General features: G+C 37.7%; 1 long non-coding RNA gene across 1 annotated transcript; it reads left to right on the top strand.

Moving 5' to 3' along the window:
* The first annotated feature begins 17,663 nt into the window (after positions 1 to 17,663).
* On the top strand, positions 17,664 to 33,606 carry LOC123330059. The gene is made up of 3 exons (XR_006545765.1): positions 17,664 to 18,007; positions 25,068 to 25,181; positions 33,211 to 33,606. It is a non-coding gene; the product is annotated as an uncharacterized LOC123330059 (long non-coding RNA).
* Positions 33,607 to 72,089: the final 38,483 nt, after the last annotated feature.

Consider the following 72,089-nt stretch of genomic DNA (forward strand, 5'->3'; position numbering starts at 1 on the left):
CGATAAGGCTGTGGTCCTAGAGTGATTAGATTGACTAGTTTTCTGTGAGTATGGTTTCAGTGTGTTTGCCCTCTGATGCCCTCTTGCAACACCTACCATCTTACTTGGGTTTCTCTTACCTTGGGCATGGGGTATCTCTTCACGGCTGCTCCAGCAAAGGGCAGCCATTGCTCCTTACCTTGGACGAGGGGTATCTCTTCACCGCCGCCCTTCCTGACCTTCAGTGTGGGATAGCTCCTCTAGGCCCTCCTGCACCCGCGCAGCCACAGCTCCTTGGACTTGGGGTTGGTCCTCCTGGCCACTGTCCCTGGCCTTGGGCGTGGGGGTTTCTCCTCCTGGCCATGGCCCCTGGCCTCGGGCTTAGGGGCGTGAGGTAGCTCCTCCTGCCCGCCACCTCTAGCCTGGGGCTTAGGGGCATGGAGTATCTCCTCCCCTCCCAGCCGCTGCCCCTGAACTTGGATGAGGGGTAACTCCTCTCTTCGTTGCCCCTGGCCTCGGACGCTGGGTATCTCCTCTCAGCCAGCCCCCCGACCTCGGACACAGGGTAGCTCCTCTTGGCTGTTGTTGTGCTGTCGCAGTCGGGCACTCCCGGCCGCTGCCCCTGACCTCGGACGTGGGGTAACTCCTCTTGGCTGCCCACCCTTCGGCCATGGGGTCCTCCTGGCTTCTGACCCTGACTTCGGACATGGGGTAGCTCCTCTCGGCCGTGCTTAGCGCACCGGTCGCAGCCGCCAACTCTATTGGAAATATATCATTAAAATGGTACAATTGTTTTGAAACTCAGATTTGTTGTTGTTCAGTCGCTCAGTCATGTCTGACTCTGCGAGTCCATGTAATACAGCATGCCAGGCTTCCCTGTCCGTCACTAAGTCCCAGGGCTTGCCCAAACTCATGTCCATTGAATCAGTAATGCCATTCAACCATCTCATCCTTTTTCGTCTCCTTTTCCTCCAGCCTTCAATCTTTCCCAGTCAGGGTCTGTTCCAATAAGTCAGCTTTTCACGTCAGTTGGCCAAAATATTGGAACTTCAGCTTCAGCATCAGTCCTTCCAATGAATATTCAGGGTTGCTTTCCTTTAGGATTGACTGGTTTGATCTCCTTACTATCAAGGGACTCTCAAGAGTCTTCTCTAGCGCCACAGTTTGAAAGCATCAATTCAGATTGGAAGTGTATATTAGATTTGAAGTGACATATAATCTTTATCCATCAATTCTTATTCCAGGATTATATCCAATATATTGCATGTATAATGTACACCAAGAATAAGCCAAAATATTCTAGGTATTATTTTTCATAATAAAAAAATAGATTCAAGTCACATTTCTAAGGAAAGACAAGTGTTAATAACACAATATTTCATACCATTGAATATCATACAACAGACATGAATTCAGTACATAAGCATAGATGGATCACAATTGCAATGGTGAGTCAAAGAAGTTAGTCCTCAAATATATACCTGTGAATAATTACATTTAGAAATAATATTAATTCATGATTTGATTTATATAAAAGCAGGAAAAACAAAATTCTACTTTGAGAGATGAAAGTAAGGTTAATATTTGGCAAAGGATTAGGTGATTATATTAGGGAATGGACAAATAACAGTCCTCTAGGTGATGGTGCTATTTTATTTCTTGTTCTAGGAGGTGGATAATCCAGGTATTCCTTGGTGGTAATTCATTGAACAGCATATTATGGAGGGTAATTCTAGTATTTACCTGGTTGAATTTTACAATTCAAATAGTAAAACAAATTCAATAATACATCAAAGATCCCTATGAATAACAAGGACATGCATTTCCAAATCAGTTAGGCTAACTCTAGACCTTCATAATATAATAAAACAGATTTGATGGTTTGCAATAGCTGCATAGCAACTATTGCAACAGTTAGAAGTGAAAATAAATTTGTTTGACATGGAAACAGTTTAACACTCTTTCAATAATAATTGACCCATATTATTATTCCACACTCATTTTTGTTGTGAATCAAAATTTCCTCAGTCTTTATTAAAATTAGTACATCAAATTTGAAATGCAATTGTAAATTAAATGAAAATACTTAGAATATCATTTATATGAATAAAATTTAAATAAAAGTTTAATGAATAACAGGGTTAAAAAATGGAAATTTGTGTAAAGCTTTGATTTAATATGTATGTATTTATGTATGCTTGAGTGCCAAGTCGCTTCAGTCATGTTTGACCCCATGGACTATAGCCCACCAGGCTCCTCTGTCCATGGGATTCCCCAGGCAAGAATATTGGAGGAGGTTGCCCTGCCCTCTTCCAGGTTATCTCCCTGGCCCAGGGATCAATCCGGAGCCTCATGTCTCCTGCATTGGCAGGTGGGTTCTTTACCATTAGCACCACCTGGGAAGACCTCAATTTATGTATCAGTTCAGTTCAGTCGTTCAGTCGTGTCCAAGTCATTGCGACCCCATGAATCACACCATGCCAGGCCTCCCTGTCCATCACCAACTCCCGGAGTTCACTCAGACTCACGTCTATCGAGTCAGTGATGGCATCCAGCCATCTCAGCCTCTTTCGTCCCCTTCTTCTCCTGCCCCCAATCCCTCCCAGCACCAGAGTCTTTTTCAATGAGTCAACTCTTCGCATGAGGTGGCCAAAGTACTGGAGTTTCAGCTTTAGCATCATTCTTCCAAAGAAATCCCAGGGCTGATCTCCTTCAGAATGGACTGGTTGGATCTCCTTGCAGTCCAAGGGACTCTCAAGAGTCTTCTCCAACACCACAGTTCAAAAGCATTTATTCTTCAGCACTCAGCTTTTTTCACAGTCCAACTCTCACATCCATACATCACCACTGGAAAAAACATAGCCTTGACTAGACAGACATTTGTTGGCAAAGTAATGTCTCCGCTTTTGAATATGCTATCTAGGTTGGTCATGACTTTCCTTCCAAGGAGTAAGCGTCTTTTAATTTCATGGCTGCAATCACCATGGGCAGCCAAAAACAATTTGGAGCCCAGAAAAATAAAGTCTGACACTGTTTCCACTGTTTCCCCATCTATTTCCCATGAAGTGCTGAGGCCAGATGCTATGATCTTAGTTTTCTGAATTTTGAGCTTCAAGCCAACTTTTTCACTCTCCTCTTTCACTTTCTCAAGAGGCTTTTTAGTTCCTCTTCACTATCTGCCATAAGGGTGGTGTCATCTGCATATCTGAGGTTATTGACATTTCTCCCAGCAATCTTGATTCCAGCTTGTGCTTCTTCCAGCCCAGCATTTCTCATGATGTACTCTGCATAGAAGTTAAATAAGCAGGGTGAAAATACACAGCCTTGACGTACTCCTTTTCCTATTTGGAACCAGTCTGTTGTTCCATGTCCAGTTCTAACTGTTGCTTCCTGACCTGCATATAGGTTTCTCAAGAGGCAGGTCAGGTGGTCTGGTATTCCCATCTCTTGAAGAATTTTTCACAGTTTATTGTGATCCACATAGTCAAAGGCTTTGGCATAGTCAATAAAGCAGAAATAGATGTTTTTCTGGAACTCTCTTGCTTTTTCAATGATCCAGTGGATGTTGGCAATTTGATCTCTGTTTCCTCTGCCTTTTCTAAAACCCGCTTGAACATCTGGAAGTTCACGGTTCACGTATTGCTGAAGCCTGGCTTGGAGAATTTCGAGCATTACTTTACGAGCATGTGAGATGAATGCAATTGTGTGGTAGTTTGAGCATTCTTTGGCATTGCCTTTCTTTGGGATTGGAATGAAAACTGACCTTTTCCAGTCCTGTGGCCACTGCTGAGTTTTCCAAATTTGCATGCATATTGATTGCAGCACTTTCACAGCATCATCTTTTAGGATTTGAAACAGCTCAGCTGGAATTCTGTCACCTCCACTAGGTTTGTTCGTATCTATGGTTTAATATGATTTAACAATAATAATAACTTGTCAAAATTTTATTATTGATAAGAACGAAAACCTTGAAAAATAGAGTGAATGAAATTGAGCTTGTGTAACAATATCTTCCACTGAGAATCATAGCTTAGCTGTTGCTTTTTGAGAATAAGTTTTCAATCCTCTTCCCAACAAGAAAACTCCAGAATACACCAACTCATTTTATTCTGTAATTTGCAAGTATCAAACAAGACACAACCCTGCCAGTTATTTTTCAATATATGTAAATTTACCTTTTTAAAATATATTGTTTGCACTGTGAAGATTAATGGCAGAGGGTCACACAGGCAATCTATTTTTCTTGTTAAAGATATCACTTTTTAAAATTCTATATTGGGATATTTGTACATAGTTTACTAGTTTTCCTCTGTTAATCCTCTGTCAGCTTAATTGTTAACATAAATTGAAGTTTGGATGTTTGCCTGTTTAATTTCCCATGTTTAATATAGGAAGTGAAAAAGAATATTTACACAAATATTAATTTGTTCACATTGGTAAAGGACAATTTCATCTACAGAATTTGGTAAGTTTCCAATTGTTGACCTGTCCATTCAAGTAACTTCTTTGTCTTTTTGCTTCCCTCTCAATTTATTATATATTTGATTGAATGTAAAAATATATTTGATTTAGATGTAGATCAAAAAGAAAATTCCTAGAACTGTTATTTTGTCTGGGTTCACATACAGTGGCAATTTAGTGGCACATATTTCTACATAGTATGATTAAAAATTTGTTCCTCATCTAGAAATAGGAATACAGCTTATTTACGTAAATGTTTTCAGATGTTTGTTTTGGATTCCTGATTCTCAAATGAGATATATAGTAAAAGATTCTTCACACATTAAAATCTAAAATGAGAGTGTGTTAATGGCTATACTGAGATAAAAATAATCCCATTTTTATAGCTGCTGCTAAGTCACTTCAGTCGTGTCCGATTCTGTGTGACCCCATAGACGGTAGCCCACCAGGCTCCCCCGTCCCTGGGATTCTCCAGGCAAGAACACTGGAGTGGGTTGCCATTTCCTTCTCCAATGCATGAAAGTGAAAAGTGAAAGGGAAGTTGCTCAGTCGTGTCAGACTCTTCATGACTTCATGGACTGCAGCCTACCAGGCTCCTCCATCCATGGGATTTTCCAGGCAAGAGTACTGGAGTGGGGTGCCATCGCCTTCTCCGATTTTTTTTTTAGAGCAAATTATGGTTATTTCAAGAAGGCATAAAGATCCAGACCACAAATGATCAGGTCTACTATGTCTTAAAAACCCATTATCTAAACATTGTACAGCCATTGTTCATTATGACAGTTGAACAAAAATCTGTTTACCACATAATCTCAGCTTTAATATCTATACTGGAAGCTGTTCCAAACAGGACAGCAGGGCTAATACTGTAGATACTATGGAGAAAGTGGCTGCTTTGTCACATGGTGTGAAGCATTTCTCTTGGAGGGGGTGGATGAGGAGTATCTCAATCAGTAAACTACATGCCACTTTACAGAGCAACACAGAACTTTGCAGATAGTTATGACCAGTGATCACAGGACAGGAAAAGGTCAGTTTCCATTCCAATCTCAAAGAAAGGCAATGCCAAAGAATGCTCAAACTACTGCACAATTTCACTCATCTCACATGCTAGTAAAGTAATGCTTAAAATTCTCCAAGCCATTCTTCAGCAATACATGAACCATAAACTTCCAGATCATCAAGCTGGTTTTAGAAAAGGCAGAGGAACCAGAGATCAAATTGCCAACATCTTCTGGATCATGGATAAAGCAAGAAAGTTCCAAAAACACATCTATTTCTGTTTTATTGACTATAGCAAAGCCTTTGACTGTGTGGATCACAACATACTCTGGAACATTCTGAAAGAGATGGGAATACCAGACCACCTGACCTGCCTCTTGAGAAACCTGTATACAGGCCAGGAAGCAACAGTTAGAACTGGACATGGAACAACAGACTGGTTCCAAATAGGAAAAGGAGTATGTCAAGGCTGTATATTTTCACCCTGCTTATTTAACTTCTATGCAGAGTACATCATGAGAAATGCTGGGCTGGAAGAAGCACAAGCTGGAATCAAGATTGCTGGGAGAAATATCAATAACCTCAGATACGCAGATGACACCACCCTTGTGGCAGACAGTGAAGAGGAACTAAAAAGCCTCTTGATGAAAGTGAAAGGGGAGAGTGAAAAAGTTGGCTTGAAGCTCAGCATTCAGAAAATGAAGATCATGGCATCTGGTCCCAGCATTTCATGGGAAATAGATGGGGAAACAGTGTCAGACTTTATTTTTGGGGTCTCCAAAATCACTGCAGATGGTGACTGCAGCCATGAAATTAAAAGACTCTTACTCCTTGGAAGGAAAGTCATGACCAACCTAGACAGCATATTCAAAAGCAGAGACATACTTTGCCAACAAAGGTCCGTCTAGTCAAAGCTATATTTTTTCCAGTAGTCATGTATGGATGTGAGAGTTGGGCTATAAAGAAAGCTGAGCGCCGAAGAATTGATGCTTTTGAACTATGGTATTGGAGAAGACTCTTGAAAGAGTCCCTTGGACTGCAAGGAGATCCAACTAGTCCATCCTAAAGGAGATCAGATCTGGGTGTTCATTGGAAGGACTGATGTTGAAGCTGAAACTCCAATACTTTGGCCACCTGATGCAGAGAGCTGACTCATTGGAAAAGACCCTGATGCTGGGAAAGATTGAGGGCAGGAGAAGTGGATGAAAGAGGATGAGATGTTTGGATGGCATCACCAACTCAATGGACATGAGGTTGGATGAACTCCGGAAGTTGGTGATAGACTCGGAGGCCTGGCATTTTGGGGTTCACGGGGTCGCAAAGAGTCGGACACAACTGAGCGACTGAACTGAACTTAATGACCAGTGAGATCAAGATTATGTTTGTTGTCCTTGTTTAGTTGCTAAGTCATGTCCGACTCTCTTGTGACTGAATGGACTGTAGCCCACCACGCTCCTCCATCCTTGGTATTTCCCAGCAAGAATACTAGAATGGGTGGCCATTTCCTTCTCCAGGGAATCTTCTTGACCCAGGATTTGAACCTGGATCTCCTGCATTGCAGACATATTATTTACTACTGAGCTTCCTGGGAAGCCCAATTAAGGTGGAAGGGGAGGGCTAAATGTTTGTACAAAGAAGCCTTTGCTTGATAATTAATAAATAAATTTAAATATATATATATATATAATGGACATATATGACACATACATGTATGATTTATTTATTTGAATGAAAAAAAAAATTGGTAGCATAATGTCTTGTTTACAACCCCAGGATCCAGAAGTATTCAGACCAGGGCTTGAAATTCACCTGCTTTTTTATTAACTCTGTGAACTGGGCAAAGCACCTAATCTCCAACTCCTTTAATTTTTCATGAAAGTGAGAAACATAACTCTTCTTTTCTGTGCTTGTTGTAAGAATTAGAAAAAAAAAAAGTGAATTAAGAAAAACTAGCCTGGGAAAGAAGTTCTATATGTAGACTTGTCTATTCATGTTTTTATTGGTCCAATAATCATAATGTAAGTTTAAAGAAGTAAAACCTATAGAAAGAAAATGCATTACTGTTTATAATAGCCAGGACATGGATGCAACCTAGATGTTCACCAACAGATGAATGGATAAGAAAGCTATGGTATATATACACAATGGAGTATTACTCAGCATTAAAAAGAATACATTTGAATCAGTTCTAATGAGGTGGATGAAACTGGAACCTATTATACAAAGTGAAGTAAGCCAGAAGGAAAAACACCAATACAGTATACTAACGCATATATATGGAATTTAGAAAGATGGTAACAATAACCCTGTATACGAGACAGCAAAAGAGACACTGATGTATAGAACAGTATTTTGGACTCTGGGAGAGGGAGAGGGTGGGATGATGTGGGAGAATGGCATTGAAACATGTATAATATCATGTATGAAATGAGTCGCCAGTCCAGGTTTGATGCACGATACTGGATGCTTGGGGCTGGTGCACTGGGATGACCCAGAGGGATGGTATGGGGAGGGAGGAGGGAGGAGAGTTCAGGATGGGGAACACATGTATACCTGTGGCGGATTCATTTTGATATTTGGCAAAACCAATACAATATTGTAAAGTTTAAAAATAAAATAAAATAAATAAATAAATAAAAAAAGAAAAGAAAAAGAAAATGCATTAATTCCATAGAGAGTGTTATGGAATTTTATTGATATTTGCTTGACGATAATGAATAATGTTAACTTTAGTTCACCTTGAGTAAAACCTCATTATTTTTTGTTTTCCTCAGCCAGCATTCTTCACACTGGGGGTTGTTTTCCACACACACTGTACACTGTTAGTCCTACCTCTGTCCTAAGGTGACCTGTCTTCCCTTTGTGTTCAGCCTAAATCAGTAATGATACAAATTCCAGGCACCTACACTAGAAATGCAGAGACTCAAAGTACTTCAGTTTTTATATAGAAATCATTTCTACAAACTTCTGAAATTTCCACCCAACATCATTTTTCTCAGACTATTTGGGATCTCTATGTTTACTGTTCTTATCAAGGCCATCGTGTCTTCTCTGCAATTGTCACCTTGTTGAAAATGCACCACATTTCTCTTCCCTTCCAGTTTCTTTCTGTTATGGAAGAACTGCCCAAACTTCTATAAAAGCTGGTGTCAACATTCACACTATAGGTACCTTTCCCTCCCTCCTGTGCAAGGCACAGTTCTACTAGTTTCATAATCTTTCTCCAGCAGAGTTCTATTTTTTCTCTCTAATAAATAATTCAGACTAAATATAAATATAGTAGAATTTCTCCATCTTAAATATATGTTAATGTTATCTATACATATACTTGCATAAACACAGAAAAATAGATTTATATCAAACTAATTACATATATACACATGTGATGTGTATATACATATTTATAATATATAAATATTTATAATATATATTATAAGCATATATATTATGTTTATATATATTATAATATACGTATATTTATGAATATACACATCTAGACATACCTATATCAAGTCTTTCCAGTTAGAAAATATAGTCCCCTCAAAAATGTAATGAGCTTTTTTTTATTTAATTCAGGTTGCCTCCAACTGCTGAGAACCATATGAGACCAGTAACATAGTAAACAGTAGAACCAGATTCAAACCTGTGCTCTGCAGTTCTTTGTGTTCTTTCTTACAATGCTATCAAACTTTTTTTCTATACTTTTATCTTTCCTACCTGTAATCACTTAGAAGGGCAATGATTGCAACATCATCATATTTGAAAATGAAAAGATGGAATATACTAAAAGCCTATTCTTTATATATCAAAAATACTTAGTTTATTTTATTAAGTTTACATATTGAGGTTTTGAGAGCATAGAGTATCCCAAACTCATTCTACTTTATCAATTCCTCACTATCATGAGTGATCTATCAAGAATATATCCTACAAACACTATGAACACCTTCAATCATGTCCACTTCCCTGATACAGATTTTGCACAATTTTAAAACTTTCTAGCTAGTAACATTGCTTTGGCTTTATGTTTTAGCAGTATTTCATATTGTTAAGTTATTTAAAAAAATGATACAGTCAGTATAGAGGTATTTTTGTGGATGGGGCATCTCCAATTATCATTACTAACTTTTTTACTCCACCCTCGTTTATTCACAAATATAATATTACTTAACAAAATATTTGTGTTGTTATATTGCTTATATTGTTCTGTAGCAATTGATATTTGTTTTCCACTTTTGAAAAAATGTATTGCATCCTGATTCTGTCACCCAGCAAATTGATAGCCATCCATTCCAGATGAGAATCTTCTGTGGATCTGACAAAAATCTGCCTTGTTATCAGTGTAATAACTGCTGAAAATGTTAAATAGATTAGAAACTACATGGTACAGACTTCTAAATGAAGAATTATCCATTTGGAAAGTCTGATTATTTAAGCAGCAACAGAGCTGTCTAAAATAAGCTATGATCATATGAATGCTCCATGTGCAGCTTATTTTCAAAGATAACCCTGGCTCAGAGGTGTATTATCCAGGGCTGTGGGAAAAAGGCACAGAACAGAGATCAGAAAACCAGTATCTTGTTGGCATTCTGATACTTACAAGCAAGGAGACAGGCAGTCATAAACACTAAGCTTTAGTTTTATGTATTAATAGAAAAAAACCGTCTTGACATATATTATAGGCACATGGTAAGCATTCTAGTACAATGACATTAATCTTATCATCTATTTTGGTCATCATATTATCAGCTGGCACTACCACAAATAGCATTTATTGAGTGCTTTCTATATGAGAAACATGTGTGTTTATTTATTTTTTAATTTACTCTTTCCAATGAGTCTATGGGGGAGGTACTGATAAACACACTCTATCTTTTTAAAAAGAGAAAACAGAGCTCCAGTGGAAATACATAATGTGCTAATTATTGAAAAATTTTAGCTGGGAATGAGCTCCAACTTGAAACACTATGCAATTCTGTAAAATAAAGTGGATTTGGAAACCCTTTGTAATGTGTAACATTTGTTAAATAGAAAGCATTATGCCTCTGAATAGAGTGTAATTAAATAAACTGCAATAATTTGACACTAATTTTTATTAGATTACTTTACCTTTTCATTTATTCATAGAAGATTATGCTTAATTCTACTAATCAATGTGGAAATCTTACTTAAATTAAAGCTCTCAGAAAATTAAAACTCCATTAATAAAAACAGACCTTTAAAGAAACTTATAAAGAAGCAGTAGAGCAATTTTCACTATATAACAATAGAGTAAGAAGCCAATAAAGATTTAAAAGATGTGATAAATAATAATATGACTGGAAATAGCTGATAAATACAGGAAAAATGTATTAGCTCAATAAATGTCTTAGTTCAATGAAATTAAACATTGAAAATGTAATTATATACACTATAGTGTATGCAAAAACTTAAAAAGGATAAAAAATAAGCAGATTAGACAGACATTCATATTAACCTCAGATAAAGTTGAGATAAGCACAACCTTTCTTTAAAAAACAATAGGGAGGTGGGAGGGGGATTCAGGATGGGGAACACATGTACACCCATGGCGGATGCATTTTGATGTATGGCAAAACCAATACAATATTGTAAAGTAAAAAAAAATAAATAAATAAAATATACCTAAGCAAAGCTGTAAAAACAAAAGAACATTTTTACTTTGTTGTTTAATAAAGGAGGTGAAATTAAAATGTAAAAAAAAACAATATTTATGTTAAAATATGTATATGTACAATATTTCAATATCTTATTCCACTTTCAGAAATTGAGATTGACATATTACAAATTATGGTCAAAGATGTATGCTTACAAATATTTATTAGATTGTTACATATAATTCTAGAATTTTTAAAACAATTAAATATTTAAAGCATGAAAATGATATTAATAAAATATATCACAGAAGAGATAGAGAATATTATACTTCCATCAAACTACCACACAATTGCACTCATCTCACACTCTAGTAAAGTAATGCTCAAAATTGTCTAAGCCAGGTTTCAATAGTACGTGAACCTTGGACTTCAAGATGTTCAAGCTGGATTTATAAAAGCAGAGGAACCAGAGATCAAATTGCCAACATCCGCTGGAACATAAAAAAAACAAGAGAAGTCCAGAAAAACATCTGCATTTTCTTTATTGACTGTGCCAAAGCCTTTGACTGTGTGGATCACAACAAACTGTGGAAAAATCTTAAAGAGATGGGAATACCAGACCACCTGACCTGCCTCTTGAGAAATCTGTAAGCAGGTCAGGAAGCAACAGTTAGAACTGGACATGGGACAACAGACTGGTTCCAAATAGGGAAAGGAGTACGTCAAGGCTGTGTATTGTCACCCTGCTTATTTAACTTATATGCAGAGTACATCATGAGAAACGCTGGGCTGGATGAAGCACAAGCTGGAATCAAGATTGCCAGAAGAAATACCAATAATCTCAGATATGCAGATGACACCACACTTATGACAGAAAGCGAAGAAAAGCTAAAGAGCCTCTTGGTGAAAGTGAAAGAGGAGAGTGCGAAGTGAAATTGCTCAGTTGTGTCTGACTCTTTGTGACCCCATGGACAGTAGCCTGCACCAGGCTCCTCCGTCCATGAGATTATTTAGGCAAGTGTACTGGAGTGGGTTTGGCATCTGGTCTCGTCACTTCATGGCAAATATATGGGGAAACAGTGACAGACTTTATTTTGGGGGGCTTAAAATCACTGCAGATGGTGACTGCAACCATGAAATTAAAAGACATTTGCTCATTGGAAGAAAAGTTATGACCAACCTAGACAGCATATTTAAGAGCAGAGACATTACTTTGCCAACAGAGGTCTAGTCAAAGCTATGTTTTGTTTTTTTTCCAGTAGTCATGTATGGATGTGGGAGTTGGACTCTAAAGAAAGCTGAGTGCAAAACAATTGATGCTTTTGAACTGTGGTGTTGGAGAAGAGTCTTGAGAGTCCCTTGGACTGCAAGGAGATCCAACCAGTGCATCCTAAAGGAAATCAGTCCTGAATATTCACTGGAAGGACTGATGCTGAAGCTGGAACTCCAATACTTTGGCCACCTGATATGAAGAACTGACTCATTGAAAAAGCCCCTGATGCTGGGAAAGATTGAAGGTGACAGAGGATGAGATGGTTGGATCTCATCACTGCCACCATGGACATGAATTTGAGTAGGCTCCAGGAGTTGGTGATGGACAGGGAAGCCTGGTGTGCTGCAGTCCATGGGGTCACAAAGAGTTGGACATGACTGAGCAACTGAACTGAACTGAGTTGTTTCAATAATACCTTTATAAGAATATATAATAACCTTGGAGTATGTTAGAATTGTTAAGAGTAAATGTAGAAAGCAAAATGTATAGTATTGCCCATTCACTTTTATAATTTTTTTTTAAATTTTGCAATACTTATAGATTTACAGAAAAGTTGGGCAAGACAGAGATCTCCCACATAGCACAAACCGCATTTTCCCCTGTGAACCTTGCCCAAAAGACTTATTTAAAGAAAGTCTGTATATGAATTATATGCGAACTTCTCCTAAAATATGCAACTATGAATGACACTATAATGGAAAAAAGGTGGTAGGAACCAGATTTCTAACTGTTGTAGTTATGTAGCTCAAAGAAAAACAAGCAGATGGGGCTAGAATGATCTATGTGGCAATTGATAGGAGTTGGAAAAAAAAAATCACTGTTTTCAAGTACAGCTTAATAAGGACATTGACTCATATAGAAATACATACTATGTGTATATACACAGGTTTATACACATATCTCATATCTCAATCAGCTGAAAGGGCCTAGAAGCAGTAACACCTCAGTAGAAATGAAAACATCTAACACCCAGATCTTGGCTTCTAATTTTGTTCTTGTTGTTGCTCAGTGGCTAAGTCATGTCCATGGACTGCAGAATGATAGGCTCCTTCATTCTACACCATCTCTTGGGAGTTTGCTGAAATTCAAATTCATGTCCATTGAGTCAATGATACTCTCTAATCATCTCATCCTCTGCTGCCCCTTCTCTTTTTGCCTTCAGTCTTTCTCAGCATCAGGGTATTTTCCAGTTAGTCAGCTCTTCACATCAAGTGGCCAAAATAATGGAGCTTCAGCTTCAGCATCATTCCTTCCAATGAATGTTCAAGGTTGATTTCCTTTAGGATTAACTGATTTGATCTCCTTGCAGTGAAAGGGACTCTCAAGAGCCTTCTCCAGCACCACAATTCAAAAGCATCCATTCTTCGGTGCTCAGCCTTCTTTACGATCCTGCTCTCACATGTGTACATGACTACTGGTAAAACCACGGCTTTGGCTATATGGATCTCTGTCAGTGAAGTGATGTCTGTGCTTTTTAACAATATGCTGTCTAGGTTTACATAGCTTTTCTTCCAAGGAACAAGTGTCTTTTAATTTTATGGCTCCAGTCACTGTCCACAGTGATTTTGGAACCTGAGAAAATAAAATCTGTCACTGCTTCCATGTTTTCCCCTTCTATTTGCCACGAAGTGATGGGACTAGATGCTATGGTCTGTTTTTTAAATGTTGAGCTTCAAGTCAGCTTTTTCATTCTCCTCTTTCACCCTCATCAAGAGACTCTTTCATTCCTCTTTGATTTCTGCCATTAGAGTGGCATCACCTGCATATCTGAGATTGGTTAATAATTCTCCCAGAAATCTTGATTCCAGCTTCTGATACATCCAGCCTGGCATTTCACATGATGTACTCTATGCTCCTGCTAGGTCACTTCAGTCATGTCCGACTCTTTGCAACCCTATGGACTGTAGCCTGCCAGCCTTCTCTGCCCATGGGATTTTCCAGGCAAGAATAATGGAATGGGTTGCTATTTCCTTCTCCAAGTTAAATAATCAGGGTGACAATATAAAGCCTTATCGTATTCCCTCCCTATTTTGAACCAATTAGCTGTTCCATGTTCAGTTCTAACTGTTGCTTCTTGACACTCATATAGGTTTCTCAAGAGACATGTAAGGTGATCTAGTGCTCCAGTCTCTTTAAGAATGGCTTCTAATACCATTCTCTAATGAAAGGTCCAAGTTTACTTTGAAGAATAACTGGGCAAGAAACATACAACATGAGCCTGGAGCAACTTTATTGTCAGAAAGGGAGGAAGTACTAAACAAATTAAATGATGGGGTATCTCAAAGGGACATGAGAGTCAACTACAATAGCACTCAATATGAAATATGGGACAATTTGAGGCAAAAAATAGTAGTAGCAGTACTAATAATTACCATGATGATAATGGATTGCATCATACATCAAAGTATAACATATGTGACTTCATACAGATTTGTCTTTTCATTCTCAACAGAATCTTTTACAGAGCAGGCAGTTTTATTTTGATTTACTTTACTTATTTTTGTATTTTGTATGTGGCTTATTCTTTAAATTGAAGTGATATCCACATAATTTAATCATGATGAAATATGCAGTTCAGTGGCATTCAATACATGCAAAGTTGGCACACCCATCATCTCTCAGTTCGGTTCAGTCACTCAGTCGTGTCCGACTCTTTGCGACCCCATGAATCGCAGCACGCCAGGCCTCCCTGTCCACCACCATCTCCCGGAGTTCACTCAAACTCACATCCATCGAGTCAGTGATGCCATCCAGTCATCTCATCCTCTGTCATCCCCTTCTCTTCCTGCCCCCAGTCCCTCCCAGTATCAGAGTCTTTTTCAATGAGTCATCTCTTCGCATGAGGTGGCCAAAGTACTGGAGTTTCAGCTTTAGCATCATTCCCTCCAAAGAACACCCAGGGCTGATCTCCTTCAGAGTGGACTGGTTGGACCTCCTTGCAGTCCAAGATATTTTCATCATCATGAAAGGGAACCCTGTATCCATTAGGCAATCACTTCCCAGTCTTTGATGAATACTGATCTGATTTCTGCCTCTATGCTGTTGCTACGCTAAGTTGCTTCAGTCGTGTCCGACTCTGTGCAACCCCATAGACGGCAGGCCATCAGGCTCTCCCATCCCTGGGATTCTCCAGGCAAGAACACTGGAGTGGGTTGCCATTTCCTTCTCCAATGCATGAAAGTGAAAAGTGAAAGTGAAATCGCTCAGTTGTGCCCGACTCCTAGCGACCCCATGGACTGCAGCCTACCAGGCTCCTCCCTCCGTGGGATTTTCCAGGCAAGAATACTGGAGTGGGGTGCCATTGCCTTCTCCAGATCTGCCTCTATAGATTTGTCTAATTAGTGCATTTCATAGACAGGGAATCATATCCTTTGTGACATTCATTTTGTATCTGTTTTCTTTTTTTTTATTTTGCACAATGTTTTTTATTTGGTCCATATTGTAGCATGAATCAGATGTTAAATTCCTTTTTACAGCTAAAGTTCAATTGTATAGATATACCACTTTTGTTTTTGCATAGCAATTGATATTAATTTGGTTTATTTCCAACTTTTGACTACTGAGACTACTATAGAGTAGAAAATTTTAATTTGAATGAAGTTTAGTTTATAAATCATTTTTTTTCATGGACTGCACTGCTAATACTATACCTGAAAACTCATCCATCAAAACCCAGGTCACATAGATTTTCTCCTCCATTTTGTTTTAGAAATTTTAGAGTTGTACATGTCACATTTGGAACTATAATCTATTTCAATCAATTTTTGTGCAAATTATAAGGCTTTGTCGATGTTTAGTTTTTTGTTTATGGACATCCAGTTTGCCAAATACCATTTGTTGAAAGACAATTCTTTCTCTTTTGCATTAACTTTGAATACTTTTCAAAAATCAGACAACTATACTCCTGTGGTCCATTTCTGGGCTTTCTAGTCTGTTCCTTTGATTTATGTATCTGTTCTTTTGTTTATACCATACTGTCTCTATTATTGTAATTTTAGGTTTAATCTTGAAATTTGGTAGCATGATTCTTCCAACTTAGACTTTCATCTTTAATATTAGGTTGGGTATTCTAGATTTTTGCCTTTCCTTATAAAAGTTTTAGTTATATCATTAATATCTGCATGATATCTTGCTGATATAGCAATGGGAATTGTGTTTAATCTATAATTCAAGCTGAAAACAATTGGTAGTATTAAATATCCCAATGTATCTTCATTTATTTACTTTTCTTAGATTTTTATAGCTTTCCACATATCAATCCTACAAAGGTTTTATAAAGTTTATACATAATTATTTCATTCTATTGCATTGATTCTAATTGTTCATTTGTGATATATAGGAAGGCAATCAACTTTTGTATACTAATCAAATATTCTTCAATCTTGCTATATTCACTTATTAGTTATAGAGCTTTTCTTATAGATTCTTTGGGATTTTCCACATAGAAAATAAGGCATCTATCATATAGGAAGTGATTCCTCTGTATCTATTTCCAGGAGATTGTGGAGAAGTTGTATTATTTCTTTCATAAATGTGCAGTAGATTATCCAGTGACATTATCTGTTTTATTTTGTTTAGGTTATTAATTATTTATTGCATTTATTTAACAGATATAGAGCTGTCAAGAGCTCAGCTAAAGAGAGAGAGCTGGACAGCTAGGTGTCAGAGTCTTCAATTAAAGCCACAAGATGCCTTATATACAATGAAATATTACTCAACCATTAAGAATAATGAAATAATGCCATTCGCAGCAACATGGTTGGACCTAGAGATTATCACACTGACTGAAGACAAAGACAAATATCATATGATATCAGTTATATGTGGAATCTGAAGTATGATGCAAATGATCTCATTTACAAACAGAAGCAGACTCACAGACATAGAAAACAAACTTTTGATTACCAAAGGGAAGTGGGGGACTGAATAAGTTAGGAGCTTGGGATTAACATATACAAATTACTATTTATAAAACAGGCAAACAAGAACTGCTGTATAGCACAGGGACTTACATTCAATGTTATGTAATAAGCAATCATGTAATAAATCTGAAAAAGCATTGAATCACTTTGCCATATACCTGACATTAACACAACACTGTAAAATACTATAATTCAATTTTTAAATAATGATTAAAAAAAAAAAGAAGCAACAACAAGACAAAATGAAAGTAGGTTAATAGTGAAGCCTTTAATCTCTGACTGCATGTGATATTTTAAGTGCAAGGCTAAACCCAGAAGAAATGCTTACTTTTTCCAAGTTCCATTTTCCCTCGTGAGTCAGTGCACTGGTTCAGGTATATGAGAACAGAGAGTGTGAGATGCTCAGTTCACCACCGTGAGAGACAGAACCAAATGGTTCCTATTATGCTATGGACCTTGAGGCTGGAGAGAGAAAGCAGGGGGAGATTAGGGTAGAAAAGGACAAAGTACCAAGTTATAGTGAGGAAAACTGTCTCCAATCCACCTAGTCTGAGCAGAGGCACCTGGGAAAGCCCTCAGCCAAACCCTCAGGTAGAGAGACCTCCAACTGAGAACACCTGGCTGAGAATACATCTAAATATAAGAGCATGGCTTGCCAGCAGGGCCTGAGCCCTTGCCTGTAACTTTTTTCAGAAACTGCAATTCATTGTCTCTGCATCAAGTGGAAAAGTCTGCTTTCCTCGGAGACCTGCCAGGTATAGCCTTTGTAATTGCCTATAGTCAAGCTTGAAATATCAAACTAGATTGTGAGGCCAGGAGCCAGACTTCTCCAGAGTTATTTAGGTTATCTATTTTTTCCTTGTATGAGTTTCGGTAGATTGTGTATTTCAAGAAATTTGTTGGTCCATCTCACCTGAGTCATCAAATTTGGAAGCATAGAGTTCTTCAAAGTATTCTTTATAACCCTTTTACTATTCCTGACATCACTGTTAATGACTCCTGTGTCATTTCTAATATTGCTAATGTGTAGCTTTCTCATTTTCCTTGTTAGTTTGACTAAAGGTTTACAAGTTGTATTGATATTTTCCATAAATGAATATTAGATAATGATGATTGCTGCTGCTCAGGCCATGTATATGTTTAGTGATTTTTCTGCTTAGTTGAACTAACCATTGTGATAAGAAATATAGAAGTTTCCAACTATAACAATGGATATGTCTATCTCACCTATTAATTTTGCCTCTTATTTTGAAGCTGTGTTGTTGGGTGCATAAATGGTTAAGACTGTGATATATTTTTGGAGAACTGTCATCTTAATCATTGTGTAAGGGCTCCTTTGTCACTGGTCATCCTCCATCTTCTGAAGTCTGATATGTTTGAAATTAATGCAGATATTCCAGCTTTATTTTATTGTTCCCATGGTAAATAATTTGTTACTTTACTTTCAACTTAACCAAATGTTCATATTTAAAATGGGTTTCTTATAGAATATGTAAAATTGGATCATGTGTGTTTTAATAGATTCTAATAGCCTCTGTCATTTATTTGGTATAATTAGACTACTCATTTTATGACACCACCTTAGACTGATAAAAATTAAACCAAGTGATAAAAATAAAAACTGCATAATAAGAAAAAAAAAAGCAAGTGTTGATATAGTTAGAATAATATCTACAATGTTTGTATTTTTTATGGGTTAATTGTAGTTTTTATACGATATCATTTTATGTCATTTCTTACCATATCAATTGTACTTTGAAAAGTTTTTAGTACTGTTACAAGGTTTATAGTGAACATTTATTTTATTTGTTTAGGCCGTGATGGGTCTTCATTGCTGTGTGGGCTTTTCTCTAGTTGTGGCAAGAGGGGTCTATTCTTCCATGTGATGCGCGGGTTTCTCGTTGAAATGGCGTCTCTTGTTGTGGAGTATGCGCTCTAGGACATGTGAGCTCAGTAGCTGCAGCTCCAGGACAGGCTCATTAGTTGTGGTGCACCAGTTTAGTTTTTCAGCAGCACGTGGGATCCTCCTGGATCAGGGATTGAACGCATGTCTCTTGCATTGGCAGTTGGAGTCTTTACCACTGAACCAGGGAAGCCTTACAGTGAACATTTTAAACTAGTCTAAATCCACATTCAAATAACACCATATCACATACAGTGCAGATACTTTTCACCAGAGTATTTCCAGCTCCTTCCTCTGATCTCTGGTGACATTACTAACATTGCTGTACTTATCTATGCACTATAATCACCTATACAGTGGTACTATTATGCCTTAACGAGTTGTCATTGTGATCAAATAAGACAAAGAATAAAATTATCTCATTTTTTGCTTCTCCAATGCTCTTATTGTTTACCCAGTTTCTAAATTACATCATTTTTCTTTGATCTGAAGAATTTCTATTAACATATCTTGTGGGGCAAATCTGCTGGAGATGAACTCTTCTGTTATTTTTGTTTGAAAAATTACTTTACCCCACTTTGTCAGATAATTTTACTGAGTAGAAAATTCTAGTTTTTTTTTTTTTTTTCCAACAAATTAAATATTTGTCTATTCTCATAGTTTCTTAGGAAGGGCTAATTAATTCTTATCATCATTCCTCTTCATTTAAGGTGCTGTATTTTCTGGCCTGGCTTTTTCTGTGTTTGCTTTCCTATGGTTTGAATATACCTAAGTGTGTTTCTCTTTGGTGTTTTGTTCTGTTTGCTTTGTTTTGGTACTTATTAGACTTGATGTTCTCCATCCTTCCTGAATCTGTGATCTGTTGTCCAATACTTCCAATATTTCTTCTCTCTTTTACCTCTTTCTTGCATTCCTAATCCACACATGTTATGCTTTTTGATATGGCCCCATATTTATTGGATGTACTATTTTACTAATTTATTTATCTCCTTGAATTCCAATATGGGATGTTTCTACCGACCAATTTTCAAGTTCACTGATTCTTTCTCCAGCCACATGAAAGCTGCTGCTTAGGCACCACTCTCTTAATGGACATGAATGTGAGCAAATTCCAGGAGATAGTGAAGGACAGAGGAGCCCGGTGTTCTGCAGTCCATGGGATCACACAGAGTTGGACATGACTTAGCAACTGAATGACAATGAACAAGTCATCAAACACATTCTTCATTTGACTGTGTTTTTAATTTGGAACATTCCCCTTCAATCCTTTCTTAGAGTTTCTATCCTTTTGTTTATATTACCCATTTATTCTTACGTGTTCTCTATTTTCCATTAAAATATTTAGCATACTGATCTTAGTTATTTGGTTTCCCAGACTGCTTCCAAAGTCTGCCATAACTCAGTCTGATTCTGATGTTCTCTTTGTCTCCTTAGACAAAGAATATTTTTGTGTTCCAGCTTGTCTTCTAAAGTTTTTGTTGAAAACTGTACATATGTATCTAGTAATCCTGAATTTTTCCTTAGCCAAACTTTAGTCAAGCTCCTCCAAGTTCTATTCTCAGGTAGGCTTTTAGTTTGGACTATCATTGCTCAGTTATGACAAGAATCCTGTTAATTTTATAGTCAAAATCCCCCAGCCTCAATATCTGATCAAATTTCTCATAATCCCTACTATCCCCCAGATGGCTTCTGATTACCCTGGCCTACCTTCAACAAAGATCCTGTTAGGTTTATCCATATTCTTAATATTTCCTCTTAGTATTTTTATATCTACAAACAAGCTACTTGGCTATAAAATTCTACTTTTCTGTGTTCAAAATTGAGTTTTCTTGTATTTGAGGTCTCATTCTCTCTATCATGTTAGTCCTGACTCTAAGTTCATTTTCTATATCTGTAAGTCTATTTCTGTTTTATAAATAAGTTCATTTGCCCTCCCATTTTTTTTTTAGATTCCACATATAAGTGATATCATACCCCATACTCTTCCCTTGTGTTTATCATTTTAACTATTGTCCAGTTCTGGTTTTCTTTGACTTTGGTAAGAGGAACTGAGTTAAAAAGGCCTTTTTATGTAAGATTTCATGAAAACTTAGCCAGGAATTAGGCTGTATTATTTTTTGCTGTAGTTTCCTCTAGTGTCCTTATTTCGTCATGTATCTTGACTTTGTCTTCTAGAAGTCTTCCTCCTCAAAAGGATTCTCTGTTGCAGAGCTTTGTCAAATATAATGAAGTGTTATACTAATATCCTTTTAGCCTGGTGAAGGGGTGTGAAAGGAGATTATTCTATAATCCCCAAATTAAATTGCAATGCTTATGTGGCTCTATGGATCAAGGCTCTGACTTTCATGAATGTTTTTTCAGTGTTATAATGTTGTTTTGTTTTTCACTGATCTCTACTTTTTCCCATTGTTACAGTGATCAAAGTTCATTTCCTTGAAGCCCTGACCACTATTGACTACTTTTTCCCTTTTAGCAGTAACAAGAAGGCTAAAAGGGATGGACCAAAAGGAAATCCCTTCACCCAGCTGTTGTAAACCTTTGGCAAGATTCTTTCACTTGAATTTAGACTTTTGCTATAGAGAAAACTCTTCATGGATTTCACAATGTTTACCTTTCCTTTCCACCTGCCAGAGCCAAAAAGGGATCTTTCTTAGATCTTTACCATGAGAAACTGGAGAGGCTCCTAGAGATAAAACAAACAAAAGTGTGGGGTCCTTTGAAGATAAAGGCCCCAGGAGTTTCTCGCTTTTTTTTTTTTTTTATTTTTACTAATCTTTACACAACCTCCAAAAATCATTAAAACTGGCAATTTAGTGTTCCCAACTGTTTAGCATAAACATGAGTTTGAGCAAACTTAGGGAGTTAATGAGGGACAGGAAAGCCTGGTGTGCTGCAGTTCGTGGGGTCATAGAGTCAGACATGACTTAGCAACTGAAACAACAAGCTTCAATTCCAGGTGAAAAGATAAAAGGATATTTCTCCCAGGATGTGCCAGTTTCTTCCTTTTTTACATCTGACAAGTTTCCCTGAAAATTGATTTCTATTGAGTCCAAGAAAATCACTGACTTTTGGATCCACCAGCTTTTTCTTATTGTAACGATATATATGATGACCACCAAGCTCCTTGAGTAAAGCTTAACTTCATTTCCTCTTATAGATTACCTCTTGCTGATTCCATTTTGTTCATCCTCCATTTTTATTAGCTTATTGTTAATTCTTTTCTGTTTTGTGAAGTGTTTCAATATTATCTAGACCTCTGTAGAGTTTTTAAATTATCTATTGAATTATATAGTTCAAAATTAACTTAATATTCATGAAACTAAGATTTTATAATAGTAAAACACTATAATACAAACCTTGATTTCTACATTCCCAATGGGAAAGCAATGTATTGCATGTAAGCAAACACTTAATCTGTATGACATGATTTCACTGACTTCTGGGAAGATACTCGAATTCCAAACTAACTTTTCTCCAACCAGTATGTGAAATCCCTTTAACAAGAGATAAATCTTTTATATACCTCAAAAAGAAATACAACTTCAAATGTCTCTTTGGAGAAGTAATATCTTGAATTCAATTCTTCTTGGGTAAAATTAAATACCAAGTCCTTTGAAGGCACTAAGAGCTTGAAAAGGAAAAGTAATGGATCAGATAAGCTGAAGAAAATGAACAAAAATATAAACCTGGTGTGAAGAAACTCTCAATGTGTCCCAGCTCTAATTTAAAACAAAATCTATAGCTGTATGAAAGAAAATGTCTTAGAGTTGAAGAACAGAAAGCCAGGTAGAATTCACCCGTAGAATGGTTGTCAGTCATTGCCTGCTGGAAAATCACTAGCGGCACTGAATAGAAATTCAATGACTATTTTATCCTCATAAGAAGAAACAAACCCAGAGGGTATAAGGAAACCACCCAAATCACAGAGATAATTAGTAGCAAATATTGAACTAAAAATATTCTATCATTTGCAACCATTTGGTTTTGCAATATACAGTAAAAAGTTATTCATTTGCTGAGTTTTTTTTTTTCATCAAATCACAGCAATAAATCATAATAAAATCACAAAAGCAAAATGTTATAAAATATACTTCTCATTTTAATTTATTGGACTTCAAAATATTAAAATGCCACATTTGAATTCTGGCCTGAAATTGCTTATCTTGGGTAAAAACCTATTTTGAGATGATGGGCTGAATGCATAGCTTCCCCCTGTCTATTTAAATGTGTAGTATTGATTTTAAAAATATATAGTTTTGAATCTCTAAGGCTTTTCTGGAAATCTAGAAGTAAAATAGTCAGTGACAAAGAAATTTTGAGAAATAAAGGAAATAAATTGCAAGTACTAAATAATGATAAAGCCTTGAATGAAAAGTGTGTATGTATGATCAATATAAAGTATCAGAGACAAAACTTATCTTCTCACCTGAAACAACAACAAAAAAAAATAGACATAGTCAAGATAACAGACATTGGAAAGTAAAGGGTATTATTCACTGAGAGAAAAAAGCAGAAGATAAGCTATAGAGTTTCCTAAGGAGCAAGAAGGAGAAATCTAGGCTCTTGCAGCTGCTCTGAATTTAATATTGAAGCTGAAAGACCAAACGGACTGCAGAAACTGAAGTTCACAGTGTAGGTATATATGGGAGATTCTTCTCAAATGGATTTCTAGATTCAGGCAATCTCAGTAAAAAATCTTAGCAGAAGAATATGATAGAACAGAGAGTACAGAAATAGATTCACACAGCTATAGTCAACAGATTTTTGAGAATGGACCAAGAAAATTCTATGGAAACTTTATCTTATAAGTAAATAGTCCAGGAAGAGTTTGATTTTGATATACTGATGAATGGACTTTGATCTGACCTTTATAACTCAATGAAAATTTAAAAGAAAAAGGATCCTAGACCTAATAGTAAAATGAAAGCTTTAAAACTTCTAGAAGAAAACATAGGAGAAAATATTTGTGAATATTAGTTTAAGGAAAGAATGTTTTGATACAGCACTAATACATGATTAATAAATTAAAAAATAGTAATTTGGAATTTAAACTAAAAACTGCTACTTTGGGAAAAGATATTGTTAAAATTATAAAGATATGGAATGAACTAGAAAAAAGTTTTGCAAATTTGACACTTGATAAAGGATTTTCATCTAGAATATACAATAGACTTTCAATATTCAATCATGAGGATACAATCTACTTAAGATGGTCAAATTATTTCATTTGAATCTCTAAAGTGTAAAGGGTTCACCATACTAAGTAAGATATGAGGTAATTTGACCTCTGATATACTGCATATGAGAATGTAACATTGTACAATGCCTTTGGAAGGTATTTATGGAAAATGCTCCAGTAAAATATAGTGACATAAAGAAGAACAGTGGTCATTTGGGACAGAGATTGTGAAGGGGTAGGTGAAAAAACAAATGTAAGTAAAGTTTTGGGGGTGATGGGTACACTCATTACTGCAGTTATACTGATGATTTAACATGTACTAAATATAAAAATGCACATTTTAGCTATGTTCAGTTCAATTTATATCAATCAAACCTTAATAAAATCAATTTGTAAACATTGTGTATAGAACTATAATATTTGTAGTCCATTTGGTCTGGGCCCCATGATATCATTAGGCTTCCCTGGTGGCTCAGTGGTAAAGAATACACCTGCCAATGCAGGAGACATGTGTTCGATCCCTGTGATGGGAAGATCCCCTGGAGAAGAAAAAGGCAACTCACTCCAGTACTCTTGTCTGGGAATCCTGGGGGGCTACAGTCCATGGGGTTGCAAAGCAGATGGAAACGACTAAGTGACTAAACAACAACAAACAACAATAGTACCATTAATGGGGCAGGCTTCTTAAATTTTTTGTTCAGTTGTTTACTAGTGCTATGTCTTTTCCTCATAGGATCAGGAATGCATCTCTGTCTCCAGGAATCAAGAGCATTTCACAGGCAGTTCACAAAAGAAAAGTATAGATCTTACTCTATCCATGATGGAATTGCATATCAAAAGACCCATTGTAAGTTGAAAACATTCTTAAGTCAAAAGTGAATTTAATACACCCAACATCCTGAACAGTCCACCTTACACGAGCTCAGAATGTTTATATTAGCCTACAGTGAGGTACAATCATCTAAAGCAAAGCCTATTTTATAATAAAGTGTGAAATATTTCATGCATTGACTGAATGCTATCAGTCTGTCAGTTAAGTTGCTCAGTCATGTCCGACTCTTTGCGACCCCATGAATTGCAGCATGCAAGGCATCACTGTCTATCACCAACTCCTGGAGATCACTCAAACTCATGTCCATCAGTTGGTGATGCCATCCAACCATCTCATCCTCTGTCGTCCCCTTCTCCTCCTGCTCCCAATCGCTCCCAGCATCAGAGTCTTTTCCAATGAGTCAACTCTTCACATGAGGTGGCCAAAGGACTGGAGTTTCAACTTTAGCATCAGTCCTTCCAAAGAATACCCAGGACTGATCTCCTTCAGAATGGACTGGTTGAATCTCCTTGCAGTCCAAGGGACTCTCAAGAGTCTTCTCCAACACCACAGTTCAAAAGCATTAATTCTTCAGTGCTCAGCTTTCTTCATAGTCCAACTCTCACATCCATACATGACCACTGGAAAAACCATAGCCTTGACTAGATGGACCTTTGTTGGCAAAGTAATGTCTCTGATTTTGAATATGCTATCTAGGTTGATCATAACTTTCCATCCAAGGAGTCTTTTAATTTCATGGAGGCAATCACCATCAATAGTGATTTTGGAGCCCCCCAAAGTAAAGTCTGCCACTCTTTCCACTGTTTTCCAATCTATTTGCCATGAAGTGATGGGACCAGATGCCATGATCTTAGTTTTCTGAATGTTGGGATTTAAGCAAACTTTTTCACTCTCCTCTTTCACTCTCATCAAGAGGCTTTTGAGTTCCTCTTCGCTTTCTGCCATAAGGGTGATATCATCTGGATATCTGAGGTTATTGATATTTCTCCCAGTAGTCTTGATTCCAGCTTGTACTTCTTCCCACCCAGCATTTCTTATGATGTACTCTGCATATAATTTAAATAAGTGGGATGACAATATACAGCCTTGATGTACTCCTTTTCCTATTTGGAACCAGTCTGTTGTTCCATGTCCAGTTCTAACTGTTGCTTCCTGGCCTGCATACAGATTTCTCAAGAGGCAGGTCAGGTGGTCTGGTATTCCCATCTCTTGAAGAATTTTTCACAGTTTATTGTGATCCACACAGTCAAAGGCTTTGGCATAGTCAATAAGGCAGAAATAGGTGTTTTTCTGGAACTCTCTTGTTTTTTCCATGATCCAGCGGATGTTGGCAATTTGATCTCTGGTTCCTCTGACTTTTCTAAAACCAGCTTGAACATCTGGAAGTTCACAGTTCAAGTATTCTTGAAGCCTGGCTTGGAGAATTTTGAGCATTAATTTACTATCATGTGAGATGAGTGCAATTGTGCGGTAGTTTGAATATTTTGGGCATTGCCTTTCTTTGGGATTGGAATGAAAACTGATCTTTTCCAGTCCTGTGGCCACTGCTGAGTTTTCCAAATTTGCTGGCATTTTGAGTGCAGCACATTCACAGCATCATCTTTCTTTTTTTTAATTATTATTATTATTTTTTAACTTAACAATATTGTATTGGTTTTGTCATATATCAACATGAATCCGCCACAGGTATACACGTGTTCCCTATCCTGAATCCTCCTCCCTCCTCCCTCCTCGTACCATCCCTCTGGGTCGTCCCAGTGCACCAACCCCAAGCATCCAGTATCATGCATCGAACCTGAACTGTACTAATGCATATATATGTAATTTAGAAAGATGGTAACATCAGCTTTCAGGATTTGAAATAGCTCAACTGGAATTCCATCACCTCCACTAGCTTTGTTCGTAGTGATGCTTTCTAAGGCCCACTTGGCTTCACATTCCAGAATGTCTGGCCTAGGTCAGTGATCACACCATCATGATTATCTGGGTTGTGAAGATCTTTTTTGTACAGTTCTTCTATGTATTCTTGCCACCTCTTCTTAATATCTTGTTTCTCTTAGGTCAATACCATTTCTGTCCTTTATGAAGCCCATCTTTGCATGAAATGTCCCCTTGGTATCTCTAATTTTCTTGAAGAGATCTCTAGTCTTTCCCATTCTGTTGTTTTCCTCTATTTCTTTGCATTGATTGCTGAGGAAGGCTTTCTTTTCTCTCCTTGCTATTCTTTGGAACTCTGCATTCAGATGCTTATATTTTTCCTTTTCTCCTTTGCTTTTTGCTTCTCTTCTTTTCACAGCTATTTGTAAGGCCTCCCCAGACAGCCATTTTACTTTTCTGCATTTCTTTTCCATGGGGATGGTCTTGATCCCTGTCTCCTGTACAGTGTCATGAACCTCCATCCATAGTTCATCAGGCATTCTATCTATCAGAACTAGTCCCTTAAATCTATTTCTCACTTCCAGTGTATAATCATAAGGGATTTGATGTAGGTCATACTTGAATGGTCTAGTGGTTTTTCCTACTTTGTTATATTTAAGTCTGAATTTGGCAATAATGAGTTCATGATCTGAGCCACAGTCAGCTCCCAGTCTTGTTTTTGCTGACTGTATAGAGCTTCTCCATCTTTGGCTGCAAAGAATATAATCAATCTGATTTCAGTGTTGACCATCTGGTGATGTCCATGTGTGGAGTCTTCTCTTGTGTTGTTGGAAGAGGGTGTTTGTTATGACCAGTGCGTTATCTTGGCAAAACTCTATTAGCTTTTGCCCTGCTTCATTCCGTATTCCAAGGCCAAATTTGCCTGTTACCCAGGTGTTTCTTGACTTCCTACTTTTGCATTCCAGTCTTCTATAATGCAAAGGGCATCTTTTTTGGGTGTTAGTTCTAAAAGGTCTTATAAGTGTTCACAGAACCATTCAACTTTGGCTTTTCAGCATTACTGGTTGGGGCATAGACTTGGATTACTATGATATTGAATGGTTTGCCTTGGAATTGAACAGTTATCACTCTGTTTTTTTTGAGACTGCATCCAAGTTCTGCATTTTGGACTCTTTTGTTGACCATGGTGGCTACTCCATTTCTTCTAAGGGATTCCTGCTCACAGTAGTAGATATAATGGTCATCTGAGTTAAAGTCACCCATTCCAGTCCATTTCAGTTCGCTGATTCCTAGAATGTCGACATTCATTCTTGCCATCTCCTGTTTGACCACTTCCAATTTGCCTTGATTCATGGACCTGACATTCCAGGTTCCTATGCAATATTGCTCTTTACAGCATCGGACCTTGCTTCTGTCATGAGTCACATCCACAGCTGGGTATTGTTTATGCTTTGGCCCCATCCCTTCATTCTTTCTGGAGTTATTTCTCTACTGATCTCCAGTAGCATATTGGGCACCACCGACCTGAGGAGTTCCTCTTTCAGTATCCTGTCACTTTACCTTTTCACACTGTTCATGGAGTTCTCAAGGCAAGAATACTGAAGTGGTTTGCCATTCCCTTCTTCAGCAGACCACATTCTGTCAGACCTCTCCACCATCACCTTCCCATCTTGGGTGGCCCCACATGGCATAGCTTAGTTTCATTGAGTTAAACACGGCTGTGGTCCTTGTGATTAGATTGACTAGTTTTCGGTGTTATGGTTTCAGTGTGTCTGCCCTCTGATGCTCTCTTGCAACACCTACCATCTTACTTGGGTTTCTCTTATCTTAGACGTGAGGTATCTCTTCACTGAAGCTCCAGCAAAGCACAGCTGCTGGTCCTTACCTTGGATGAGGGTTATCTCCTCACTGACTGCCCTTCCTGACCTTGAACATAGAGTAGCTCCTCTTGCCCTCCTGCGCCCTGAATGCTGTACTGAAAGTGAAAAACTGAATGGGTGTCTAGGTACAGATGGTTGTAAGTGTATCCACTGTTTACCATGTGATGATGTAGCCGACTGAGAACTGGGCTCATTGCCACCTCCCAGCACCAGGAGAGGATTTCTTACCATGTATCGTTAGCCAGGGTAAAGATCAAAACCTAAAACTGAAGTAGAGTTTCTACCAAAAGTGTATCTCTTTCGCATCATCATGAAGTCAAAAATTCGGAAATAAAATGGGGAACCACCCACCAATGACAAAGGGGACTGGGGAAAGAAACGACAACCCACTCCAGTATTCTTGCTTGTGAAACCCCATGGACAAAGGAGCCTGGAAGCTATGGTCCATGTGGTTACAAAAGAGTCAGACAAAACTTAGTGACTGAACAACAATAATGACTACTAAATAGGCTAAGTAACCAACAAAGACCTACTGTATAGCACAGGGAATGCTATTCAATATTCTGTGATAATCTATATGAGAAAAGAATCCAAAAAAGAATGAATATATGAATATGTATAACTGAATAACTTTGCTATACACTTGAAACTGACAATATTAGTTATCAACAACATTGTAAATCAAGTATACTCCAATAAAAATTTTTTAAAAAAGAAAAAATATATAACAAAGGGAATAAGCTTGTACAAGCTGACCTATTTTAAACAGACTTTCCCATTTCTGTACAGCTCTTTGGCCAAAAGTTTGTCCAACGGCAATCTCTCTCAAAAGAGAGCATGTGAAATATAGTTTTCATTTTCTCTGTTTAGCTTTACACATTGCCTTTCCAAACTAAATTGAAGTTTTTATGGTTTTTATTAGTAATGAAGAAAGCTAGAATGGATATTAGATTGATAACTAGCAGTGTGTGCTGGAGGCATCAATAGTCCTTTTCACAAGTAGGTGTGGATACAAGAGAGAGAAAAGGTCTCAAGATCAGAAATATTAAAGCATGTACAGTATGATTCCTGGAGTGTCAAACCCTGCATATTCTCTCCCCACCTGCCTCTGTTCTGACAGAGGTACTATGCATGTGCACCAGTGTGTGAATCACTGTGTTACCTGCAGGAGGAGAAAGGGTAATGTCTCCTGTAGCCTGCCATACATAGGGGTAAATGCAGATAGCAAACTACCCCCACAGTACATGCAACCCCCAATCTTGTTTTCTATTAAAAAAAAAATCTAGAAAACACAACAATTAGAATATACTACCTTTCCATTTGTGTCCCCAAATTTATGTCAGATATCTGAGGAGCAAAACCAAGTGAGAAGATGGGTAAAAACAAAGAAGCAACAAATGACTGAAAACAGCTACAATCATAGATAAGAAACAAATTCAACAAATGGTAGAATATGGGTATATTGAAATTGAACTTATTTTCATTAGGTCCTTTTCCCATTATAGGTTTTTATAAGCTATTGAGTATTGTTGCCTGTGGTATACAGTATGTCCTTTCTGGTTATCTATTTTATAATACAGTAGTGGGTATATGTTAACTATAATATAACCCTAATTGACTCCCCCACCCTTTCACAATTATATATTTGTTTCCTGTGTCTCTTTTGCATCCTTTTTTTTTTCACTTATATCTCTTTTGCATCATCATGAAGTGCAAATTTTTCACATTTTTCCTATGTGAAAAATAAAAACTATTTCAGTTTTGTAAATAAGTTCCCTTGTAACATATTTTAGATTTCACATAGAAGTAATACCATGTATTTGTGTTTCCCTGCCCTGATTTGCTTCACTTAGTATGATAATATCTAGGTCATTAGCTCTCTTTTTTTATTTGCTGATAAAGTGGAATATTTCCTCACATTTTTAAACAGTGTTAAATACCTATCATAAGTCCTAAAGAGCATGTTAAAATATATAAGGTATTCAGTATGAAAAGGTATTTTATGTTGCATTAAAATTTTCAGTATCAAAAATAGATGATATTATAAACAGCTAGATCAACAATAAGATTACAGCCAGCATAAAATTATAAAATTTGTATAATTCTATTCAATTTGCATCAATGTACTTCTGAAAGCATTATAAATGAAATGATTTTTTTAAGAAATAATAAATTATAAAACTTGGACCAAGAATAAATAGAAAACCTGCAGGAAGTAATGATTGTAGCAAGAGTTAGAAAGATGATCAAGAATCTTACACCTGAGATTCAGATCATTTTATAGATGAAACTTGCCATGAATTATCAATGGACAGTTCAGTTACATAAAATTTTCCACAGTACATAAAAAAACAAAGACTTCAGTCCAACCAGATAAGTTAAATAATAAATTTAACCACTTTTAAAGTATAAATGGAAGGACTGATGTTGAAGCTGAAACTCCAATAATTTGTCCACCTGATACGAAGAGCTGACTCATTTGAAAAGACCCTGATGCTGGGAAAGATTGAGGGCAGGAGGAGAAGGGGAGGACAGAAGATGAGATGGTTGGATGGCATCACCGACTCCATGGACATGGGTTTGGGTGGACTTCAGGAGTTGCTGATGGACAGGGAGGCCTGGCATGCTGCGGTTCATGAGGTCACAAAGAGTTGACACCATTGAGTGACTGAACTGAACTGAACTGAATTAAAGATATAAGTATGATCAGGATTTGATAATTTAAGAAATAATGGTTACATATTTCTCATTTTCAAAAATATGTTGTAGAGATTTTTAGGTAAAGCTGCAGATAAAAATATTCATTCCTACTTAAATCAGCATGTATGTATTGTAGTTTTTTAAAATCTAAAAGTGCAAATGGACTTAGAGACAAGCTTCAGGATAGTTCTGCAAGATAATATGAGCTATAAGCATTTTCTCTTGAGCTGACAAAGTAGACCGTGAAAAAAAATATACATTTGTTCCAGAGTTACCTAGCTTTGAAATTTGTTTTATTTACATGTTGTTAAAGACTGTAATTTCTCAAACTGCTGTCAATTTGTATCAGGGGCCAATGATAACTGTGAAGTTGGCTGTTATGAGTTATAACAAGCAGAGCCTTGCAACAAGCTTTGAGTAAGCTTAAGTGAACCATAACAGATTTGCTTAGTAAAGCTGCACTAATAGATTTTTAAAATCTGTGGTATGCTTCTGTGAAACCCAGTGGGGAGGATATAGTACCTGTCATATTTGATTATAATTTGAGAATAAATGCAATACTGAATCAAAATTGAAATATGAATGCAGAAGTTGTTTGGTATTTGGCTGCACAGAAAAATATTTTAAAGGCTCTTTACAGTTTGCTCAAAATGATTTATTAATGTAGAGAAAAAGAAATAATCTTAAACAGTAAAGTTTGACGGGCAATCATGTAGGGAAACAACAAGAGACATCAACTACAAATATCATAAAGTCTCAAAAATTAGAAGAAACCAGAAAAATAATTATTAGCAGAGACGACACAGAATATTTGAATGGATTCCATCATATTTCAACTCCTGATGCCAATGTAGGTTTTCTTTTCCTAGCACCAGAATTGATGGCTGGTAAAACTGGCTCATTTCCAAGTTTATAAATATTTCAAAATCATTTTCCAATTGCTTTTACCAGTTAACCCTGCCACCAATTCAGCAATGCAACAGAGAGTCCACTTTTTTTGTTTTCTGTTTAAAAGCTTGACTGTTGTTTAGTTGCTAAGTCATGTCCAACTCTTTTACGACCCCTTGGACTGTAGCCTTCCAGTCTCTTCTGTCCATGGGATTTCCCAGGCAAGAATATTGAAATGGGTTGCCACTTCCTTAATATGGTTAGACTTTTAGTGTATGTCTGTGCTGTCTTTACAGTATAAAAATTAAGTCAGTGTTTCTTTTTGTTTCATGTTTAGAGTATCAACTTAGATAAGTAATTTCATGCATATTTAATGATAATCTATACAAATTTTATAGCCATGCAATTTTACTATTTTTCTATCAGTCTTTGTCTATTTTATCATTTAAAAAGATCTTTACTACATTCTCAATTGCAATTCTTTGTTGAATTTGCCAGATCTAAATATATCACATTACATAGGCACTTGCATTTTAATTTAGTTTTCCATACTATTGGTCATGCAAATGGGTTTCTTGTTTCTATGTGGAATTTCATATCTTGCAGTGTCCTGTAAATAAAGATTAAATTCCACCCTTTTCTTTAAAAAAAAAATGAATATTCACATTTTATTTTTTTTCTCTCTCTTTTTCTAACAGATAAGTACCTTTTTGCATGAAAAGAATTCCTACAATCAATTCTAAAAGGATGAATGCATCACAGAGATAAATGCACAAGAGCACAAGCAATTTGAAAACCATGAAAATGATATTCCAAGAGCTTTTTCACTTTTTTCTTGTCATATAAAAAATGTATAATATCATAAACAAAGTATGCTTTTTGACAGCTGTGGACATTTTGCTGAGTGGCAATACTGCCCAAGATGCCCCCAGCTCACCTGTTTCCCCAAATGCCTTCCTCATTAGAGAATTTTCCACTTCTGCTCAAGATGAAACAAGAGGACAGCTCCCCTGTTCCCCATTATCTAACTACCAGTTTTTTATTACTGTTGTTGTAGTAAGAACACTTAGCATGAGATCTACCCTCTTGACAAAGCTTTATGTGCACAATGAAGCACTGTTAACTATAGGCACAATGTTGTACAGCAGAACTCTAAAATTTACTCACTTTCATAATTAAAACTTAATACCTATTGAACAGTAAGTCCCCAGTCCTCTCCCAGCCAAAAGTGAGCACCATTCCACTCTCTGTGTATGCATTTGACTACTTTTTGGATATACCCTAAAAGTGGAATCATATTGCATTTGTCTTTCTGTGCCTGGTTTATTTCATTTAGCACAATATCCTCCAGGTTCATCCATGTTGTCACACATGGCAGGATTTCATTTTTTTTTTTTAAGACTTAAGAATGTTCCATACTTAATGTTCCAATCCAATGTTACATATGAATTTACCACATTTTCTTTATCCATCTATTGATGGGCATTTAGGTTGTTTCTTGGCTATTGTGAATAATATTGTGATGAACAGGATAGTTCATTGATATCTGAAGTTTAATTATTCTGGATAAATATCATATGATAGTTCTATTTTTAATTTTTTGAGGACCCTCATACTTTCCCATGGTGACTGTACCATTTTAATGTTCCCATCAATAGAGTACACGTTTCTCAAATTCTCATTATCCTTACCAACTTTTTGTCTTATGATAATAACCATGTCAACATTTGAGGTGACATCTCATTGGGGTTTTGATTTTCATTTCCCTGATTAGTGATGTTGAGCATCTTTCCATACACTTGTTGGGCATCTGTATGTCTCTTGTCACTTTTTCATTATTTCTGCTTCTTAGTATCAGTTAACAGAGAAGGCAATGGCAACCCACTGTAGTACTCTTGCCTGGAAAATCCCATGGATGGAGGAGCCTGGTAGGCTGCAGTCCATGGGGTCGCTAAGAGTCGGACACAACTGAGCGACTTCACTTTCACTTTTCACTTTATGCATTGGAGAAAGAAATGGCAACCCGCTCCAGTGTTCTTGCTTGGAGAATCCCAGAGACGGGGGAGCCTGGTGGGCTGCTGTCTATGGGGTCGTACAGAGTCAGACACGACTGAAGCGACTTAGCAGTGGCAGCAGTATTCAGTTAAGAAATTTACCTATAATGAATTAATAGATCCTCATATGTGTATTTTCTAATATCTTAAGGTTTTCTCTTCATAATTAAACTTTAGATACACCTGGAAATTAGTTTCCACATAGGTTGCAACAAGATTGTTGTGAATGTAAAATATAAAGAATTTGACAAAGTGTCAACATAGTAAAACTGCAGCATACTAACAACAGAATATAGCTGGAAGAGGCTGTCAATGGCTAGGAGATGCTTTGCTTCTGAGGAAAGTACCCTTTCCCAGGCTGCCTCACTGTTTGACCTCTAGAGTCCCATGGGCTACAGAACAGGTGCCTCTCAACATCCTGGGAGACACACACCTGAACACCTGGTGTTTCTTCCCAGCACTCATTGATATCTGGAAGCCCAAAGAGGGTTCCTTCCTTCCAGGTTGGCATAGGACATCTTGCAGGGGGTCAGGGTGGACTGGAAAAGGGGAAGGCTCATGTGGCCACGTTGGTGCAGCAGAACTTTTGGCTATCCAGCATTTTCTGGATGTGCCAGGGCACATTCACCCCAAGGTCAACCCCAAGCATCCTCTGTACTTGAGAAGGGGCCATACCCTGACACCGGTGGGGGCTGAACACAGGCTCAGCCCTGTTACTGCACATCCCTCCAGAAAGTGGCAGCTGCAGGAAAGCTGGCCCAAACACTTGGCCACAAAACATGCTACCCAGCAGAGAAGAAGTAATATCTCTTAAGTGGTTCTGCCAGGTGGATACCCTGAACTGTGCTTTGCCAGCAGTGAGCAGGCAGTTTCTTTCTCCCAGGCAGGTGAAGGCAGGCCAGCCCTCATCCTGCTTTCCAAGTGATAAATTAATGCATTATTTATAAATAATTTTTAAATTAAGAAAAATAAGGGGGGAAAGAAGGCATGTGATTCAGAGTTCTGTAATTTCTCATCAAATAACTAAAAATGGAAAACTTAAAAAATTGTTATCTCTAAAAAGTGGGCAGAAGACCTAAACAGACTTTTCTCCAAAGAAGATGCACATATGGCTAGTAAGCACATGAAAAGATTCTCAACATCCCTCAATTAGAGAAACACAAATCAAAACTACAATGAGGTATCACCTCATACTGGTCAGAATGGCCATCATTTAAAAAATCCACAAACAATAATTACTGGAGAAGGTGTGGAGAAAAGCAAACCACCTTCTTGTAGTGTTGGTGGGAATGTAAATTGACACAGCCATTATGGAGAACAGTATGGAGATTCCTTAAAAAATGAGCAATAAAACTACATAGGACACAACAATCCAACTATGGGACATATACCCAGAGAAAACCCTAATTAATAAAAATATATGTTCTCCAGTATTCATCAAAGCACTATTTACAATAGCTAGGACATTGAAGCAACCAAGAAGCCTATTGACAGATGAATGGATTAAAAAGATATGGTACATATAATGCAATATTACTCAGCCATAAAAGGAACACATTTGAGTTAGTTCTAATGAGGTGGATGAACCTAGAGGCTATTATACAGAGATGGTATACTAACCCATATATATAAAATCTAGAAAGATGGTACTAATGAACCTACTTGCAGGGCAACAATGGCTGTGCAGTGAAGCCAGGGCAGCTGCCCAGTCCAGAAGCAGTGGCACAGGAGCAGTAGCTATGCAGCACAGAGTGAATGAGAGGAACTCCCCATGTCCAAGGCCAGGAACGGCAGCCGTGAGGAGATACACCATGTCCAAGGTAAGGAGCAGGAGCTGTGCTTTGCCAGAGCAGCCATGAAGAGATACCCCACGTCCAAGGTAGGCACTGAGAGAGGGCATCAGAGGGCAGACAGACTGAAACCACAATCACAAACAACTAGCCAATCTGATCACATGGACCATAACCTCGTCTAACTCAATGAAACTAAGCTATGCCATGTGGGGCCACCCAATATGGATGGGTCATGTGGAGAGGTCTGACAGAATGTTGTCCACTGGAGAAAGGAAAGTCAAACCACTTCAGTATTCTTGCCTTGAGAACCCCATGAGCAGTAATGAAAAAGCAAAATGATAGGATACTGAAAGAGAAACTCCCCAGGTCAGTAGGTGCCCAATATGCTACTGGAGATCAGTGGAGAAATAACTCCAGAAATAATGAAGGGATGGAGACAAAGCAAAACAATACCCAATTGTAGATGTGACTGGTGATAGAAGCAAGGTCCGATGCTATAAAGAGCAATATTGCATAGGAACATGGATTATCAGGTCCATGAATCAAGGCAAATTGGAAGTGGTCAAACAGGAGATGGCAAGAGTAAACGTCGAAATTCTAGGAATCAGCGAACTGAAATGGACTGGAATGGGTGAATTTAACTCAGATGACCATTATATCTACTACTGTGAGCAGGAATCCCTTAGAAGAAATGGAAGAGCCATCATAGTCAACAAAGAGTCCTAATGCAGTACTTGGATGCAATCTCAAAAACGACAGAATGATCCTGTTCGTTTCCAAGGCAAACCATTCAATATCACAGTAATCCAAGTCTATGCCCTGACCAGTAAAGCTGAAAAGCTGAAGTTGAATGGTTCTATGAAGGCCTATAATACCATTTAGAACTAGCACCCAAAAAGATGTCTTTTTCATTATACAGGACTGGAATGCAAAAGTAGGAAGTCAAGAAACACCTGGAGTAACCGGCAAATTTGGCCTTGGAGTACAGAATGAAGCAGGGCAAAAGCTAATGAGTTTTGCCAAGAGAATGCATTGGTCATTGCAACTACCCTTTTCCAACAACACAAGAGAAGGCTCTACACATGGTCATCACCAGATGGCCAACACCAAAATCAGGTTGAATATATTCTTTGCACTAAAGATAGAGAAGCTCTATACAGACAAAAAAAAAAAAAAAAAAAAAAAAGACTGGGAGCAGACTGTGGCTCAGATCATGAACTCCTTATTGCCAAATTCAGACTTAAATTGAAGAAAGCAGGGAAAACCACTAGACCATTCAGGTATGACCTAAGTCAAAACCCTGGTGATTATATAGTGGAAGTGAGAAATAAATGTAAGGGACTAGATCTGATAGCGTATCTGATGAACTATGGACCGAGGTTCGTGACATTGTATAGGAGACAGGGATCAAGACCATCCCCAAGGGGAAAAAAAAAAAATGGCTGTTTGGGGAGGCCTTGCAAATAGCTGTGAAAAGAAGAGAACCAAAAAGCAAAGGAGAAAAGGAAAGATATAAGCATCTGAATTCAGAGTGCTAAAGAATAGCAAGGAGAGATAAGAAAGCCTTCCTCAGCGATCAATGCAAAGAAATAGAGGGGGAAAAATAGAATGGGTAAGACGAGAGATCTCTTCAGGAAAATTAGAGATACTAAGGGAACATTTCATGAAAAGATAGGCTCAATAAAGGACAAAAATGGTATGGACCTAACAGAAGCAGAAGATATTAAGAGGCAGCGAGAATACACAGAAGAACTGTACAAAAAAGATCTTCATGACCCAGATAATCATGATGGTGTTATCAATCACATAGTGCCAGACATCCTCAAATGCAGAGTCAAGTGGGTCTTAGGAAGCATCACTATAAAAAAGCTAGAGGAGGTGATGGAATTCCAGTTGAGCTATTTCAAATCCTAAAAGATGATGCTGTGAAAGTGCTGCATTAAATGTGATAGCAAATTTGGAAAACTCAGCAGTGGCCACAGGGCTAGAAAAGGTCAGTTTTCATTCCAATCCCAAAGAAAGGCAATGCCAAAGAATGCTCAAACTACTGCACAATTGCACTCATCTCACAAGCTAGTAAAGTGCTATTCAATATTCTCCAAGCCAGGCTTCAACAATAAGTGAACCGTGAACTTCCAGATGTTCAAACTGGTTTTGGAAAAGGCAGAGGAACCAGAGACCAAATTGCCAACATCTGCTGGATCATCGAAAAAGCAAGAGAGTTCTAGAAAAACATCTATTTCTGCTGTATTGACTATGCCAAAGCCTTTGACTGTGTGGATCACAATAAACTGTGGAAAGTTCTGAAAGAGGTGGGAATACCAGACCAGCTGATCTGCCTCTTGAGAAACCTGTATGCAGGTCAGGAAGCAACAGTTAGAACTGGACATGGAACAACATGTCGGTTCCAAATAGGAAAAGGAGTACATCAAGGCTGTATATTGTCACCCTGCTTATTTAACTTCTATGCAGAGTACATCATGAGAAACGCTGGGCTGGAAGAAGCACAAGCTGGAATCAAGATTGCCAGGAGAAACATCAATAACCTCAGATATACAAATGACACCACCCTTATGGCAGAAAGTGAAGAACAACTAAAGAGCCTGTTGTTGATAGTGAAAGAGGGGAGTGGAAAAAGTTGGCTTAAAGCTCAACATTCAGGAAATTAAGATTATGGCATCTGGTTCCATCACTTTATGGCAAATAAATGGGGAAACAATGGAAACAGTGGCTGACTTTACTATTTGGGGCCCCCAAATCACTGCATATGGTGATTGCAGCCATGAAATTAAAAGACACTTACTCTATGGAAGGAAAGGTGTGGCCAAACTAGACAGTATATTAAAATGCAGAGACATTACTTTGTCAACAAAGCTCCATCTAGTCAAGGCTACGGTTTTTCCAGTAGTCATGTAGGGATGTGAAAGTTGGACTATAAAGAAAGCTGAGTGCAGTAGAATTGATGATCTTGAACTGTGGTGTTGGAGAAGACTCTTGAGAGTCCCTTGGACTGCAAGGAGATCCAACAAGTCCATCCTAAAGGAGATCAGTCCTCAGTGTTCTTTGGAAGTACTGGTGTTGAAGCTGAAATTCCAAATCTTTGGCCACATGATGTGAAGTGCGGACTTATTTGAAAAGACCCTGATGCTGGGTAAGATTGAGGGCAGGAGGAGAAGGGGACAACAGAGGATATAAGATGGTTGCATTGTATCACCAACTCAATGGACATGGGTTTGGGTAAACTCCAGCAGTTGGTGATGGACTGGGAGGCCTGGAGTGCTGCAGTTCATAGGGTCGCAAAGAGTCAGACATGAGTGAGGAACTGAACTGAATGAAGACACAGACATAGAAATCAGATTTGCGGACACAGTGCAGGAAGGAGAGAGTCGCCAAATTGAGAGAGTGGCATTGAAACAAATACATTACCATGTGTAAAATACATAGCTAGTGGGGACTTGCCATATGAAACAGTGAACTCTGTGACAACTTAAAGGAATGGGTTTGGGTAGGAGATGGGAGGGAGTTTCAGAAGGGAGGGGACATGTGTATACCTATGTTAATGTATAGAAGAAACCAGCAAAATATTGTAAACACTTATTCTCCAATTAAAAATAAATTTAATTTTAAAGAATGGTTATTTCTAAAGAATGGGCCTGATGCAGGGGAAGAAAGCTAATAACATATTTTTCCAATATCCTTTTTTTAAAAATTATTGTTTACCATACATAAAGCAGAATGAAAGGAGAGTTATTATTCAATGTGGGGAAATTTTGCCCTCCTATATCCCAGAGTTAGCTAATTTAACTTCATTTTATTTTTTTTCTAATGTATACAATTATTTTATTTATTCTTTTTATTCAGTATTCAAACTTTTCCTATTTCCCAAAATACTTAAGGAAAACACCTTGTGTTATTTTTATTTTCTTTTTAAAATTTTCATTGGTGTATAGTTGATTTACAGTGTTGTGCTAGTTTCTGCTGTACTGCAAAGTGCATCAGTTACCAGTTCAGTTAAGGTGCTCAGTTGTGCCTGCTACTTTTCAACACCATGGTTTTATCCTATCATTTTTAGATTTTTTTTCCCATGTAGGCCATTACACAGTATTGAGCAGACTGCCCTGTGCTATAGAGTAGATCCTTATTAGTTATCTATTTTATACATGCTGTGCTGTGATTAGTTGCTAAGTTGAGCCTGACACTTGATGGACTGAAGCCCATCAGGCTCTTCTGTCCATGGGGATTTTCCAGGCAAGAATACTGGAGTTGGTTGCCATGCCCTCCTCTAGGGGATCTTTCCAAGCCAGAGATCGAACCCAGGTCTCCCACATTGATTTTATATATAGCAGTGTGTATATGTATAAGCTGAAGAACAAGATGAGTGAAAGGTAAAGGACAAAAGGGAAGAATGTACCTGGCTGAATGCAGAGTTCCATGATAGGCAAGGAGAGTTAAGATAGCTTCCTAAGTGATCAATGCAAAGAAGTAGAGGATAACAATAGAATGGGAAAGACTAGAGATCGCTTCAAGAATATTAGAGATACTAAGGGAACATTTCATGCATAGATGGTCACAGTAAAGGACAGAAAAGGTATGGACCTAACAGAGGCAGATTTTATTAAAGGGGTGGCAAGAATTCACAGAGGAACTATACAAAAAAGATCTTAATGACCCAAATAACCACAATGGTGTGATCATTCACCTAGAGTTAGACATTCAAGAGTGCAAAGTCAAGTGGGCCTTAGGAAGCATCACTACAAACAAAGCTAGTGAAGGTGATGGAATTCCAGTTGAGCTATTTCAAATCCTAAAAGATGATGCTGTGAAAGTGCTGCACTCAATATGTCAGCAAATTTGGAAAACTCAGCAGTGGCCACCATACTGGAAAAGGTCAATTTTCATTCCAACCCCAAAGAAATGCAATACCAACGAATGTACAAACTACTGCACAGTTACACACATCTCACATAGAGGAAAACAATAGAATGGAAAAGACTAGAGATCGCTTCAAGAAAATTACAGATACTAAGAGAACATTTCATGTAAAGATGGGCTTAATAATGGACAGAAATGGCATGGACCTAACAGAAGCAGAAGATATTAAGAAGAGGTGGCAAGAATACACAGAAGAACTGTCCAAAAAAGGTCTTCATGACCAAGATAATCACGATGGTGTGATCACTCACACTCAGCTAGAGCCAAACATCCTGGAATGTGAAGTCAAGTGAGCCTTAGAAGTATCTCTATGAACAAAGCTAGTGGAGGTGATGGAATTCCAGTTGAGCTATTACAAATCCTAAAAGTTGATGTTGTGAAACTGCTGCACTCAATATGTCAGCAAATTTGGAAAACTCAGCAGTTGCCACATGACTGGAAAAGATCAGTTTTCATTCCAATCCCAAAGAAAAGCAATGCTAAAGAATGCTCAAACTACCACACAATTGCACTCATCTCACAGGCTAGTAAAGGAATGCTCAATATTCTCCAAGCCAGGCTTCAGCAACATGTGAACCGTGAACTTCCAGATGTTCAAGCTGGTTTTAGAAAAGGCAGAGGAACCAGAGATCAAATAGCCAACATCTGCTGGATCATCGAAAAAGCAAGAGAGTTTCAGAAAAACATCTATTTCTGCTGTATTGACTATGCCAAAGCCTTAGACTGTGTGGATCACAACAAACTGTGGAACATTCTGAAAGAGATGAGAATACTGGACCACCTGACCTGCCTCTTGAGAGACCTGTATGCAGGTCAGGTAGCAGCAGTTAGAACTAGACCTGGAACAACAGACTGGTTCCAAATAGGAAAAGGAGTATGTCAAGGCTATATATTGTCACCCTGTTTATTTAACTTATATGCAGAGTACATCATGAGAAACGCTGGGCTGGAAGAAGCACCATCTGGAATCAAGATTGCCGGAAGAAATATCAATAACCTCAGATATGCAGATGACATCACCCTTATGGCAGAAAGTGAAGAAGAACTAAAGAGCCTCTTGATAAAAGTGAAAGAAGCGAGTGAAAAAGTTGGCTTAAAGCTCAACATTCAGAAGACTAAGATGGCATCTGGTCCCATCACTTCATGGCAAATAGATGGGGAAACAGTGGCTGACTTTACTTTTTGGGCCCCCAAATCACTGCAGATGGTGACTGCAGCCATGAAATTAAAAGACGCTTACTCCTTGGAAGGAAAGTTATGGCTAACCTAGATAGCATATTAAAAAGCAGAGACATTATTTTGTCAACAAATCTCCGTCTAGTCAAGGCTATGGTTTTTCCAGTGGTCATATATGGATGTGAGAGTTGGACTGTGAAGAAAGCTGAGTGCTGAAGAATTGATGTTTTTGAACTGTGGTGTTGGAGAAGACTCTTGAGAGTCCCTTGGACTGCAAGGAGATCCAACCAGTCCATCCTAAAGGAGATCAGTCCTGGGTGTTCATTTGAAGGACTGATGCTAAAGCTGAAACTCCAATACTTTGGCCACCTGATGCGAAGAGCTAACTTATTTGAAAAGACCCTGATGCTGGGAGGGATTGAGGGCAGGAGGAGAAGGGGACGACAGAGCATGAGATGGTAGGTTGGCATCACTGATTCAATGGACATGGGTTTGGGTAGACTCCAGCAGTTGGTGATGGACAGGGAGGCCTGGCCTGCTGTGGTTCATGGGGTCACAGAGTTGGAAAGGACTGTGAGACTGAACTGAGCTGAACTGAACACACCCCTGCAAAGTAATCCTCAAATTCTCTGAGCAAGGCTTCAACAGTACATGAACTGAGAACTTCCAGATATTCAAGGTGGATTTAGAAAAAGTAGAGGACCCATAGATCAAATTTTCAATATCTGTTGGATCATAGAAAAAACAAGAGAATTCCAGAAAAGCATCCACTTTTGTTTCATTGACTATTCTAAAACCGTTGATTGTGTGGATAACAACCAACTGTGGAAAATTCTTAAAGAGACAGGAATATTAGACCACTTGCCTGCCTCCTGAGAAATGTGTATACAGGTCAAGAAGCAACAGTTAGAACCAGACATGGAATGACAGACTGCTTCCAAATTGGAAAGGGAGTACGTCAAGGCTCTATATTGTAACCCTGCTTACTTAATTTATATGCAGTATAACTCAAGCGAAATGCTGCATTGGATGAAAGACAAGCTAGAATCAAGATTACTGGGATAAATATTAACAACCTCAGATATACAGATGACACCATAGTTTTGCAGAAAGCAAAGAGTAACTAAACAGCCTCTTGATGAAAGTGAAAGAAGAAAGTGAAGAGCTGGCTTAAAACTCAGCATTCAAAAATGAAAATCATGCCATTGTGTCCCAACACTGAATGGCAATGGATGGGGAAAAAATGGAAGGAGTGACAGACTTTATTTTCTTGGGCTCCAAAATCACTGCAGATGGTGACTGCAGCCATAAAATTAAAAGACTCTGGCTCATTGGAAGAAAAGCTATGACCAACCTAGACAGAATATTAAAAAAGCAGAGACATTACTTTGCCAACAAATGTCCATCTAGTCATAGCTATTGGTTTTCCAGTAGTTATGTATGAATGTGAGAGTTCATCTATAAAGAAAGCTGAGCACCAAAGAATTTATGCTTTTGAACTGTGGTTTTGGAGAAGACTCCTGAGAGTCCCTTGGACTGCAAGGAAATCAACCCAATCAGTCCTAAAGGATATCAGTTCAGTTCAGGCGCTCAGTCGTGTCCGACTCTTTGTGACACTATGAATCACAGCATGCCAGGCCTCCCTGTCCATCACCAACTCCCGGAGTTCACTCAGACTCACGTCCATCAAGTCAGTGATGCCATCCAGCCATCTCATCCTCTGTCGTCCCCTTCTCCTCCTGCCCCCAATCCCTCCCACCATCAGAGTATTTTCCAATGAGTTAACTCTTCACATGAGGTGGCCAAAGTATTGGAGTTTCAGCTTTAGCATCAGTCCTTCCAAAGAAATCCCAGGGCTGATCTCCTTCGGAATGGACTGGTTGGATCTCCTTACAGTCCAAGGGACTCTCAAGTGTCTTCTCCAAAACCACAGGTCAAAAGCATCAATTCTTTGGCTCTCAGCTTTCTTCACAGTCCAACTTTCACATCCATACATGACCACTTGGAAAACCATAGCCTTGACTAGATGGACTTTTGTTGGCAAAGTAATGTCTCTGCTTTTCAATATACTATCTAGGTTGGTCATAACTTTCCTTCCAAGAAGCAAGCGTCTTTTAATTTCATGGCTGTAGTCATCATCCGCAGTGATTTTGGAGCCCCCCAAAAATAAAGTCTGACACTGTTTCCACTGTCTCCCCATCTATTTCCCATGAAGTGATGGGACCGGATGCTATGATCTTCGTTTTCTGAATGTTGAGCTTTAAGCCAACTTTTTCACTCTGGACTTTCACTTTCATCAGGAGGCTTTTTAGTTGCTCTTCACTTTCTGCTTCACTTCAGCTTCTTCAGCATTACTGGTTGGGGCATAGACTTGGACTACTGTGATAATGAATGGTTTGCCTTGGAAACGAACAGAGACCATTCTGTCATTTTTACGATTGCATCCAAGTACTGCATTTTGAACTCTTTTGTTGACCATGATGGCTACTCCATTTCTTCTAAGGGATTCCTGCCCACAGTAGTAGGTATAATGGCCATCTGAGTTAAATTCACCCATTCCAATCCATTTTAGTTAGCTGATTCCTATAATTTTGACATTCACTCTTGCCATCTCGTTTGACCACTTCCAATTTGCCTTGATTCATGGACCTGACATTCCAGGTTCCTATGCATATTGCTCTTTACAGCATTGGACCTTGCTTCTATTACTGGTCACATCCACAACTGGGTATTGTTTTTGCTTTGGCTCCATCCCTTCATTCTTTCTGGAGTTATTTCTCCACTGATCTCCGGTAGCATATTGGGCCCCTACTGACCTGGGGAGTTCTGATTTCAGTATCCTATCTTTTGCCTTTTCATACTGTTCATGGGGTTCTCAAGACAAAATACTGAAGTGGTTTGCCATTCCCTTCTCCAGTGGACCACATTCTGTCAGACCTCTCCACCATGACCCGCCCGTCTTGGGTGGCCCCACGGGCATGGCTTAGTTTCAGTGAGTTAGACAAGGCTGTGGTCCTAGTGCCATTAGATTGACTAGTTTTCTGTGATTATGGTTTCAGTGTGTCTGCCCTGTGATGCCCTCTTGCAACACCTACCATCTTACTTGGGTTTCTCTTACCTTGGACGTGGGGTATCTCTTCAAGGCTGCTCCAGCAAAGCGCAGCCGCTGCTCCTTACCTTGGACGAGGGGTATCTCCTCACTGCCGCCCCTCCTGACCTTGAACGTGGAAAAGCTCCTCTAGGCCCTCCTGCGCCTGTGCAGCCACTGCTCCTTGGACATGGGGTTGCTCCTCTCAGCCACCACCCCTGGCCTCGGGCTGGGGGTAACTCCTCCTGGCCGCCTCCCCTGAGCTTCGACTGGAGTAGCTCCTCTTGGCTGCTCCTGCACTGTCGCAGCCTGGCACTCTCGGTCGCCGCCCCCGACCTCGGACACAGGGTAGCTCCTCTTGGCCGTGCTCTGTGTGGCGATCAGTCCTGAATATTCATTGGAAGAAGCTGAAGCTTCAATACTTTGGCCACCTGAGGCAAAGAACTGACTCGTTAGAAAAGGCCCTGATGCTGGGATAGATTGAAGGCAGGAAGAATAGGGCATGACAGAGAACGAGAGGGTTGGATGGCATCACTGATATGATGGACATGAGTTTGAGCAAGTTCCAAAAGTTGGTGATGGACAAAGATGCCTGTTGTGCTGCAGTCTGTGGTATTGCAAAGAGTCGAATACAACTCAGGGACTGAACTGAACTGAACTGGAGTGTGTATATGGGGGCTTCCAATGTGGCGCTAGTGGCAGAACCTCTCTGCCAATGCAACAGGCATAAGAGATGCAAGTTCTGCTTATGTTTTCCTCTAACAGATTTACAGTGCCCAGTCGTATATTTAGATTAATCCATTTTGAATTTATTTTTTTGTGTATGGTGTTAGGTAGTATTTTAATTTCATTCTTTGCATGTTGCTGTCCAGTTTTCCCAGCAGCACTTATTGAAGAGACTATCTTTTCTTCACTGTATATTCTTGCCTCCTTTTTTATAGAATAGATGATCGTAAGTGTATGGGTTTATCTCTGGACTGTCTATCCTATTCCATTGATACGTATTTCTGTTTCTGGAGAACATATTGTTTTAATTATAACTTTATTTTGCAAGTAACCCAGAAAACATCTAAATCATTAATACATCCTGAACAGTGAAACATTTTTCAATTAAATACGGTTATTAAATAAAATTGTGCATGACAATCAGATTCATCAATTTCTAAAGTTATTGAATGATCTAAGCTTTTTCATGACTATTTTCAATTAGCTTCCATATAAATATTTATTCTGAACACACTATTCCAAATAGAATTCAAAATGTTTGTTAATTAACATAAATATCTCTGTCTTATTAAACTAGTTGTTTTTAAAATTTAGTATTTTTCTTTGAGTCCATGGAAGAGATGTAGCATGCAGACACCATTACATGACATATTGATTTTATGGGCTAGCTTCATTTCAAGCACTGGCCCAAAAAGAAGATTCTTTCTGAGCATGAATCAGCCTTCTTACAAATAAGTGTTTGGATCATATCCAAGTCCAAATCAGAGGTTTACACATATTTTTTTTTCCTGTTTGTGTCTTTATTCATATTTCATTGAACCTAAAGACCCTTGTATTATATTTCAAAATTTATTTGTAATGACAAAGAAAAATATATTATTACTATTAGGTGGCTTAGTGGTAAAGAATCTACTTACCAAGCTGGAGACTCAGCTTCAATCCTTGGGTCAGGAAGATCCCCCAGAAAAGAGAAAAGCAACCCACTCCAGTATTCTTACCTGGAGAATTCAATGGACAAGAGAGCCTGGTGAGCTCAGTCCATGGGATCACAGAGTCAGATACAATTTAGTGAATTATGTATGTATGTATGTATGTATCATACTAAAGGAGAGAATAGTTTATTTCCAAAATACGCATGTGCCTAAAATGTGTATAAAAGAATATTATCAATATATACTAATGATTAAAGTAAAATGGCAATAACTTAAGTTGTTACAGATCAAGCAAATTAATTATAGAATTTCCCAGTAGAACAATGATTAAAATAAAGTAATATGTGGCAGTCAGGATGGGAGCGCAGTTTTGGGGGAGAATGGATACATGTATGTGTATGGCTGAGTAACTTCACTGTTCACCTGAAACCATCACAACATTGATAATTGGCTATACTTCAGTACAAAATAAAAAGTTTAAATAAATAATAATATAATATTCATTAACTAAAAAAGGTAAATTAAACTACAAAAGACTAAGATAATGGACTACTTTGTATTCTGTGCACACATTATTTGCAATTACCAAAACCAGAGAGTTATGCAGTAATACAAATATGGTAACCACGCCTGAGGAATTATATCTGAGTTGATTGTGCAAATCATAGAAGTAAATAACATGATCATAATTATTGGAAATTACTTAGGCTGAAGGTGAAATAAAAAGTAAAGTTGGTTTTAGCAATTACATAAATCCCAAGGTTTTTAAAATATTTGCTAAGGAATTATGAAACTTGGATTTTATGTCATTGAAAGATACAGTAAGTGGAAATTACATTCACATGGGTGAATAATATTCTTTTATTTTTTTTATTTGCAAATGAGTTTTTATTTATTTTTTTTAATTTAATTTTATTTTTTAAACTTTACATAATTGTATTAGTTTTGCCAAATATCAAAATGAATCCGCCACAGGTATACATGTGTTCCCCATCATGAGCCCTCCTCCCTCCTCCCTCCCCATACCATCCCTCTGGGTCGTCCCAGTGCACCAGCCCCAAGCATCCAGTATCGTGCATCGAACCTGGACTGGCAACTCGTTTCATACATGGTATTTTACATGTTTCAATGCCATTCTCCCAAATCTTTCCACCCTGAGCCACCTGGGAATCCCAATGTTTTATTGTCACTGTTAATATTTTCCTTTACTACTGACCTAATTACTTTCAATCATTTTTAAAAATAACTTGTCATTAACTATTAGGATTTATTTAACTCATTAAAAAATAGTTCTAATAGTTAAGGCTTAAAACTGGTGTTTTTTGTGAAATATTGATGAAGCACACAGAAAAATTTTTATGAATAATCAAGGGCATTATAAGAGCTATTTTCATTTTTACTTTTTAAAATAATTAGTGTTTTTATCCTTTAATCTGTTAATGTAACATGTACATTGATAAAGATTTCTAATGTGTATTTGTCTTTAGGATATTTTTTTTTTTTTTTTTTTTTGCATCTGAAGTCCTAGGGAAGGTTGTCTTTAACATCCTATGTTGTTTCTCTAGTCAGTTAATTGGCTCATTATCTGAATTTCAACATTTCACATATGAATTGATGACTGGCTGAGTTGGTGGGTCCTGTGAGGCTGGGGTGAGGAGCTTTCACTTCAGAGAAATTGGTTTTTGCTTCTGCTGAGGACTTCAAATAGCTCCCACTGAAATCATTTTAAACTAATATTCATGTTTTGGTTTTGATGAACTTTACCAGTGGATAATCTCAAACCCTACATCCATTATAAGCACAGGTCAGTATTTACAATGTTAAAACAAACAAACAAACCAGCCAACAAACAAAAAACTGCATAACCCAGGCAAAGAAAACATGTTTGTATATGACTTCCTTTGTTACATATTAAGATTTGCAGATTCTTTTTTCTCACTGTCTTTTCACTGAGACTGTATGTCTCCAAAGGTTTTCCCTTAGTTGGGAATGGAGTGGAGTCCTCATCCCCTATTCATCTCCAACTCCTCATTTTGCAAGAGTCCCAAACTTTGCCTTTGTTACCCATGCAACTTCCTAATCCTAAACCTCCATATTAGACAAACACTTTGAGAGTCCAGGCACACTGCTAGACCCCCAGCCACAATGCACACTAGAAAATAAAACATTTTACATACAAAAGTAAAAGGTGTCATAATCTGACACTGCCATTCCAGAATTGTATCATCCATATTGAAATTAGTGTTACCGGACTCAGGTTCAACTGCTCACCACTCACAAGTCAATAACTGGAGAGACAAATTGCAGTCGAAGGGAAAACTTCTCTAATCAGAAAGTTAGCAATCTGGGGAGAAGGTGGATTCATGTCCTAAGACAAACTCCAAAGACTTTGCTTGATCATGACAGTTTTCGAAAGGGAAAAAAGGAGGAGAGGAGCAGAGACTCTCAATGAATCATGGAGGCATGAGGGTGGGTTCTGCATCCGTCTCCATCACATACAGATTGGCTGGCTCTCACTTCAGATTTATCTTGCTCATATGACCCACCAACTTAGCAATTTCTTTCCTATGATTGTGTTCTTTCAAGGTTCGAGGGGAACTGAATCAGATAAAAAGGAAAAGGGAAAAAGAGCTGCTTTCATTAGAAAGTTCTGTTCCATGGAAACATCTTTCCATTGTTAACTCTAACTAAAGGAAGCCAAGACCAAACTTCAGAAGATATCAGTGCTTTCCTCACTAGTCTATTCCTTACCTTTCCAGGACTTAAAAAAAAAAAAAAAAAAAAAAAAAAACACCTACAAACCTCTCAGATCTTACACTGTAAATCCAGTCTAACATCACCTATTCCCTGAAACTTTAGAAATCTTCCTATAATGTTACTGTCAACTAAAAATGGTCACTTGCCATCTGCCTCTCCACCAGTGGCTAACGTTCAACACCCCCTGAAAGGATTTGAGGGTGGAGATCAGGAATGAAACATCTGTACTCTGAGAAAAACTGGCAGAACAGGACTTCAGATAGTTAAATGCTTCCAGGAGAAGATTTTATGAACCCAATTCCTGCATCTCTTTATACTAGAAAACCACTAAAATTATCAACAGAAACATCTGCTCCTCATGACTAGCAGCAAACTTCTGCCAAAATATGTGCTTGGTTGCATGAACTCCCTTCACCAAAATCACATATGTACTGACTCCCCCCACCTCTTTGCAGGGATTCCTTAGAGCTATCCAAGAGGCTGTATCCCATTCTCACTTTGCCTCAAATAAAACTTAACTCACAACTCTCACATTGTGTATTATGTTTTGCTGCTGCTGCTGCTAAGTCGCTTCAGTCTGTCTGACTCTGTGCGACCCCATAGACGGCAGCCCACCAGGCTCCTCCATCCCTGGGATTCTCCAGGCAAGAACACTGGAGTGGATTGCCATTTCCTTCTCCAATGCGTGAAAGTGAAAAGTGAAAGTGAAGTTGCTCAGTCACATCCGGCTCGTAGGGACCCTATGGACTGCAGCCTACCAGGCTCCTCCATCCATGGGATTTTCCAGGCAAGAGTACTGGAGTGGCTTGCCATTGCCTTCTCTGGTATTATGTTTTAGTCAACACTAAACTAGCAAACACTAATATATCAATTTGTTTACCATATGCCTCCATTCTATTCAGGGTTCATGGTGATATCACAACAGTTTATTAGGTGACCTCTGTCTTTCCTTTCCAGAACAACAAATTTTTTAGCCAGGATTAAGTCCATTTCTCAATACAGTCCCTGTTTTCTAGTCTTGTATTAATATTAATGTTTCATACTCTTGTCTAATTCCCTTTAAAAGTGCATCTCTCTGTGCATGTTATTCAGGTTCCTTCCACTACATATCTAATTTTTTTTTCTTGTTTATGCCAGAAGGATTAAGATGTTTTTTGTTCTTTTTCCTGGAAAAGAAACCATACTCCCAATTTGGGTGATGCTGTATTCTCATGGTGCTTATTTGTACAAAGAAATGTGTTAGCTTGGAAGATATTAAGAGGAACAAGCTTGATCATGTGAGATATCTACTTCAGGTGAGGTCACTATGCAGTCTGTAGACAAGTAAATCTGCTTATTTTATTTATTTGCTTTCTGGAAAATCAGATAGAATGTTATTCATAGCCAGCAAGTTTTGAGAGGATCTGAATACTCAGATTTCCCATATGTGTGTACTGAGGCTATCATGCTTGGACTAAATGTCCCATTTTCTACCCTGTTAGGGATCTGACTGATACAATGTCATGACTTCAGATTACTCTTCATCTTTGTCTCAAGTGACCTTGGCCTGCAACAGTGTGGAGCAAGGCTTGAGTTCCAAACCAGGGACTGAATCTGGGTCACAGTGGTGAAAGCACTAGACCCTAGCCACTGGACTAGTGGTCAGTGAGTGACAAGGGCCCTGGCCCTTCAGCTTTGAGGAAAAGAATTCCCACAAAGATAGAAAGTAATGAAACAATAAAGTATTTATGAAAAGGGAAAAAGAGCACAGTATGAGTGGATAGACACATGGGCAGACCCAGGGAGAAAGAGTCACTGAGTCATGCCCCATAGCAATTTGAATCCACCTTTGGTGCATTTCTCCTGGGTTCCTCTGGCCGATCATTTTGATTTACTTGGTTCATAGTCCATATTTGGTATATCTCAGGATTTTCCCATGTGTGCACATGCATCTCTTAGCCAAGATGGATTTTACCAAAAAGGTATATGGGCAGAGAACATCACTTAACATAATTTCCCTTTGGCCTCCTAGCAGACTTTCTGCACATTGTGTGGTCAGGGAGGTCTCCTGACTTCTAGAATGAGAAATATGTGGTCCAGGCAGAGCCTAGCCTCCTCTTCTAATTGTCCTGCTATTTTTGTCTTGGAGTTTCAGTCCATAGGGAATGACTCTTCAATAGCTTTACCCTGGGGACACCCATCTGACTCTTGCCTCAATCATTAGATACTGAGGCAGCTGTTCATTGTTGTATCACTCAGTTCAGTTCAATTCAGTGGCTCAGTCATGTCCGACTCTTTGTGAGCAGCACACCAGGCCTCCTTGTCCATCACCAACTCCCGGAGTTTACTCAAACTCCTGTCCATTGAGTCTGTGATGCCATCCAACCATCTCATCCTCTGTCATCCCCTTCTCCTCTTGCTCCCAATCTTTCCCAGCATCAGGGTCTTTTCAAATGAGTCAGCTCTTAGCATCAGGTGGCCAAAGTATTGGAGTTTCAGTTTCAGCATCAGTTCTCCCAATGAACATTCAGGACTGATTTTCTTTAGGATGGACCAGTTGGATCTCCTTGCAGTCCAAGGGACTCTCAAGAGTCTTCTGCAACACCACAGTTCAAAAGGATTAGTTCTTCGGTGCTCAGCCTTCTTTACAGTCCAACTATCAATACATGACTATATATAGAGTCATGTACATGACTACTATACGTGACTACTGGAAAAACCGTAGCCTTGACTAGACGGACCTTTGTTGGTTCTATTGCTAGACAATAAAAGTTTTGATTGAAGCATCATAAAGACACTCACATACATGGGTGGTCTAAGTACCTAATTAACACTTCTAAATCCAGTAGTATCTTTTTTACAATGCCCTGATTTTCAATAAAAGTGGGATTAAAAAAATTAATTTTATAAAAGTAGAATTGACTTACAATGTTGTATTAATTTCTACTGTAAAGCAAACTGATTCAGTTATATATATATGCATATATATATGTGTGTATATATATATATATATGTTCTTCTTTTTTTTTTTTTGCATTATGGTTCATCTCTTTTGCATTATGGTTCATCACAGGAGATTCATTTAATCCCCAGAGCAACACTGTGAAGTAGATACCATATATATTACCACTTTACAGAGGAGAAAACTAATGTATAGAAAAGCTGAGTAATGAATTCGGCCCAGAATTTTGGCATTTAAAATTTTCCTGGGCTGCTCTGATCAACACTTTCAAATATTGCTCACAAACTCTCAATGTAGTGTTGACAGTATAAGTGTCCCCTCATCATGCTGCTTCTTTGTTTTTATTGATAAGCCCCTTGCAGGGCCGCTCAACAACTGAGCTACTAAGTGTTTATCAAGGGCAACAGGAAATGATGGCATCCTGATGCAGTTTTCTTAATTCTTATATCAAGACAACTTTACTTCTAAAAATAACTTTTATTTGTCTTTGTCATAAACAAGTTGATTAAAGCAATTTTACTTATATCATAAACAAGTGGATTTGAAATCATATCAAACCAAAACACAACAATTTAAAAAGAAAATTTCCTGGTAGACATTGTAACTGAATGTACTCTTACTTTAACTCTGAATATTGCAGCAACAGATGAGGGACAGAGAGAAGAAAGCAGGATGTAACTCAGATTGAAGAAAAGAAATCACAAAGGGAGATCTGCAATCATGGATTGATTATTATTCAAACCACTCCCTTAATCTTCTAACTTTAAAAATAGCCTTTATAAATCATTTTTTATGTGTCCTGTATGTTTTCTTTGGGGCTTCTTATTGGTCAATATTCTGATATAGAGAACAAATTTCAACCTAGACAGAATAGAAGCTTTTATTACAGAGTGCCAGATGGTACAGAATTATTGAGACGGCTGGATAAAAATCTATAGGGTGAGATTCCAGAATGTATTCTGATGTCTATACTGCAGGACCATGTTGTCAAAGGAGCTGTTTCTCCTTCAGTGATCAGAAAGCGTTTTGTCAAATCAGGAGATGTCCCTTATTATACATGCAGAAATAAAAGGCTGCCTCAATCTGAGCTGCTAAATTAGCTAATTACTGGTTCCAGAAGGGCATCACTGTGCTCCAGTCAGGAAAGGTCAGGTGCATAATCAGAAAGCTGCCATATATCTTCAGGATCCCACCTTGTCATTCTCTACTCTCATGAAGCCATTTCTGCTAAACCAGCAAGCCTGGGAGACATAGTATGGGTACAGAATTATTCCACATTTGTTCAAATAACACTGAAAAAAAAATGCATGCACAATATCCCATTTATCTCAGCTCAAATTTCAAGTCTCATGAGATTTCATCTGATGTGGAACCTGAATCAAACCTGGGTCACCAACTGAAAAAGAATTGGAGGAATATTTGTGTTAGCTCTCCACAGGAAAGAGAAATCGCACTAGAAGAAAACTGGAATAGACAACCTGAAACAAACCACCAGAATCACATTAGATATTACTCTTATTTCTTCCCATTCCTCTTTGTAATTCTCAAACTTTTTCTTGTTATACGGAAAATTATGAAGTTGGTCCTTCTCTGAGCATAGTCTCCAAGTCTATCACATTCTTACTGTGAATAAAGTCTTAATTGATATTTATCCAATAAATTAATGTGAGTGATACACTCTTTGAGATTTGAAAGTATATTTTTGTCAGATTAAAATAGGAAAATATTGGTCATTCTGCTTACTTTCTTTATAGATATCTTCTCAATATGAAGAGTTATCAGCTGGAATCTTACCTGGAATTCCTATGCATGCGGGAAATTTGTTAAATATTAGAGAAGATTGAACATACTTAACAGTATTTATGATTTTGTTTGCATAAGAAATTGGGAAGCACAAAAGTAGAAAATGTTCCTAAAGGATAGAACAGTCCAAACAATGCAATTAATCAAGAAATGATCCACAGTTTTCAAAGTGGAATAGTAATTATGAATATAGCTTGATGGCTATAATTCTAATCTTTCTTTATCTAGTCTCATGGGCACATAACTGGTTCCTGGGAGGTGGAAAGGCCATAATTAACAGCTGTAACAGCTGTTGTCAATAACAGACAAGCAAACAAAAATCTGTAAGTTTTTGTAGCCAAAGCAATTGTGATTTGGAGCCTGATGTTACATAAAATGCTAGGTGATATCTTCTTCCAGACCTCCAAACTTCATCTGAGACCACCAAGAAATGGAACTGTTTACAATAGTGAAAAGTCCTGCATTAGAAAAAAATCCAAAAACAAAACCAAAAAATTTTCCCCCAAAACCAAATTCAAAATAATTTTTTTCTCTTCTTGTTTTAATAATCAGTTTGTTTCCCTAACTTTATCTATGTCTGGTTTCAAACTGTAATAGCTAGGAGTTGGTGGTTGCTTCTGGAAAACTGAGTATTTCTCAGGGTTTATAACCAAGTTAGCTTTGATAAGTAGAAGATTGTATTTTTGAACTTATATGCAACCAGCAACACTGTCTCCCTATTCACATCATTGGATCTTTGGTGAAGCCCTCACAGGGTAACTGATATCCATGATTGTATTGTTTTGTCTTGTTTTTCCCCAGGTATAAAGGGCACACTCCAGTCTGGGCATCATATTGTTAATGAGACATTATGGACATATATTCTTGTAGTCTTTCAGGACAATCCTTTGCTTTCTCTTCTACATTGACATAGATCTATTCTAGTTATTTTTATTTCCAGGCACAATAGGAAAGGCAACATAATAGTTAAAGTTCTGCCCATTGTAATGTTTTCCTTCTCCATAGTCATTCTGGGACTTAAAACCATGAAATGCTTGGGATTCCTTTCTGTCTGTTAACTGTTGCAAAAAAAAAAAAAAAAAAAAAAAAAAAAAAAACCCTTTTATGAGGTCCTAGATGTAAGTTGGGGAAGAGAAAACTGTTTTTGAAATTCACTTGAACTTTCAAAATCCTTTTAGGTCTTGTCTTAATAATAGAATGCTATTGGGCTCTCATAATTTATATGGCCAGTCATATCAGAAAATGATAATTTCATGACATATATAGGTAAATGCTATTCACTTCCTGAAAACCATTGCTGGTTTTGTTCAGTCTCCCTCAGAGACTCATAGCAAGAGTTCTTTCTCAAAAGAAGCTTTCTTCATTCCTCAAGAAAAACAGCTTTGCTTCAAGAACCCAAGAGGTCTCCACTATAAGTAACCTTTTGTGATCTGCTGTGGTCTATAAAGAATCCTACATTTTAATGCCCACTAAATATCATAAACACTGGGCAATGGAATTCTGTGATACACTTTATCTATGATCCACCTAATCTTTTCTTGATCTGAATTCTATAGGTTTTGAAATATATAGGAAACAAGTTAAAACCTGATAGGCAGCTATGATTTTTTTTGCATTCATAATTCAAAAGGGCCCTTCATATTGTGTATTTTTCTTAGCATTAGGGAACATAAGTTTCAGCAATGTGTTCTTTGCTTTTGAGGAGTAATTCCATATTACTTAAGACATAAAATCCTCCCAAATTTTGTAGTGTAGCAGCTCCTGTATTGTGGGATTTATGCCTATTTATTTAAGTCTATGTATATGTATCTATAGATACATAATCGCCATACATTTGCCTTACTAAGTCATATAGTGTACCTAGGATTCCCAACTTTCCAGAAATGGCAGTAATAGGTTAAAAGACAATGTGCATGGCATCCTGACACTACGCAAAGGTATTGATTTATCCATGAGCTAAAACAGTAAGGTTAAAATATGTCCCTGGATGGGTAAAAGAAAACTACTTCCATTATTTTTTCCTTAACAAAATGAAAGAAAAAAAAAATCAATCATATACTAGGTCAGTAATTGCATCAAGGTGCAAGAAAAGGAATAAGATGAACAAAATAAAACAAACTAACAAAAATCCATGCCCTGAGCTCCTTAGATGAGCCCTCACTCTTAGTGAGCTGTAATTGTAGTCTTGGTCTATGAAATTATTTTACCCCAAGGCAGTGCCTCATGTCCTATGAGAAAATTTTAACGTCCTAACTTACTTAGTGCACAGTGCCTCATGCATAGGGCTAAAGGGCATTTTGAGAATATCTAAAAGGGAGACTCTTTACATCAATTTATACTGGAATTATAACAGATTTCTTTACATAAATAAAGTGATCCAGCAAATAAGAGATACTATAGGTGAGCAACAACAGTATCTGGTTTCTGTATCTGATATAAGTGCTGTACTCCAGCATTCAAGAATGTACAAAATGCCTCCTGAAGCCAACAGTATCTATGCATTGCTGAGGAAGGTGGTTCTGCCTTGTAGTCCAGCCTAACCAGTTTGATATATTGCAAAGCCACCAAAATGCAAGCCCTTTAGATGGATATGAAATGGTGAGCTGGACCCAGCTATATTCATATTTATAATACATTTAAGAATGCTGACAAGAAAAATATTTTATAAAAAAAACACTTATTGGATTTTTATTGTTCCTAAAACATTTTATAAGCATTGATCTCATTAGAAACAATAATAAAACACCATTACATGGCACTGATTTGCCTTGAAAGGGGGATTTCTGTACTGACCTGGTGCCAATGGCAGGGGGTCATGGAATGTTATTGACAATACTGCAAGATAAATTGTCCATTTGGCATGGTAGTAAATCACACTCAAGCAAGAGAGAAACTGTATTATCAGGTAAAATGGACGAGCTGCTTTACTGGATAAGGGAAGAACATTAGACACCTTCAAAAATATTCATGTTTAGGGATGCTATGAATCTTTCAAACACTCTCATGTAGCTCCAACCTCATGATGAAGGTCTTCCTCTTCCATCAATGTCCCAAGTTTCACATTGGAAAGTGGTAAGGCTATGAGTTGAATTGATAATATAATTCAGCCAACTCTTAAGTTTATTTTTTGGCTAATACTCCCATGGTGCTGTGACTAAAGACATAAGATTCTTTCAACACAGGAATATTTTCAGATCATTCCTTGAAGTGAGAATTCAGAGGCTGGTATTTATCACTTTTTTGCTTTAATTGTCATTAAAAAGTCACTAATATTTTTAGTATGTCTTTTCACTGTTTACTTGGAGAAGGCAATGGCATCCCACTGCAGTACTCTTGCCTGGAAAATCGCATGGATGGAGGAGCCTGTTTACTAAACAGGAGCTATATTTTTCCTGTTTACTAAATCTCCTTTGTTACATACTTCAATCACTTCTACATAATTACTTAAGTTTCACTATGGTATACATTTTGCTTTTAGGAAATGTAAAATATTTAGGTAACAGTGTGATTTAAAGCTATCTGACATCTCATAAAATAAATAAAATCATTGGTTAAAGAAAGAACCAGAATAACATTAATTAAACATATAACATTTTGAGGAAACCCAATGATAATTTCTAATATTTGAAAATCCCTGGTGGCTCAGACAGTAAAGAATCCACCTGCAATGTGGGAGACATGGGTTTGTTGCCTGGGTTGGTAAGATTCCCCCGGAGAAGGAACAGATACTCACTCCAGTATTCTAGCCTGGAGAATAACATGGAAAAAGCAGGCTGACAGGCTACTGTCCATGGAATCACAAAGAGTCAGACATGACTGAGAGACTTCCACTTTAATATTCATCCTTCATTTAATGTGAATAAAATTAATATGCTTGTGTGTGTGTGTGTGTGTCCCTGGTCCCATACTTGAGGTAAGCTACAACATCACAACTGAAATAAACAAGATAATTATCATTCCCCACCCATGGAAATAGGCAAGCAAAGGATTTCCTTTAGGAACATGAATTGGAAACAAAATATTACATTACTGCCTTCAGAATCCATTATACACCCTCAGTTCAGTTCAGTTCACTTGCTCAGTCATGTCCAACTCTTTGCGACCCCATGAATCCCAGCACACCAGGCCTCCCTGTCCATCAGAAACTCCCAGAGCCCGGAGTTCACCCAAACTCATGTCCATCGAGTCAGTAATGCCATCCAACTATCTCATCCTCTGTCGTCCCCTTCTCCTCCTGCCCCGAATCCCTCCCAGCATCAGGGTCTTTTCAAATGAGTCAGCTCTTCACATGAGGTGGCCAAAGTATGGGAGTTTCAGCCTCAGCATCAGTCCTTCCAATGAACACCCAGGACTGATCTCCTTTAGGATGGACTGGTTGGATCTCCTTGCAGTCCAAGGGACTCTCAAGAGTCTTCTCCAACACCACAGTTCAAAAGCATCAATTCTTCAGTGCTCAGCTTTCCTTACAGTCCAACTCTCACATCCATACATGACCACTGGAAAAACCATAGTCTTGACTTATACACCCTGGATCAGAACTGGTAAAATACATCATTTGACTTGGCACTAAAACATTATTCATCAAATTCACTCTAAATTAAAAAAAAGAAAAAAATCTTAATCTATCACTATCCACAGTGTCTTTAATTGATATCTATTAAGTGCATAGCCACTCCTCTTACTGAAGATTTTTTATTTTTTTAAACATATCTCTTTTTGTCTCTTTTAACATTCATATTTTAGAAGAGAACAGAAAGTAAAAGTGTTAGTCACTCAGTTGTGTCTGATTATTTGTGGCTCCATGCTCCTCTGTCCATGGAATTCTCCAAGAAAGAATACTAGAGTGGGTTGCTATGCCCTTCTCCAAGGGATCTTCCAACCCAGAGACTGAACCCAGGTCTCTGTCATTGCAGGCAGATTCTTTACCATTTGAACTATCTGAGAACCCTTATAAACACATACATAAAGGTAAAGAAAAATAATTTAGAAAAAACTATATATATTCTAAAAGAAGTGTACCTGGTAGTTGATAAGTGTAGCAAACATGTTTCTCTACACTGTGAAGGAAAGTTACATGGCTCAAAATAGCCTGGAGTTAAAACTCCTCTCCTGGTCCTCCCCACCATTCTATGCAAAACAAAGAACTCTCTCACCCAAAGGAAAAAAATGGACACTAAGGTTGATTATGCCCAGCTCCCTGCCAGTCTCAGCCTCTGGCCAATCTCCAGAATTCCTTGCCCCAGCCGTTTGTTTAAGAAATAACTCACCCAAACAACCTCGGAGAAGAACTGGCCCCTTTAAGACAGTAAATTTCCACATATATGTCTATATATACATACTCTTTTGTTGGGTAGTGCAGCCGCTCAGTAATCTGACTGCTGCCCCTTCTCGCCGCATTAAAGGTGATCTGTTCCTGAAAAGTGCCAGTCTTGTTCTTTTTCCAAACCTCACCTATCACTATTCCTAAATTTCAGTGAAACAATACCAAGTACATTGCTGATATGCCATCTCTATTTGTTGTGTGTGTCTCATTTGGAAGATGGTAAGAGTTCTAAAATTGACTGGTGGTTTGAAACTGATCTTGGATTATATAAAGGAGAAAAAAGAATAAATGTAAGTAGAAAGTAGGAAATCTTTTTGTATTATTATCATTTTTTTTACTTCTTACAAGAGACCCACTTTATTATTTTTCATATAAATTTATTTATTTTAATTGGAGGCTAATTACTTTACAATATTGTATTGGTTTTGTCGTATTATTTTAAAAGTTCAGGGAGGAAAGCAGTCAGGTGCCTGAGGGAGCTTTTTAAAAGATATTCAAACTATGAGGAACATTTCCTTAGCACTTTCAAAAATTAGTTTGAAATGATCTCTTTGATGGAGAAACATTTTGTAGGGAAACATAGATTGAAACGTAAAACTTTGAAAGTAATTATGGAAGCATTGCTCTGAGAGACTTGTAAAAAAAATGCAAAAACAAAGCTAAATGATATTTTACCTGCCATTACTTGGATCTCAGATTCTCTGTCATTTCAAAATCAATGCCAATTGATTGTTCCTTCTATTTCTCTATTCCATTTATCTGCATATATTAGATGTTCCAAGCATTTAATATCCTGCTACATCCAGAAGAAGATCAAAATACTTTTAATTGCAATTATTTTAGGAAAATGCAATTATGCATGGGAAATCTTTATTGCAACAAGGAAAATATACATTGGTTGTGAATACAGCCAAACATATTAAAAAGTATCCCTACAATGGGAATAAATAGTGTGGGTTGCTTTGTGAAAAAGGAATCAAGTCTGTGAGGAATTGCTTTAAAATCTAATAGAATTAAAATCATAACTGAAAGCATACAGATCAATCTGTAAACACAAGAAAATTAAATGTCAATATGATAGGCACAGATTGAATAGTTATACAGGTGCTTGTAGAAGTCTCAGTAGGGGATTATAAATAGGGAAACACAGGAAACTTTGGGAGATCGCTGTAAGTTAAATATCACTAAAGAAACATTGTGAAGCAAATCAGGCTTGCTCAACTATAAAGCAGGAGATATGTGCCAGGTCATTAACTGAAAGAAAAATGTTACTACCCTTCTGCTGATTTGAAGAAGCATTATGACATTCCTAGTTTGACCTCACAGGATCAGATACTCTCCTGCCTCAAATGAAGGAGGCTGAAAGTGAAAGTGTTAGTCGCTCAGTCCTGTTCAACTATTCACGACTCCATTGACTGTAGCCAGCCAGGCTCCTCTCCAAGGAAGTCTTCAGTCAAGCATACTGGAGTGGGTTGCCATTCCCTTCTCCAGAGGGTCTTTCTGACAGAGGGATCAAACCTAAGTATCCCACACTGCAAGCAGATTCTTTACCACTTGAGTGATGAAAATCTGATGTCTACTCCATGAATGAGGAAGAAGGCCTCCCCTGACCCCCAAATTTTCCTTTGATTATAAAAATGTAGCCCACTTAATCCTGGGGCAGAGCCTCCTTTCCTGTCCACTTCAATCACTCACAAGTACCCTATATTAATAAATCTACTTGCTACCTATCACTTTTCCTTTTGCTGAATTTCTTCTGCTGAGACACAAAGAACTTGAGCCTCAGTAAGTTCACAAACCAGGTAAGTGATTCTAATTAACTGATCTTGGGTTCAAGTATCAGTCTGGGTTTAGGCTGTGTTTTGGTCCCAATCAGAGGTCAATGGTGTCAAATATAGGATCACTTTGATATGATTAATATATTTTAGTTCTCTTCTTCATTTAAATTTAATGTTATTTTGACCATATAACATGTCAATCTAGTTCAAAACAAAACTGAATATAAATTGTATTCTGAGAAAACTAACTTATTCCTCCTCCATTGACAATCATTTTTCAGTATATCTGCATCATATTTCTACTAACAAATTATAATCATATTCTCTTAGAAGAATTTAAAAATCTATTGTACCTTGACTCATAGTGCATGGCATATTATAATATTTTCATGCCTCTTTGGTGCTTTTTTTTTTTTTTTCATAAATAGAGTGATACTGTATTTTTTCCACCTGGATTTACCTTTTCTCACATAAATCATGCCCTTTTTGTTCAGCTTTGTGGCATAGTTTTCCTGTGATTTTCCTTTTCAATGTCAGGAGTGTACATTTTCTAATTTTGGGCCAACATACTCCTCTGTGGGTGTTCCAAGTTTAACATGTTCTTTTAAGTTTGAAACAATTTAGAAATAATGACGGGCATCCTTTCTGGAGCAAAACATCAATTTGATTGCTGATAGAAATGGCCTAGACTGTGGCTTTCACCTGAAATTATATGTAATAAACTTAATATTTTTCACTTCACAAAAGAACTCACCTAATTAGTCACAGAGAGAGTAGATTAAAAAAAATATCAATTCTCACATCCATGAGGTAGAAAAAAATTCATGATTATGTATTGAAGGTAAACCCTGCTCATCTGGACCTTTCTAAGGGACTGATTATCCTGCTCAACTTCTACTCCCATGAGTATTACTCCAGAGCAAAGGACTCAGATCTTTGATGGTAGGTGTGCTGAGAGCAAGTGTGGTTTTCAAACAACTTGCATCCATGTTCACTGGACAGATTTTAGTAAAGGTGACTGATGATTCACATGAAGACATTTGGATGAAGAATCCAGGGGAAAAGAGGAACACACATGTGAAGGAGAGGGAGCCAGTGTACGAATTGGGACAGGAACATGTCCAAAAAGGACTTGTATGTCTTTATCTACTCATATATGTTATAATCTTCCTTGTTAAGTAAAAGTGGGTATGTGCATGTGCTCATGCATTGAGTTACATGGTTTGTTAAAAAGGACAACACTGGCAGAGTGTCCTTCTTCCCTTTATATTTCCTCCATGCTATCACCTATGACAAAAATTCTATAATATGAGATAACATATTTGTAACTGAGCAGGATTCTATAGGACCTTCCCTGGGACAGACCCCCTTCTTCATATTCCCCTCTGTCCCTCTTCTCTGAAGTAGCTGAATAATCATGTCTGATGCACACTTCCTGAGTTGTTTCACAGATGCTAAAACCACCAAATGGAAGAAATTAACTACTTAATGATTATTAGCACATAGCCCCCAGATATACTGGTACCTAAGGGTCAATAATGCCCTGTTTCCTCAACATCAACCAGTCAGATAATTGTGATGAAGCTGATCATATGCCTTGTGACCCCCACCCCACCACCACCTGGCCTTTAAAAATGCTTTGCTGAAACTTTCCCAGGAGTTCTGGGTTTTGGGGGCATGAGTCTTCTTGCATAGTTCTACAATAAAATTTTCTCTGCTACCAACTCTCTAACATTTTGGTTAGCTTGACTTCACTGTGAGTCAGGAACATGAGCTTGCACTTGGTAACTTATCCAGAAGCTTCAGGGGGGAAACTGTAGTAAGCTAAGACACTGTAAAACTGGGTACCAAAGACAAAAATAATATTATGAAGGTTGAACTTTTAAAAGCAAGCTTAGTTCTCTTTGTTTTGTTTATTTTTCTTATCAAAGAAAAAAAAAGAAAAAAAGACAAAAAAGCAAAATTAACTGCAGTTACACTGAATTTCTATTTTACGTTGGAATTCAGACTATAAGTTTGGTGCATATTTTAAATTTATCTTCTAGTTATTATCTTAGGATTATTTAAGAAAAAACAGAGGAAATGCAACCCTCCTCCTTTACTGCTTTACAAGAAAAGTAATTAAGGTGAAAAATGTAAAAAACCCAGAAACTCAATGCTGCAATCAATGTAAATCTATGCGAGGGAGCCCAGGCCAATGAAAACAGGGACAAGAGGTCAAAAACCCCCTCTGGAGCCTCTGCCTTCATCATAGCACCAGAGGCATACTTTTGTTTGTTACTTTTTCACATTTTGATAGACAATGTTATCCAAAATATGTGAGCATTACAAAAGGAAAAAGTCCCAGCCATCAATCCCCAATTAAATCCAAAGGGCCTTAGCAGCTACTTATTTGAATGATAGATACTATTGCCCATCACCTGGCAGAATGCAAAACAAGGGTAATTTGTGTGACTTTTTATCTTGCAAAAAAGAATGAAAAAAGAATTAGATGACAATAAGTATTTTCATAATTACTCCAGGCAATTTTTAAAACTAAAGCCCGAAGCTTAAAATGATGTTAATGAGAGAAATTCAAAATCGATCATGGTACTAGTCATCTGTGGTCCCTGGGTCACGCTGTAGCTACAAATATCAGTGATTAGGAATGTCATTGATTAAATATGACATTTAATGAACTCAAAAATTTCTAATGAGGAGAAAAGGCTACTAGGGTTACATTTAATGGTTTGCAAAGACAGTGACCTGCATAAATATTATCCACTAACACCTTCAGTTAAATAGTCTGTTGTGGGGGGAAAAATGTTCTTCTTTCTTAAAAAATACTGATGATCTAAAACACAATTTGACGCTTTACAAGACTTCCCCTTCTAGGAGAACTCTTGTGTCAGTGGCAGCAATTTACATAATGATTCAAATTCTTTTCACAACGCACCTATTTTGTGAGTTTGTTCAGAATATACAGCATTTGATTTGCCAATTGAACACATTTTAATTTTTACATTCTTTCTACTTATTCAGTGTTGCTATTCAGTAGCTAAGTCATGTCCAACCCTTTGCAGTCCCATGAACTGCAGCACGCCAGACTTCCTTGTCCTTCACTATCTCCTGGAGGTTGCTCAAACTCGTGTTTGATGAGTTTGGTGATGCCTTCTAACCATCTCATCCTCTGTCACTCCCTTCTCCTTTTGCCTTCAACCTATACGAGCATCAGGGTCTTTTCCAATGAGTCAGCTCTTCACACGGAGAAGGCAATGGCAACCCACTCCAGTACTCTTGCCTGGGAAATCCCATGGACGGAGGAGCCTGGTAGGCTACACACAGTCCAAGTGGTCGCAGAGTCGGACACGACTGAGCGACTGACTTCACTCTCACTTTTCCCTTTCACGCACTTGAGAAGGAAATGGCAACCCACTCCAGTATTCTTGCCTGGAGAATCCCAGGAACGGGAGCCTGGTGGGCTGCTGTCTACGGGATCGCACAGAGCTGGACACTACTGACGTGACTTAGCAGCAGCAGCAGCAGCAGCAGCTCTTCACATAAGGTGGCCAAAGTATTGGAGCTTCAGCTTTGCTATCAGTCCTTCCAGTGAATAGTCAGTGTTGATTTTCTTTAGGATTTGCTTATTCATTACGTGAAATTAATTGACAGTAAAATCACAAATTCTGAGTCATTTGACCTTAGAAAATTACTTGAGTTAGAAGACATTAATTTCTATAATTCTAATTTTCTCTTCCTTCATTTTTGGACTATTGAAGCTCATCTAGTAAAGTTTCTATAATCGATATTTATAAAAATCACAGTAACATCATACAGTTGATGCTAAATCTACCAAAACAATACATGCTAAATATACCATACTCCATAGGTGAAAGGACATAGAGCTTTATTTCTTCCTCATTTTCTTCCTCCCTTGCTTTTATTTGCTTATTCAGTCAGTTATCTCATTCATTCAACAACTATTAACTGACTATTACATCTGAGGCATTGTTCAAGTATGTGGGTCTTTAAGGTCTTGTTCTTCCTGAGCTCACATTGTAGGATAAACTTGCACTCTCATGACTGACAGCCAGTGGAAGTTTATAAACTAAAAAGATAGTAATCTAGGGGCTTGTGAATATTTTTACAAAAGTATAAGTTTTGATACATTTTGAGTTATGTGTTGCAACCAGCCAATAAGAGAAAACAAATAAAAACAAGCAAAATAAAGAGATTAATTTGGCTGTTATACCAATTAGCCATTTATCTGAAATAGAATTTTTGTGATTCTGTCTTTATCTGCAAATGTGCATGCCACTTGAAAATAGGTATTTTGAACTACTATTAGCAAGCAGCCTTTAATATGCCTTAATTATCACTGGTACTTTAACCTTAAGACATCCCCAAATGCTTTTAAATTGAGTGTTCTCTCACAAGAAACAAAAAAGTACAGTTTTCTCCTTTTTCTTTGGTTCCTCTTCCACTGCTCTTCCTCTTCTCCCTCTCTCCCTCCACTCCCTCTCTCCCTCTTCTCCTTTTTAGGGTCCTGCTCTTTCTCTTAATGTTTCTACTTCCACTTCATCTATTTCATCCATGTATGCTCCTCTTCCTCTTTCTCAGCTTCTTCCTCCTCTCCTTTCTCTTTTTTATTTCCCATTTTCTTTCTCTTCCTTCTCTTGATTATCATTTTATCTTATTTTCTTTGTTCTTTTTTTCACTTCTGAATATTTACTGAAAAAAACCCTCAGACTTGAATTAATATGAAAAGAGAATTAATTATCTTCATTAGTGTGCTTAGCTATGATCTTAGGACAAAGATTGAAGACAGCTTTTCAGGTCCCCAAAGGGTCTTAATGGATATCCTAAGTTCAGATCTTTCATTTTACTGATACTGGCCTAAGGCAGTAATAAATCATGTTTCAACAGTACACTGAATAAAAGAAACTACAAATACTCTTGGATCAATAGCCTGGGGTTTTATCATTATACTATAATTACAACATAATTTAGCTCTAATGCCATTGAAAATTGAGTTTAATTACCTAAAGAGAACAAAATGATGGAATACAGCATGTAAGCTAAAAAAATTACATAAGTTATTTTGGCAAATACAGACCTACAGTGAAAACAATTTGCTAACTAGGTTAGGCAATTAGATAGCCACTTGAACTCCACACTAACAATCTGAAATCACTAAAGCTTAAAAGGGTATGCAATAGCTCTGTCAAGTAGTAAATATTACTGGGATAACTCCCATAAAGTTAAAAGCAAAACCTTTTTTTTTTTTTCTTCTCTTTTGCTATCTTCTGTTGTCTGCAATTTGCAAAATAACCATATTTTTTAATTTCATGTTGACTTTAATTTTAATAAACTTATTCTTTTAACTGTGTATTGGTAAAAATCTCCTTTATTTTACTACCAAAATTTTATCTTTACCTGATGCATTTAGATTATTTGCTTCAAGGGACAATAATAGAGACTACTTAGTATGGATGCTTGAAATTTCTGCAAATTGGTTTAAAAAATGCATTTTCATTCCTTGATTTTCAAACATACTGCAAATATTTTCAATAAAATATATTTTAAACTAACAGTATCAGTATTATTGGGGACATAAAGCAATAAACTGAGGCAAGCTTTAATTACTTGAAATTGAAGTCATTTGGGAACAGCAGAAGAATTGAAATTTTGAACTGTGGTGTTGGAGAAGACTCTTGAGAGTCCCCTGGACTGCAAGGAGATCCAACCAGTCCATTCTGAAGGAGATCAGCCCTGGGATTTCTTTGGAAGAATGATGCTAAAGCTGAAACTCTAGTACTTTGGCCACCTCATGCGAAGAGTTGACTCATTGGAAAAGACTCTGATGCTGGGAGGGACTGGGGGCAGGAGGAGAAGGGGACAACAGAGGGTGAGATGGCTGGATGGCATCACTGACTCAATGGACATGAGTCTGAGCAAACTCCAGGAGTTGGTGATGGACAGGGAGGCCTGGTGTGCTGTGACTCATGGGGTCACAAAAGAGTTGGACATGACTGAGTGACTGAACTGAACTGAACTTCAAGCAAATCTTTTTAAGGTTTGAATTGAGCTGTGTTTACAGGAAGGGAGTGCAAAGAGTGGAGAGTTTGACCAGAGTTCAAATCAGTAAGTTTTTTGGCTTGAAGATGGAGAGAGATATTTGTTAGACATTCATGGATCAGGAAATAATGCTTGATCATCTATAAATCAGGTATTTAATAGAGATTAGTCTCTTCAGTTCTGTTCTTCTAAGGGCACATATATTAGGCTCTCCATTCCATATTTTCATTTTATTCTGGGTTGAAATCCTACATTTTCCCCATTGGATCAAGATCTTTCACAGAAAGCATTGCTGATAAACTATATAGTTTAGACATTGTTTTCCTTCCTTCTTTATTTATTATTATCATTTTATCAAATACATTGTTATATGAAGTCTATGTCCCTTGAGGATGAAGGTGACCACTTTCAGGTGGCTTGTGTGCCACCAAGAAGGGAAATGACAACTGAATTTTATTGACCACCTTTGAGAAAGAAATTTAATAATCAGTTTTAATCAGGATAGCTGAATCAGAGAAACAAGGAAGTCCAGAGATGGTATGAATAGACCTAGCAGTTGGGGATTAGCTGTTGTCCTTTTCTGATTCCTGAAGAGCTATAAATTCCTGTAAGATCAGGTTAGGTTTCCTTTATGAGTTTGCCTTGACCATCTTCATCCTTTCCCTGCCATACTTCACTTCACTTTAGTTTGTTTTGATATGTCCCCTTTTTGAGCATGTCCCCATTAGGGGGTTTGATAATCCAACATATTGCTAAGTGTTTCTTCTGCATAGCCTTCATTATTTGACTGATCATCTTCATTGTTTATTTTTCTACCTCATGCCACAAATGGACATCTTTCTTCAGGTTGAGAGAAGCTTTTGTAGTTAGTACAACCAAAGGACACATTTGAGCAATTTCTTGTATTGAGGCAAAGTGGAGGGTCAAAGCAGGAAGACTTAGTCAAAGATACAAGTTTTAGATATCATTTCAAAGCACAGTTGCAAACATCAGTGTATCAGACTTGTTATTTTTACAAAGACTGGATAAATAAAAAATGAATATGTTAAAAGTCACAACACAAATTAAAAAATGACAAATAGGATAGAGGAAGCAAAATGAAGTATAGATTTAAACCCTGAGCCCAATTCTGTAGGTAGCCAGCTGAATAAATCCAAATTCAAAGATGAAAAAGATTCCATTTGTTGTAGCCAATGGACTTATTATGAAAGGTTATGTATTTGAAACTTGACTTTCACAAAAGTGTTAATTCAAGTACAATAAGTGATGCTCACTATACCACAGATACCTCCTTGTTTAGTCAAAAGATAATCTGGCAAAAAAAAAAAAAAAAAAAAAAAAAAACAGAGAGACAGAGAAAGACAGATAATCAAGGACTATCCTATTTTCAAGGACAACTTTGGCCAAAGGCTCAATGGAAATTTGTCAAGAGTCAAGAGATTCTCTTCAAGAAAATTAGAGATACTAAGGGAACATTTCATGCAAAGATGGGCTCGATAAAGAACAGAAATGGTATGGACCTAACAGAAGCAGAAGATATTAAGAAGAGATGGCAAGAACACACAGAAGAACTGTACAAAAAGATATTCACCACCCAGATAATCACGATGGTGTGATCACTGACTTAGAGCCAGACATCCTGGAATGTGAAGCCAAGTGGGCCTTAGAAAGCTTCACTACAAACAAAGCTAGTGGAGGTGATGGAATTCCAGTTGAGCTATTTCAAATCCTGAAAGATGATGCTGTGAAAGTGCTGCACTCAATATGCCAGCAAATTTGGAAAACATTTTAAGATAATAACTAGAATTGTGACTGTTCATGGGGTTCTCAAGGCAAAAATACTGAAGTAGCTTGTCATTCCCTTCTCCAGTGGACCATGTTTTTTTAGAACTCTCCATCATGACCCATCCATCTTGGGTGGCCCTACACAGCATAGCTCACAGTTTCATTGAGTTAGACAAGGCTGTGGTCCATGTGATCAATTTGATTGGTTTTCTGTGATTGTGATTTTCCTTCTATCTGCCCTCTAATGGTGAAGGATAAGAAGCTTATGGAAGCTTTCTGATGGGAGAGACTGACCAAGGGGAAAACTGGGTCCTGTTCTCAGTAAACCTTTACTCCAATTTCCTGTTGATGGGTGGGACTGTGTTCCTCCCCTGTTATTTGACCTGGGGCCAAAATATGGTGGAGGTAATGAAGACAATGGTGATCCTCTTCAAAAGGTCCCATGCACCCACTGCCACATTCAGTGCCCCGACCCTACAGCAGGCCACCAGAGACCCAAGCCTCCACTGGAGACTCCTGGACATTCATGGGCAAGTCTGGGTCAGTCTCTTACTGACCCCATGAACAGTAAGAAAGGGAAAAAGATAGGACACTGAAAGATGAACTCTCCAGGTTGGTAGGTGTCCAATATGCTACTGGAGAACAGTGGAGAAATAACTCCAGAAAGAATGAAGGGATGGAGCCAAAGCAAAATCAATACCCAGCTGTGGATGTGACTGATGATGGAAGTAAAGTCTGATGCTGTAAAGAACAACATTGCATAAGAACTTGGAATGTTAGGTCCATGAATCAAGGCAAATTGGAAGTGGTCAAACAGGAGATGGCAAGAGTGAACATCGATATTTTAGAATCAGCAAACTAAGATGGACTGGAATGAGTGAATTCAACTCAGATGAATGTGATATCTACTACTGTGGGCAAGAATCCCTTTGAAGAAATGGAGTCACCCTCATAGTCAGCAAAAAGTCTGAAATGCAGCACATGCATGCAATCTCCCAAATGACAGAATGATATCTATTCACTTCCAAGGTAGAACATTCAATATCACAGTAATCCAAGTATATGCCCCAACCAGTAAAGCTAAAGAAGATGAAGTTGAACAGTTCTATGAAGACCTACAAAACCTTCTAGAACTCACACCAAAAAAAAAGGTGTCCTTTTCATTATACAGGACTGGAATGAAAAAGTATGAAATCAAGAGATACCTGGAGTAACAGGAAAACTTTGCCTTAGAATACAAAATGAAGCAGGGCAAAGTCTAACAAAGTTTTTCTAAGAGAACACACTGGTCATAGCAAAACCCTCTTCCAACAACACAAGAGAAGACTCTACACATGGACATCACTAGATGGTCAACACCAAAATCAGCTTGATTATATTCTTTGCAGCCAAAATGGAAAAGCTCTATACAGTTAGCAAAAATAAGACTGGAAGCTGACTGTGCCTCAGATGATGAACTCCTTATTGCCAACTTCAGACTTAAATTTAAGAAAGTAGGGAAAACCACTAGACCATTCAGATATGATCTAAATCAAATCCCTTATGATTATACAGTAAAAGTGACAAACAGATTCAAGGGATTATATCTGATAGATTGCCTGAAGAATTATAGACAGAGGTTCATGACATTGTACAGAAGGCAGTGATCAAGACCATCCCCAAGAAAAAGAAATGCAAAAAAGGAAATATGGTTGTCTGCGGAGGCCTTACAAATAGCTGAGCAAAGAAGAGAAGCAAAAGGCAAAGGAGAAAAGGAAAGATATAAGCATTTGAATGCAGAATTCCAAAGAATAGCAAGGAGAGATAAAAAAGCCTTCCTCAGTGATCAATGCAAAGAAATAGAGATAACAATAGAACGGGAAAGACTAGAGACATCTTCAAGAAAATCAGAGATACCAAGGGTATATTTTATGCAAAGATGGGCTCAATAAAGGACAGAAATGGTATGGACCTAACAGAAGCAGAAAATATTAAGAAGAGGTGGCAAGAACACACAGAAGAACTATACAAAAAGATCTTCATGACCCAGATATCAACAATGGTGTGATAACTCACCTAGAGCCAGACATCCTGGAATGTGAATTCAAGTGGGCCTTAGGAAACATCACCACAAACAAAGCTAGTGGGGGTAATGGAATTCCAGTTGAGCTATTTCAAATCCTAAAGGATGCTGTGAAATTGTTGCACTCAATATGCCAGCAAATCTGGAAAACTGAGCAGTGGCCACAGGATGGAAAAGGTCAGTTTTCATTCCAATCCCAAAGAAAGACTCAAACTACCACACAATTGCACTCATCTCACACACTATCAAAGTAATGCTGAAAATTCCCCAAACAAGGCTGCAACAGTACATGATCAGTGAACTTCCTCATGTTTAAGCTGAATTTAGAAAAGGCAAAGAAACCAGAGATCCAATTGCCAACATCTTTGGA

Source organism: Bubalus bubalis, chromosome 17 (genome assembly GCF_019923935.1).
Source record: "Bubalus bubalis isolate 160015118507 breed Murrah chromosome 17, NDDB_SH_1, whole genome shotgun sequence".
Classification (NCBI taxonomy): Eukaryota; Metazoa; Chordata; class Mammalia; order Artiodactyla; family Bovidae; genus Bubalus; species Bubalus bubalis.